This window comes from Perna viridis, chromosome 2 (assembly GCF_037379345.1).
Source record: "Perna viridis isolate PV_CMFRI_1.1 ecotype Kerala chromosome 2, ASM3737934v1, whole genome shotgun sequence".
In the NCBI taxonomy this organism is placed as follows: Eukaryota; Metazoa; Mollusca; class Bivalvia; order Mytilida; family Mytilidae; genus Perna; species Perna viridis.
Genome location: NC_142446.1, coordinates 18,900,828 through 18,972,916, shown reverse-complemented (window position 1 = coordinate 18,972,916; position 72,089 = coordinate 18,900,828). Strand labels below are relative to the sequence as shown.

The window sequence follows — 72,089 nt, the reverse complement described above, 5'->3', positions numbered from 1 at the left end:
CAGCCGCATAATATTAAGAACTCAGGACGTTCAACATCCAAAATAAATCGTATACAAGAATTATCAATACCAAAAATATCAAATGGGAAAGACAAATCAATCACTGAAACGTTTTACAATATGGAATACAAGGAATGAAGCCTCAGTGTTTTAGAGATTTTGACTTTTGTGACAGGAAATTTGTGAAAATAATCTACATGATATGATTCAAATTAGAAAGAAATCAAGAAATATTTCAAATATTACTGCTCGTTTTATATCAGGTGACACGAAGGGAAGTCTTCCGAACGGTAATAAGCACGTATTTAAGGGATAATATTTTAAATAATGAGATTCTGATTTTTGTTTGACAATAAGTTATATACAGCGGAACTGTCAGGGATTGATAAATGTTGTTTTTCTCCTTCTTTTTTTTTAATGGCAATATGACTGAATGGACAAAGAACGAAAAGCAAACAGAATGTGTAGGGAACCACTTTTGTATCTGAACATATAAAACAACTCGGCGCATAGACAAGTCGTTCAAAGTCTACTAGAACTTTGGTTGTCATGAATATCGTCATTCTAATTGAAAACTTTGTCCTCTTACAAGTCAAACCTCCCTTACGTTAGCAATATTTATTTATTATCTCATTCAAATTATTTTGTAATTATTCATATTGCCTTTCTGTATTTTATTTTCAGTTTACAAATTTATTGTTCGACGACGAAGATTTATTCGATATATAACGACATGTTACAACGAGTTCGGCGACATTAGACACTGTCTTGTTCAGCTTCATAAACAAGGAGTGATTGGATCCGCATCGATTTATAAACATACGCGTATACAGTCTAGAATATCGGTCAGACATTCTCGTAAGCATACTCCATGTACATGATTTATTAAAAATACGTTGTGAAGACTCTGACCGGAAAGCAATTAACTACAACAACATAGCCTGCTCATATTTCTTTTCTTGAAGAATATCTTATAGATACTAGACATTGTTATAATGTGAATAACAATATTTTCCACTGATACAGTAAGTAATTTTGATAAACTCATTGCAAAAAGAACTTTTGTCTTTGACTTGAAATGCTTATTTCAGACCGTATATGTTCATTTTAATTCGTCTTTTTTTATCAGAAAGAACATCAATAGTGGTTGGTAGAATATTCCGGAAATTCCGTAAACTTCATGTTAGACTAGTAGGACGTGGTATTCTTTACAATGGTTATTGTAAGTAACTTTTATACAATGTAACAAGCAATTGGATCATTTTTTTTCAAAAACAGCAATGCGTTATGCTGATGTGAAACACATATCCATTAAAATAATAAGAAATATTTTGAATATATATTTCTGAATTTCTTTCAGAAATATTTTGAATGTAAGAAATCGTAAAATGCAGTAACATTTCAGTTGTATATCTAATATAATATTGTTAATATTTTCAATTTCTAATATCGATTTACCGTATACTTGAACATTTGTGAGATTTGTTTTTCATAATCTGAACATTTGTTTTACTTATCTTAGTCTTCATGCTTCGATGTAAATACACAAAGTTCTTCCGAATTCTGCGCCGTTGTGAGAGAAGAAGTGTAGGAGTATATACATGTCTGTCACAGGCAATGACGAGAAAATTAATTGGAAGAAAACATCGCTTCAGACGTTATGGTCGTGGATATGGACTTGGTGTCACTTTTGTGAAACGTGGGGTGGTGTTTGAACATCATTGTAAGCTTACTCAAAACAACTTACGATTGTAACAAACAATTAGAGAACATTTAGTCAGCTTTAGTCTGAATTCACCAGAGATGTGTAATCATTTTCAAATCTTGATCGGTAACAATACCAAGCGTATACATTTAGCCAATTTCGGTATGCTTTACACGTATTTCGATTAGTTGTCTCTGATCAGCCGCATAATATTAAGAACTCAGGACGTTCAACATCCAAAATAAATCGTATACAAGAATTATCAATACCAAAAATATCAAATGGGAAAGACAAATCAATCACTGAAACGTTTTACAATATGGAATACAAGGAATGAAGCCTCAGTGTTTTAGAGATTTTGACTTTTGTGACAGGAAATTTGTGAAAATAATCTACATGATATGATTCAAATTAGAAAGAAATCAAGAAATATTTCAAATATTACTGCTCGTTTTATATCAGGTGACACGAAGGGAAGTCTTCCGAACGGTAATAAGCACGTATTTAAGAGATAATATTTTAAATAATGAGATTCTGATTTTTGTTTGACAATAAGTTATATACAGCGGAACTGTCAGGGACTGATAAATGTTGTTTTTCTCCTTCTTTTTTTTTACTGGCAATATGACTGAATGGACAAAGAACGAAAAGCAAACAGAATGTGTAGGGAACCACTTTTGTATCTGAACATATAAAACAACTCGGCGCATAGACAAGTCGTTCAAAGTCTACTAGAACTTTGGTTGTCATGAATATCGTCATTCTAATTGAAAACTTTGTCCTCTTACAAGTCAAACCTCCCTTACGTTAGCAATATTTATTTATTATCTTATTCAAATTATTTTGTAATTATTCATATTGCCTTTCTGTATTTTATTTTCAGTTTACAAATTTATTGTTCGACGACGAAGATTTATTCGATATATAACGACATGTTACAACGAGTTCGGCGACATTAGACACTGTCTTGTTCAGCTTCATAAACAAGGAGTGATTGGATCCGCATCGATTTATAAACATACGCGTATACAGTCTAGAATATCGGTCAGACATTCTCGTAAGCATACTCCATGTACATGATTTATTAAAAATACGTTGTGAAGACTCTGACCGGAAAGCAATTAACTACAACAACATAGCCTGCTCATATTTCTTTTCTTGAAGAATATCTTATAGATACTAGACATTGTTATAATGTGAATAACAATATTTTCCACTGATACAGTAAGTAATTTTGATAAACTCATTGCAAAAAGAACTTTTGTCTTTGACTTGAAATGCTTATTTCAGACCGTATATGTTCATTTTAATTCGTCTTTTTTTATCAGAAAGAACATCAATAGTGGTTGGTAGAATATTCCGGAAATTCCGTAAACTTCATGTTAGACTAGTAGGACGTGGTATTCTTTACAATGGTTATTGTAAGTAACTTTTATACAATGTAACAAGCAATTGGATCATTTTTTTCAAAAACAGCAATGCGTTATGCTGATGTGAAACACATATCCATTAAAATAATAAGAAATATTTTGAATATATATTTCTGAATTTCTTTCAGAAATATTTTGAATGTAAGAAATCGTAAAATGCAGTAACATTTCAGTTGTATATCTAATATAATATTGTTAATATTTTAAATTTCTAATATCGATTTACCGTATACTTGAACATTTGTGAGATTTGTTTTTCATAATCTGAACATTTGTTTTACTTATCTTAGTCTTTATGCTTCGATGTAAATACACAAAGTTCTTCCGAATTCTGCGCCGTTGTGAGAGAAGAAGTGTAGGAGTATATACATGTCTGTCACAGGCAATGACGAGAAAATTAATTGGAAGAAAACATCGCTTCAGACGTTATGGTCGTGGATATGGACTTGGTGTCACTTTTGTGAAACGTGGGGTGGTGTTTGAACATCATTGTAAGCTTACTCAAAACAACTTACGATTGTAACAAACAATTAGAGAACATTTAGTCAGCTTTAGTCTGAATTCACCAGAGATGTGTAATCATTTTCAAATCTTGATCGGTAACAATACCAAGCGTATACATTTAGCCAATTTCGGTATGCTTTACACGTATTTCGATTAGTTGTCTCTGATCAGCCGCATAATATTAAGAACTCAGGACGTTCAACATCCAAAATAAATCGTATACAAGAATTATCAATACCAAAAATATCAAATGGGAAAGACAAATCAATCACTGAAACGTTTTACAATATGGAATACAAGGAATGAAGCCTCAGTGTTTTAGAGATTTTGACTTTTGTGACAGGAAATTTGTGAAAATAATCTACATGATATGATTCAAATTAGAAAGAAATCAAGAAATATTTCAAATATTACTGCTCGTTTTATATCAGGTGACACGAAGGGAAGTCTTCCGAACGGTAATAAGCACGTATTTAAGAGATAATATTTTAAATAATGAGATTCTGATTTTTGTTTGACAATAAGTTATATACAGCGGAACTGTCAGGGACTGATAAATGTTGTTTTTCTCCTTCTTTTTTTTTACTGGCAATATGACTGAATGGACAAAGAACGAAAAGCAAACAGAATGTGTAGGGAACCACTTTTGTATCTGAACATATAAAACAACTCGGCGCATAGACAAGTCGTTCAAAGTCTACTAGAACTTTGGTTGTCATGAATATCGTCATTCTAATTGAAAACTTTGTCCTCTTACAAGTCAAACCTCCCTTACGTTAGCAATATTTATTTATTATCTCATTCAAATTATTTTGTAATCATTCATATTGCCTTTCTGTATTTTATTTTCAGTTTACAAATTTATTGTTCGACGACGAAGATTTATTCGATATATAACGACATGTTACAACGAGTTCGGCGACATTAGACACTGTCTTGTTCAGCTTCATAAACAAGGAGTGATTGGATCCGCATCGATTTATAAACATACGCGTATACAGTCTAGAATATCGGTCAGACATTCTCGTAAGCATACTCCATGTACATGATTTATTAAAAATACGTTGTGAAGACTCTGACCGGAAAGCAATTAACTACAACAACATAGCCTGCTCATATTTCTTTTCTTGAAGAATATCTTATAGATACTAGACATTGTTATAATGTGAATAACAATATTTTCCACTGATACAGTAAGTAATTTTGATAAACTCATTGCAAAAAGAACTTTTGTCTTTGACTTGAAATGCTTATTTCAGACCGTATATGTTCATTTTAATTCGTCTTTTTTTATCAGAAAGAACATCAATAGTGGTTGGTAGAATATTCCGGAAATTCCGTAAACTTCATGTTAGACTAGTAGGACGTGGTATTCTTTACAATGGTTATTGTAAGTAACTTTTATACAATGTAACAAGCAATTGGATCATTTTTTTCAAAAACAGCAATGCGTTATGCTGATGTGAAACACATATCCATTAAAATAATAAGAAATATTTTGAATATATATTTCTGAATTTCTTTCAGAAATATTTTGAATGTAAGAAATCGTAAAATGCAGTAACATTTCAGTTGTATATCTAATATAATATTGTTAATATTTTAAATTTCTAATATCGATTTACCGTATACTTGAACATTTGTGAGATTTGTTTTTCATAATCTGAACATTTGTTTTACTTATCTTAGTCTTTATGCTTCGATGTAAATACACAAAGTTCTTCCGAATTCTGCGCCGTTGTGAGAGAAGAAGTGTAGGAGTATATACATGTCTGTCACAGGCAATGACGAGAAAATTAATTGGAAGAAAACATCGCTTCAGACGTTATGGTCGTGGATATGGACTTGGTGTCACTTTTGTGAAACGTGGGGTGGTGTTTGAACATCATTGTAAGCTTACTCAAAACAACTTACGATTGTAACAAACAATTAGAGAACATTTAGTCAGCTTTAGTCTGAATTCACCAGAGATGTGTAATCATTTTCAAATCTTGATCGGTAACAATACCAAGCGTATACATTTAGCCAATTTCGGTATGCTTTACACGTATTTCGATTAGTTGTCTCTGATCAGCCGCATAATATTAAGAACTCAGGACGTTCAACATCCAAAATAAATCGTATACAAGAATTATCAATACCAAAAATATCAAATGGGAAAGACAAATCAATCACTGAAACGTTTTACAATATGGAATACAAGGAATGAAGCCTCAGTGTTTTAGAGATTTTGACTTTTGTGACAGGAAATTTGTGAAAATAATCTACATGATATGATTCAAATTAGAAAGAAATCAAGAAATATTTCAAATATTACTGCTCGTTTTATATCAGGTGACACGAAGGGAAGTCTTCCGAACGGTAATAAGCACGTATTTAAGAGATAATATTTTAAATAATGAGATTCTGATTTTTGTTTGACAATAAGTTATATACAGCGGAACTGTCAGGGATTGATAAATGTTGTTTTTCTCCTTCTTTTTTTTTACTGGCAATATGACTGAATGGACAAAGAACGAAAAGCAAACAGAATGTGTAGGGAACCACTTTTGTATCTGAACATATAAAACAACTCGGCGCATAGACAAGTCGTTCAAAGTCTACTAGAACTTTGGTTGTCATGAATATCGTCATTCTAATTGAAAACTTTGTCCTCTTACAAGTCAAACCTCCCTTACGTTAGCAATATTTATTTATTATCTCATTCAAATTATTTTGTAATTATTCATATTGCCTTTCTGTATTTTATTTTCAGTTTACAAATTTATTGTTCGACGACGAAGATTTATTCGATATATAACGACATGTTACAACGAGTTCGGCGACATTAGACACTGTCTTGTTCAGCTTCATAAACAAGGAGTGATTGGATCCGCATCGATTTATAAACATACGCGTATACAGTCTAGAATATCGGTCAGACATTCTCGTAAGCATACTCCATGTACATGATTTATTAAAAATACGTTGTGAAGACTCTGACCGGAAAGCAATTAACTACAACAACATAGCCTGCTCATATTTCTTTTCTTGAAGAATATCTTATAGATACTAGACATTGTTATAATGTGAATAACAATATTTTCCACTGATACAGTAAGTAATTTTGATAAACTCATTGCAAAAAGAACTTTTGTCTTTGACTTGAAATGCTTATTTCAGACCGTATATGTTCATTTTAATTCGTCTTTTTTTATCAGAAAGAACATCAATAGTGGTTGGTAGAATATTCCGGAAATTCCGTAAACTTCATGTTAGACTAGTAGGACGTGGTATTCTTTACAATGGTTATTGTAAGTAACTTTTATACAATGTAACAAGCAATTGGATCATTTTTTTCAAAAACAGCAATGCGTTATGCTGATGTGAAACACATATCCATTAAAATAATAAGAAATATTTTGAATATATATTTCTGAATTTCTTTCAGAAATATTTTGAATGTAAGAAATCGTAAAATGCAGTAACATTTCAGTTGTATATCTAATATAATATTGTTAATATTTTAAATTTCTAATATCGATTTACCGTATACTTGAACATTTGTGAGATTTGTTTTTCATAATCTGAACATTTGTTTTACTTATCTTAGTCTTTATGCTTCGATGTAAATACACAAAGTTCTTCCGAATTCTGCGCCGTTGTGAGAGAAGAAGTGTAGGAGTATATACATGTCTGTCACAGGCAATGACGAGAAAATTAATTGGAAGAAAACATCGCTTCAGACGTTATGGTCGTGGATATGGACTTGGTGTCACTTTTGTGAAACGTGGGGTGGTGTTTGAACATCATTGTAAGCTTACTCAAAACAACTTACGATTGTAACAAACAATTAGAGAACATTTAGTCAGCTTTAGTCTGAATTCACCAGAGATGTGTAATCATTTTCAAATCTTGATCGGTAACAATACCAAGCGTATACATTTAGCCAATTTCGGTATGCTTTACACGTATTTCGATTAGTTGTCTCTGATCAGCCGCATAATATTAAGAACTCAGGACGTTCAACATCCAAAATAAATCGTATACAAGAATTATCAATACCAAAAATATCAAATGGGAAAGACAAATCAATCACTGAAACGTTTTACAATATGGAATACAAGGAATGAAGCCTCAGTGTTTTAGAGATTTTGACTTTTGTGACAGGAAATTTGTGAAAATAATCTACATGATATGATTCAAATTAGAAAGAAATCAAGAAATATTTCAAATATTACTGCTCGTTTTATATCAGGTGACACGAAGGGAAGTCTTCCGAACGGTAATAAACACGTATTTAAGAGATAATATTTGAAATACTGAGATTCTGATTTTTGTTTGACAATAAGTTATATACAGCGGAACTGTCAGGGATTGATAAATGTTGTTTTTCTCCTTCTTTTTTTTACTGGCAATATGACTGAATGGACAAAGAACGAAAAGCAAACAGAATGTGTAGGGAACCACTTTTGTATCTGAACATATAAAACAACTCGGCGCATAGACAAGTCGTTCAAAGTCTACTAGAACTTTGGTTGTCATGAATATCGTCATTCTAATTGAAAACTTTGTCCTCTTACAAGTCAAACCTCCCTTACGTTAGCAATATTTATTTATTATCTCATTCAAATTATTTTGTAATTATTCATATTGCCTTTCTGTATTTTATTTTCAGTTTACAAATTTATTGTTCGACGACGAAGATTTATTCGATATATAACGACATGTTACAACGAGTTCGGCGACATTAGACACTGTCTTGTTCAGCTTCATAAACAAGGAGTGATTGGATCCGCATCGATTTATAAACATACGCGTATACAGTCTAGAATATCGGTCAGACATTCTCGTAAGCATACTCCATGTACATGATTTATTAAAAATACGTTGTGAAGACTCTGACCGGAAAGCAATTAACTACAACAACATAGCCTGCTCATATTTCTTTTCTTGAAGAATATCTTATAGATACTAGACATTGTTATAATGTGAATAACAATATTTTCCACTGATACAGTAAGTAATTTTGATAAACTCATTGCAAAAAGAACTTTTGTCTTTGACTTGAAATGCTTATTTCAGACCGTATATGTTCATTTTAATTCGTCTTTTTTTATCAGAAAGAACATCAATAGTGGTTGGTAGAATATTCCGGAAATTCCGTAAACTTCATGTTAGACTAGTAGGACGTGGTATTCTTTACAATGGTTATTGTAAGTAACTTTTATACAATGTAACAAGCAATTGGATCATTTTTTTTCAAAAACAGCAATGCGTTATGCTGATGTGAAACACATATCCATTAAAATAATAAGAAATATTTTGAATATATATTTCTGAATTTCTTTCAGAAATATTTTGAATGTAAGAAATCGTAAAATGCAGTAACATTTCAGTTGTATATCTAATATAATATTGTTAATATTTTCAATTTCTAATATCGATTTACCGTATACTTGAACATTTGTGAGATTTGTTTTTCATAATCTGAACATTTGTTTTACTTATCTTAGTCTTCATGCTTCGATGTAAATACACAAAGTTCTTCCGAATTCTGCGCCGTTGTGAGAGAAGAAGTGTAGGAGTATATACATGTCTGTCACAGGCAATGACGAGAAAATTAATTGGAAGAAAACATCGCTTCAGACGTTATGGTCGTGGATATGGACTTGGTGTCACTTTTGTGAAACGTGGGGTGGTGTTTGAACATCATTGTAAGCTTACTCAAAACAACTTACGATTGTAACAAACAATTAGAGAACATTTAGTCAGCTTTAGTCTGAATTCACCAGAGATGTGTAATCATTTTCAAATCTTGATCGGTAACAATACCAAGCGTATACATTTAGCCAATTTCGGTATGCTTTACACGTATTTCGATTAGTTGTCTCTGATCAGCCGCATAATATTAAGAACTCAGGACGTTCAACATCCAAAATAAATCGTATACAAGAATTATCAATACCAAAAATATCAAATGGGAAAGACAAATCAATCACTGAAACGTTTTACAATATGGAATACAAGGAATGAAGCCTCAGTGTTTTAGAGATTTTGACTTTTGTGACAGGAAATTTGTGAAAATAATCTACATGATATGATTCAAATTAGAAAGAAATCAAGAAATATTTCAAATATTACTGCTCGTTTTATATCAGGTGACACGAAGGGAAGTCTTCCGAACGGTAATAAGCACGTATTTAAGAGATAATATTTTAAATAATGAGATTCTGATTTTTGTTTGACAATAAGTTATATACAGCGGAACTGTCAGGGACTGATAAATGTTGTTTTTCTCCTTCTTTTTTTTTACTGGCAATATGACTGAATGGACAAAGAACGAAAAGCAAACAGAATGTGTAGGGAACCACTTTTGTATCTGAACATATAAAACAACTCGGCGCATAGACAAGTCGTTCAAAGTCTACTAGAACTTTGGTTGTCATGAATATCGTCATTCTAATTGAAAACTTTGTCCTCTTACAAGTCAAACCTCCCTTACGTTAGCAATATTTATTTATTATCTCATTCAAATTATTTTGTAATTATTCATATTGCCTTTCTGTATTTTATTTTCAGTTTACAAATTTATTGTTCGACGACGAAGATTTATTCGATATATAACGACATGTTACAACGAGTTCGGCGACATTAGACACTGTCTTGTTCAGCTTCATAAACAAGGAGTGATTGGATCCGCATCGATTTATAAACATACGCGTATACAGTCTAGAATATCGGTCAGACATTCTCGTAAGCATACTCCATGTACATGATTTATTAAAAATACGTTGTGAAGACTCTGACCGGAAAGCAATTAACTACAACAACATAGCCTGCTCATATTTCTTTTCTTGAAGAATATCTTATAGATACTAGACATTGTTATAATGTGAATAACAATATTTTCCACTGATACAGTAAGTAATTTTGATAAACTCATTGCAAAAAGAACTTTTGTCTTTGACTTGAAATGCTTATTTCAGACCGTATATGTTCATTTTAATTCGTCTTTTTTTTATCAGAAAGAACATCAATAGTGGTTGGTAGAATATTCCGGAAATTCCGTAAACTTCATGTTAGACTAGTAGGACGTGGTATTCTTTACAATGGTTATTGTAAGTAACTTTTATACAATGTAACAAGCAATTGGATCATTTTTTTCAAAAACAGCAATGCGTTATGCTGATGTGAAACACATATCCATTAAAATAATAAGAAATATTTTGAATATATATTTCTGAATTTCTTTCAGAAATATTTTGAATGTAAGAAATCGTAAAATGCAGTAACATTTCAGTTGTATATCTAATATAATATTGTTAATATTTTCAATTTCTAATATCGATTTACCGTATACTTGAACATTTGTGAGATTTGTTTTTCATAATCTGAACATTTGTTTTACTTATCTTAGTCTTTATGCTTCGATGTAAATACACAAAGTTCTTCCGAATTCTGCGCCGTTGTGAGAGAAGAAGTGTAGGAGTATATACATGTCTGTCACAGGCAATGACGAGAAAATTAATTGGAAGAAAACATCGCTTCAGACGTTATGGTCGTGGATATGGACTTGGTGTCACTTTTGTGAAACGTGGGGTGGTGTTTGAACATCATTGTAAGCTTACTCAAAACAACTTACGATTGTAACAAACAATTAGAGAACATTTAGTCAGCTTTAGTCTGAATTCACCAGAGATGTGTAATCATTTTCAAATCTTGATCGGTAACAATACCAAGCGTATACATTTAGCCAATTTCGGTATGCTTTACACGTATTTCGATTAGTTGTCTCTGATCAGCCGCATAATATTAAGAACTCAGGACGTTCAACATCCAAAATAAATCGTATACAAGAATTATCAATACCAAAAATATCAAATGGGAAAGACAAATCAATCACTGAAACGTTTTACAATATGGAATACAAGGAATGAAGCCTCAGTGTTTTAGAGATTTTGACTTTTGTGACAGGAAATTTGTGAAAATAATCTACATGATATGATTCAAATTAGAAAGAAATCAAGAAATATTTCAAATATTACTGCTCGTTTTATATCAGGTGACACGAAGGGAAGTCTTCCGAACGGTAATAAACACGTATTTAAGAGATAATATTTGAAATACTGAGATTCTGATTTTTGTTTGACAATAAGTTATATACAGCGGAACTGTCAGGGACTGATAAATGTTGTTTTTCTCCTTCTTTTTTTTTACTGGCAATATGACTGAATGGACAAAGAACGAAAAGCAAACAGAATGTGTAGGGAACCACTTTTGTATCTGAACATATAAAACAACTCGGCGCATAGACAAGTCGTTCAAAGTCTACTAGAACTTTGGTTGTCATGAATATCGTCATTCTAATTGAAAACTTTGTCCTCTTACAAGTCAAACCTCCCTTACGTTAGCAATATTTATTTATTATCTCATTCAAATTATTTTGTAATTATTCATATTGCCTTTCTGTATTTTATTTTCAGTTTACAAATTTATTGTTCGACGACGAAGATTTATTCGATATATAACGACATGTTACAACGAGTTCGGCGACATTAGACACTGTCTTGTTCAGCTTCATAAACAAGGAGTGATTGGATCCGCATCGATTTATAAACATACGCGTATACAGTCTAGAATATCGGTCAGACATTCTCGTAAGCATACTCCATGTACATGATTTATTAAAAATACGTTGTGAAGACTCTGACCGGAAAGCAATTAACTACAACAACATAGCCTGCTCATATTTCTTTTCTTGAAGAATATCTTATAGATACTAGACATTGTTATAATGTGAATAACAATATTTTCCACTGATACAGTAAGTAATTTTGATAAACTCATTGCAAAAAGAACTTTTGTCTTTGACTTGAAATGCTTATTTCAGACCGTATATGTTCATTTTAATTCGTCTTTTTTTATCAGAAAGAACATCAATAGTGGTTGGTAGAATATTCCGGAAATTCCGTAAACTTCATGTTAGACTAGTAGGACGTGGTATTCTTTACAATGGTTATTGTAAGTAACTTTTATACAATGTAACAAGCAATTGGATCATTTTTTTCAAAAACAGCAATGCGTTATGCTGATGTGAAACACATATCCATTAAAATAATAAGAAATATTTTGAATATATATTTCTGAATTTCTTTCAGAAATATTTTGAATGTAAGAAATCGTAAAATGCAGTAACATTTCAGTTGTATATCTAATATAATATTGTTAATATTTTAAATTTCTAATATCGATTTACCGTATACTTGAACATTTGTGAGATTTGTTTTTCATAATCTGAACATTTGTTTTACTTATCTTAGTCTTTATGCTTCGATGTAAATACACAAAGTTCTTCCGAATTCTGCGCCGTTGTGAGAGAAGAAGTGTAGGAGTATATACATGTCTGTCACAGGCAATGACGAGAAAATTAATTGGAAGAAAACATCGCTTCAGACGTTATGGTCGTGGATATGGACTTGGTGTCACTTTTGTGAAACGTGGGGTGGTGTTTGAACATCATTGTAAGCTTACTCAAAACAACTTACGATTGTAACAAACAATTAGAGAACATTTAGTCAGCTTTAGTCTGAATTCACCAGAGATGTGTAATCATTTTCAAATCTTGATCGGTAACAATACCAAGCGTATACATTTAGCCAATTTCGGTATGCTTTACACGTATTTCGATTAGTTGTCTCTGATCAGCCGCATAATATTAAGAACTCAGGACGTTCAACATCCAAAATAAATCGTATACAAGAATTATCAATACCAAAAATATCAAATGGGAAAGACAAATCAATCACTGAAACGTTTTACAATATGGAATACAAGGAATGAAGCCTCAATGTTTTAGAGATTTTGACTTTTGTGACAGGAAATTTGTGAAAATAATCTACATGATATGATTCAAATTAGAAAGAAATCAAGAAATATTTCAAATATTACTGCTCGTTTTATATCAGGTGACACGAAGGGAAGTCTTCCGAACGGTAATAAACACGTATTTAAGAGATAATATTTGAAATACTGAGATTCTGATTTTTGTTTGACAATAAGTTATATACAGCGGAACTGTCAGGGATTGATAAATGTTGTTTTTCTCCTTCTTTTTTTTACTGGCAATATGACTGAATGGACAAAGAACGAAAAGCAAACAGAATGTGTAGGGAACCACTTTTGTATCTGAACATATAAAACAACTCGGCGCATAGACAAGTCGTTCAAAGTCTACTAGAACTTTGGTTGTCATGAATATCGTCAATGTAATTGAAAACTTTGTCCTCTTACAAGTCAAACCTCCCTTACGTTAGCAATATTTATTTATTATCTCATTCAAATTATTTTGTAATTATTCATATTGCCTTTCTGTATTTTATTTTCAGTTTACAAATTTATTGTTCGACGACGAAGATTTATTCGATATATAACGACATGTTACAACGAGTTCGGCGACATTAGACACTGTCTTGTTCAGCTTCATAAACAAGGAGTGATTGGATCCGCATCGATTTATAAACATACGCGTATACAGTCTAGAATATCGGTCAGACATTCTCGTAAGCATACTCCATGTACATGATTTATTAAAAATACGTTGTGAAGACTCTGACCGGAAAGCAATTAACTACAACAACATAGCCTGCTCATATTTCTTTTCTTGAAGAATATCTTATAGATACTAGACATTGTTATAATGTGAATAACAATATTTTCCACTGATACAGTAAGTAATTTTGATAAACTCATTGCAAAAAGAACTTTTGTCTTTGACTTGAAATGCTTATTTCAGACCGTATATGTTCATTTTAATTCGTCTTTTTTTATCAGAAAGAACATCAATAGTGGTTGGTAGAATATTCCGGAAATTCCGTAAACTTCATGTTAGACTAGTAGGACGTGGTATTCTTTACAATGGTTATTGTAAGTAACTTTTATACAATGTAACAAGCAATTGGATCATTTTTTTCAAAAACAGCAATGCGTTATGCTGATGTGAAACACATATCCATTAAAATAATAAGAAATATTTTGAATATATATTTCTGAATTTCTTTCAGAAATATTTTGAATGTAAGAAATCGTAAAATGCAGTAACATTTCAGTTGTATATCTAATATAATATTGTTAATATTTTAAATTTCTAATATCGATTTACCGTATACTTGAACATTTGTGAGATTTGTTTTTCATAATCTGAACATTTGTTTTACTTATCTTAGTCTTTATGCTTCGATGTAAATACACAAAGTTCTTCCGAATTCTGCGCCGTTGTGAGAGAAGAAGTGTAGGAGTATATACATGTCTGTCACAGGCAATGACGAGAAAATTAATTGGAAGAAAACATCGCTTCAGACGTTATGGTCGTGGATATGGACTTGGTGTCACTTTTGTGAAACGTGGGGTGGTGTTTGAACATCATTGTAAGCTTACTCAAAACAACTTACGATTGTAACAAACAATTAGAGAACATTTAGTCAGCTTTAGTCTGAATTCACCAGAGATGTGTAATCATTTTCAAATCTTGATCGGTAACAATACCAAGCGTATACATTTAGCCAATTTCGGTATGCTTTACACGTATTTCGATTAGTTGTCTCTGATCAGCCGCATAATATTAAGAACTCAGGACGTTCAACATCCAAAATAAATCGTATACAAGAATTATCAATACCAAAAATATCAAATGGGAAAGACAAATCAATCACTGAAACGTTTTACAATATGGAATACAAGGAATGAAGCCTCAATGTTTTAGAGATTTTGACTTTTGTGACAGGAAATTTGTGAAAATAATCTACATGATATGATTCAAATTAGAAAGAAATCAAGAAATATTTCAAATATTACTGCTCGTTTTATATCAGGTGACACGAAGGGAAGTCTTCCGAACGGTAATAAACACGTATTTAAGAGATAATATTTGAAATACTGAGATTCTGATTTTTGTTTGACAATAAGTTATATACAGCGGAACTGTCAGGGATTGATAAATGTTGTTTTTCTCCTTCTTTTTTTACTGGCAATATGACTGAATGGACAAAGAACGAAAAGCAAACAGAATGTGTAGGGAACCACTTTTGTATCTGAACATATAAAACAACTCGGCGCATAGACAAGTCGTTCAAAGTCTACTAGAACTTTGGTTGTCATGAATATCGTCAATGTAATTGAAAACTTTGTCCTCTTACAAGTCAAACCTCCCTTACGTTAGCAATATTTATTTATTATCTCATTCAAATTATTTTGTAATTATTCATATTGCCTTTCTGTATTTTATTTTCAGTTTACAAATTTATTGTTCGACGACGAAGATTTATTCGATATATAACGACATGTTACAACGAGTTCGGCGACATTAGACACTGTCTTGTTCAGCTTCATAAACAAGGAGTGATTGGATCCGCATCGATTTATAAACATACGCGTATACAGTCTAGAATATCGGTCAGACATTCTCGTAAGCATACTCCATGTACATGATTTATTAAAAATACGTTGTGAAGACTCTGACCGGAAAGCAATTAACTACAACAACATAGCCTGCTCATATTTCTTTTCTTGAAGAATATCTTATAGATACTAGACATTGTTATAATGTGAATAACAATATTTTCCACTGATACAGTAAGTAATTTTGATAAACTCATTGCAAAAAGAACTTTTGTCTTTGACTTGAAATGCTTATTTCAGACCGTATATGTTCATTTTAATTCGTCTTTTTTTATCAGAAAGAACATCAATAGTGGTTGGTAGAATATTCCGGAAATTCCGTAAACTTCATGTTAGACTAGTAGGACGTGGTATTCTTTACAATGGTTATTGTAAGTAACTTTTATACAATGTAACAAGCAATTGGATCATTTTTTTCAAAAACAGCAATGCGTTATGCTGATGTGAAACACATATCCATTAAAATAATAAGAAATATTTTGAATATATATTTCTGAATTTCTTTCAGAAATATTTTGAATGTAAGAAATCGTAAAATGCAGTAACATTTCAGTTGTATATCTAATATAATATTGTTAATATTTTAAATTTCTAATATCGATTTACCGTATACTTGAACATTTGTGAGATTTGTTTTTCATAATCTGAACATTTGTTTTACTTATCTTAGTCTTTATGCTTCGATGTAAATACACAAAGTTCTTCCGAATTCTGCGCCGTTGTGAGAGAAGAAGTGTAGGAGTATATACATGTCTGTCACAGGCAATGACGAGAAAATTAATTGGAAGAAAACATCGCTTCAGACGTTATGGTCGTGGATATGGACTTGGTGTCACTTTTGTGAAACGTGGGGTGGTGTTTGAACATCATTGTAAGCTTACTCAAAACAACTTACGATTGTAACAAACAATTAGAGAACATTTAGTCAGCTTTAGTCTGAATTCACCAGAGATGTGTAATCATTTTCAAATCTTGATCGGTAACAAAACCAAGCGTATACATTTAGCCAATTTCGGTATGCTTTACACGTATTTCGATTAGTTGTCTCTGATCAGCCGCATAATATTAAGAACTCAGGACGTTCAACATCCAAAATAAATCGTATACAAGAATTATCAATACCAAAAATATCAAATGGGAAAGACAAATCAATCACTGAAACGTTTTACAATATGGAATACAAGGAATGAAGCCTCAGTGTTTTAGAGATTTTGACTTTTGTGACAGGAAATTTGTGAAAATAATCTACATGATATGATTCAAATTAGAAAGAAATCAAGAAATATTTCAAATATTACTGCTCGTTTTATATCAGGTGACACGAAGGGAAGTCTTCCGAACGGTAATAAACACGTATTTAAGAGATAATATTTGAAATACTGAGATTCTGATTTTTGTTTGACAATAAGTTATATACAGCGGAACTGTCAGGGACTGATAAATGTTGTTTTTCTCCTTCTTTTTTTTTACTGGCAATATGACTGAATGGACAAAGAACGAAAAGCAAACAGAATGTGTAGGGAACCACTTTTGTATCTGAACATATAAAACAACTCGGCGCATAGACAAGTCGTTCAAAGTCTACTAGAACTTTGGTTGTCATGAATATCGTCATTCTAATTGAAAACTTTGTCCTCTTACAAGTCAAACCTCCCTTACGTTAGCAATATTTATTTATTATCTCATTCAAATTATTTTGTAATTATTCATATTGCCTTTCTGTATTTTATTTTCAGTTTACAAATTTATTGTTCGACGACGAAGATTTATTCGATATATAACGACATGTTACAACGAGTTCGGCGACATTAGACACTGTCTTGTTCAGCTTCATAAACAAGGAGTGATTGGATCCGCATCGATTTATAAACATACGCGTATACAGTCTAGAATATCGGTCAGACATTCTCGTAAGCATACTCCATGTACATGATTTATTAAAAATACGTTGTGAAGACTCTGACCGGAAAGCAATTAACTACAACAACATAGCCTGCTCATATTTCTTTTCTTGAAGAATATCTTATAGATACTAGACATTGTTATAATGTGAATAACAATATTTTCCACTGATACAGTAAGTAATTTTGATAAACTCATTGCAAAAAGAACTTTTGTCTTTGACTTGAAATGCTTATTTCAGACCGTATATGTTCATTTTAATTCGTCTTTTTTTTATCAGAAAGAACATCAATAGTGGTTGGTAGAATATTCCGGAAATTCCGTAAACTTCATGTTAGACTAGTAGGACGTGGTATTCTTTACAATGGTTATTGTAAGTAACTTTTATACAATGTAACAAGCAATTGGATCATTTTTTTCAAAAACAGCAATGCGTTATGCTGATGTGAAACACATATCCATTAAAATAATAAGAAATATTTTGAATATATATTTCTGAATTTCTTTCAGAAATATTTTGAATGTAAGAAATCGTAAAATGCAGTAACATTTCAGTTGTATATCTAATATAATATTGTTAATATTTTAAATTTCTAATATCGATTTACCGTATACTTGAACATTTGTGAGATTTGTTTTTCATAATCTGAACATTTGTTTTACTTATCTTAGTCTTTATGCTTCGATGTAAATACACAAAGTTCTTCCGAATTCTGCGCCGTTGTGAGAGAAGAAGTGTAGGAGTATATACATGTCTGTCACAGGCAATGACGAGAAAATTAATTGGAAGAAAACATCGCTTCAGACGTTATGGTCGTGGATATGGACTTGGTGTCACTTTTGTGAAACGTGGGGTGGTGTTTGAACATCATTGTAAGCTTACTCAAAACAACTTACGATTGTAACAAACAATTAGAGAACATTTAGTCAGCTTTAGTCTGAATTCACCAGAGATGTGTAATCATTTTCAAATCTTGATCGGTAACAATACCAAGCGTATACATTTAGCCAATTTCGGTATGCTTTACACGTATTTCGATTAGTTGTCTCTGATCAGCCGCATAATATTAAGAACTCAGGACGTTCAACATCCAAAATAAATCGTATACAAGAATTATCAATACCAAAAATATCAAATGGGAAAGACAAATCAATCACTGAAACGTTTTACAATATGGAATACAAGGAATGAAGCCTCAGTGTTTTAGAGATTTTGACTTTTGTGACAGGAAATTTGTGAAAATAATCTACATGATATGATTCAAATTAGAAAGAAATCAAGAAATATTTCAAATATTACTGCTCGTTTTATATCAGGTGACACGAAGGGAAGTCTTCCGAACGGTAATAAACACGTATTTAAGAGATAATATTTGAAATACTGAGATTCTGATTTTTGTTTGACAATAAGTTATATACAGCGGAACTGTCAGGGACTGATAAATGTTGTTTTTCTCCTTCTTTTTTTTTACTGGCAATATGACTGAATGGACAAAGAACGAAAAGCAAACAGAATGTGTAGGGAACCACTTTTGTATCTGAACATATAAAACAACTCGGCGCATAGACAAGTCGTTCAAAGTCTACTAGAACTTTGGTTGTCATGAATATCGTCATTCTAATTGAAAACTTTGTCCTCTTACAAGTCAAACCTCCCTTACGTTAGCAATATTTATTTATTATCTCATTCAAATTATTTTGTAATTATTCATATTGCCTTTCTGTATTTTATTTTCAGTTTACAAATTTATTGTTCGACGACGAAGATTTATTCGATATATAACGACATGTTACAACGAGTTCGGCGACATTAGACACTGTCTTGTTCAGCTTCATAAACAAGGAGTGATTGGATCCGCATCGATTTATAAACATACGCGTATACAGTCTAGAATATCGGTCAGACATTCTCGTAAGCATACTCCATGTACATGATTTATTAAAAATACGTTGTGAAGACTCTGACCGGAAAGCAATTAACTACAACAACATAGCCTGCTCATATTTCTTTTCTTGAAGAATATCTTATAGATACTAGACATTGTTATAATGTGAATAACAATATTTTCCACTGATACAGTAAGTAATTTTGATAAACTCATTGCAAAAAGAACTTTTGTCTTTGACTTGAAATGCTTATTTCAGACCGTATATGTTCATTTTAATTCGTCTTTTTTTATCAGAAAGAACATCAATAGTGGTTGGTAGAATATTCCGGAAATTCCGTAAACTTCATGTTAGACTAGTAGGACGTGGTATTCTTTACAATGGTTATTGTAAGTAACTTTTATACAATGTAACAAGCAATTGGATCATTTTTTTCAAAAACAGCAATGCGTTATGCTGATGTGAAACACATATCCATTAAAATAATAAGAAATATTTTGAATATATATTTCTGAATTTCTTTCAGAAATATTTTGAATGTAAGAAATCGTAAAATGCAGTAACATTTCAGTTGTATATCTAATATAATATTGTTAATATTTTAAATTTCTAATATCGATTTACCGTATACTTGAACATTTGTGAGATTTGTTTTTCATAATCTGAACATTTGTTTTACTTATCTTAGTCTTTATGCTTCGATGTAAATACACAAAGTTCTTCCGAATTCTGCGCCGTTGTGAGAGAAGAAGTGTAGGAGTATATACATGTCTGTCACAGGCAATGACGAGAAAATTAATTGGAAGAAAACATCGCTTCAGACGTTATGGTCGTGGATATGGACTTGGTGTCACTTTTGTGAAACGTGGGGTGGTGTTTGAACATCATTGTAAGCTTACTCAAAACAACTTACGATTGTAACAAACAATTAGAGAACATTTAGTCAGCTTTAGTCTGAATTCACCAGAGATGTGTAATCATTTTCAAATCTTGATCGGTAACAATACCAAGCGTATACATTTAGCCAATTTCGGTATGCTTTACACGTATTTCGATTAGTTGTCTCTGATCAGCCGCATAATATTAAGAACTCAGGACGTTCAACATCCAAAATAAATCGTATACAAGAATTATCAATACCAAAAATATCAAATGGGAAAGACAAATCAATCACTGAAACGTTTTACAATATGGAATACAAGGAATGAAGCCTCAATGTTTTAGAGATTTTGACTTTTGTGACAGGAAATTTGTGAAAATAATCTACATGATATGATTCAAATTAGAAAGAAATCAAGAAATATTTCAAATATTACTGCTCGTTTTATATCAGGTGACACGAAGGGAAGTCTTCCGAACGGTAATAAACACGTATTTAAGAGATAATATTTGAAATACTGAGATTCTGATTTTTGTTTGACAATAAGTTATATACAGCGGAACTGTCAGGGATTGATAAATGTTGTTTTTCTCCTTCTTTTTTTTACTGGCAATATGACTGAATGGACAAAGAACGAAAAGCAAACAGAATGTGTAGGGAACCACTTTTGTATCTGAACATATAAAACAACTCGGCGCATAGACAAGTCGTTCAAAGTCTACTAGAACTTTGGTTGTCATGAATATCGTCAATGTAATTGAAAACTTTGTCCTCTTACAAGTCAAACCTCCCTTACGTTAGCAATATTTATTTATTATCTCATTCAAATTATTTTGTAATTATTCATATTGCCTTTCTGTATTTTATTTTCAGTTTACAAATTTATTGTTCGACGACGAAGATTTATTCGATATATAACGACATGTTACAACGAGTTCGGCGACATTAGACACTGTCTTGTTCAGCTTCATAAACAAGGAGTGATTGGATCCGCATCGATTTATAAACATACGCGTATACAGTCTAGAATATCGGTCAGACATTCTCGTAAGCATACTCCATGTACATGATTTATTAAAAATACGTTGTGAAGACTCTGACCGGAAAGCAATTAACTACAACAACATAGCCTGCTCATATTTCTTTTCTTGAAGAATATCTTATAGATACTAGACATTGTTATAATGTGAATAACAATATTTTCCACTGATACAGTAAGTAATTTTGATAAACTCATTGCAAAAAGAACTTTTGTCTTTGACTTGAAATGCTTATTTCAGACCGTATATGTTCATTTTAATTCGTCTTTTTTTATCAGAAAGAACATCAATAGTGGTTGGTAGAATATTCCGGAAATTCCGTAAACTTCATGTTAGACTAGTAGGACGTGGTATTCTTTACAATGGTTATTGTAAGTAACTTTTATACAATGTAACAAGCAATTGGATCATTTTTTTCAAAAACAGCAATGCGTTATGCTGATGTGAAACACATATCCATTAAAATAATAAGAAATATTTTGAATATATATTTCTGAATTTCTTTCAGAAATATTTTGAATGTAAGAAATCGTAAAATGCAGTAACATTTCAGTTGTATATCTAATATAATATTGTTAATATTTTAAATTTCTAATATCGATTTACCGTATACTTGAACATTTGTGAGATTTGTTTTTCATAATCTGAACATTTGTTTTACTTATCTTAGTCTTTATGCTTCGATGTAAATACACAAAGTTCTTCCGAATTCTGCGCCGTTGTGAGAGAAGAAGTGTAGGAGTATATACATGTCTGTCACAGGCAATGACGAGAAAATTAATTGGAAGAAAACATCGCTTCAGACGTTATGGTCGTGGATATGGACTTGGTGTCACTTTTGTGAAACGTGGGGTGGTGTTTGAACATCATTGTAAGCTTACTCAAAACAACTTACGATTGTAACAAACAATTAGAGAACATTTAGTCAGCTTTAGTCTGAATTCACCAGAGATGTGTAATCATTTTCAAATCTTGATCGGTAACAATACCAAGCGTATACATTTAGCCAATTTCGGTATGCTTTACACGTATTTCGATTAGTTGTCTCTGATCAGCCGCATAATATTAAGAACTCAGGACGTTCAACATCCAAAATAAATCGTATACAAGAATTATCAATACCAAAAATATCAAATGGGAAAGACAAATCAATCACTGAAACGTTTTACAATATGGAATACAAGGAATGAAGCCTCAGTGTTTTAGAGATTTTGACTTTTGTGACAGGAAATTTGTGAAAATAATCTACATGATATGATTCAAATTAGAAAGAAATCAAGAAATATTTCAAATATTACTGCTCGTTTTATATCAGGTGACACGAAGGGAAGTCTTCCGAACGGTAATAAACACGTATTTAAGAGATAATATTTGAAATACTGAGATTCTGATTTTTGTTTGACAATAAGTTATATACAGCGGAACTGTCAGGGATTGATAAATGTTGTTTTTCTCCTTCTTTTTTTTACTGGCAATATGACTGAATGGACAAAGAACGAAAAGCAAACAGAATGTGTAGGGAACCACTTTTGTATCTGAACATATAAAACAACTCGGCGCATAGACAAGTCGTTCAAAGTCTACTAGAACTTTGGTTGTCATGAATATCGTCATTCTAATTGAAAACTTTGTCCTCTTACAAGTCAAACCTCCCTTACGTTAGCAATATTTATTTATTATCTCATTCAAATTATTTTGTAATTATTCATATTGCCTTTCTGTATTTTATTTTCAGTTTACAAATTTATTGTTCGACGACGAAGATTTATTCGATATATAACGACATGTTACAACGAGTTCGGCGACATTAGACACTGTCTTGTTCAGCTTCATAAACAAGGAGTGATTGGATCCGCATCGATTTATAAACATACGCGTATACAGTCTAGAATATCGGTCAGACATTCTCGTAAGCATACTCCATGTACATGATTTATTAAAAATACGTTGTGAAGACTCTGACCGGAAAGCAATTAACTACAACAACATAGCCTGCTCATATTTCTTTTCTTGAAGAATATCTTATAGATACTAGACATTGTTATAATGTGAATAACAATATTTTCCACTGATACAGTAAGTAATTTTGATAAACTCCATGCAAAAAGAACTTTTGTCTTTGACTTGAAATGCTTATTTCAGACCGTATATGTTCATTTTAATTCGTCTTTTTTTATCAGAAAGAACATCAATAGTGGTTGGTAGAATATTCCGGAAATTCCGTAAACTTCATGTTAGACTAGTAGGACGTGGTATTCTTTACAATGGTTATTGTAAGTAACTTTTATACAATGTAACAAGCAATTGGATCATTTTTTTTCAAAAACAGCAATGCGTTATGCTGATGTGAAACACATATCCATTAAAATAATAAGAAATATTTTGAATATATATTTCTGAATTTCTTTCAGAAATATTTTGAATGTAAGAAATCGTAAAATGCAGTAACATTTCAGTTGTATATCTAATATAATATTGTTAATATTTTCAATTTCTAATATCGATTTACCGTATACTTGAACATTTGTGAGATTTGTTTTTCATAATCTGAACATTTGTTTTACTTATCTTAGTCTTCATGCTTCGATGTAAATACACAAAGTTCTTCCGAATTCTGCGCCGTTGTGAGAGAAGAAGTGTAGGAGTATATACATGTCTGTCACAGGCAATGACGAGAAAATTAATTGGAAGAAAACATCGCTTCAGACGTTATGGTCGTGGATATGGACTTGGTGTCACTTTTGTGAAACGTGGGGTGGTGTTTGAACATCATTGTAAGCTTACTCAAAACAACTTACGATTGTAACAAACAATTAGAGAACATTTAGTCAGCTTTAGTCTGAATTCACCAGAGATGTGTAATCATTTTCAAATCTTGATCGGTAACAATACCAAGCGTATAAATTTAGCCAATTTCGGTATGCTTTACACGTATTTCGATTAGTTGTCTCTGATCAGCCGCATAATATTAAGAACTCAGGACGTTCAACATCCAAAATAAATCGTATACAAGAATTATCAATACCAAAAATATCAAATGGGAAAGACAAGTCAATCACTGAAACGTTTTACAATATGGAATACAAGGAATGAAGCCTCAGTGTTTTAGAGATTTTGACTTTTGTGACAGGAAATTTGTGAAAATAATCTACATGATATGATTCAAATTAGAAAGAAATCAAGAAATATTTCAAATATTACTGCTCGTTTTATATCAGGTGACACGAAGGGAAGTCTTCCGAACGGTAATAAGCACGTATTTAAGAGATAATATTTTAAATAATGAGATTCTGATTTTTGTTTGACAATAAGTTATATACAGCGGAACTGTCAGGGACTGATAAATGTTGTTTTTCTCCTTCTTTTTTTTTACTGGCAATATGACTGAATGGACAAAGAACGAAAAGCAAACAGAATGTGTAGGGAACCACTTTTGTATCTGAACATATAAAACAACTCGGCGCATAGACAAGTCGTTCAAAGTCTACTAGAACTTTGGTTGTCATGAATATCGTCATTCTAATTGAAAACTTTGTCCTCTTACAAGTCAAACCTCCCTTACGTTAGCAATATTTATTTATTATCTCATTCAAATTATTTTGTAATTATTCATATTGCCTTTCTGTATTTTATTTTCAGTTTACAAATTTATTGTTCGACGACGAAGATTTATTCGATATATAACGACATGTTACAACGAGTTCGGCGACATTAGACACTGTCTTGTTCAGCTTCATAAACAAGGAGTGATTGGATCCGCATCGATTTATAAACATACGCGTATACAGTCTAGAATATCGGTCAGACATTCTCGTAAGCATACTCCATGTACATGATTTATTAAAAATACGTTGTGAAGACTCTGACCGGAAAGCAATTAACTACAACAACATAGCCTGCTCATATTTCTTTTCTTGAAGAATATCTTATAGATACTAGACATTGTTATAATGTGAATAACAATATTTTCCACTGATACAGTAAGTAATTTTGATAAACTCATTGCAAAAAGAACTTTTGTCTTTGACTTGAAATGCTTATTTCAGACCGTATATGTTCATTTTAATTCGTCTTTTTTTATCAGAAAGAACATCAATAGTGGTTGGTAGAATATTCCGGAAATTCCGTAAACTTCATGTTAGACTAGTAGGACGTGGTATTCTTTACAATGGTTATTGTAAGTAACTTTTATACAATGTAACAAGCAATTGGATCATTTTTTTCAAAAACAGCAATGCGTTATGCTGATGTGAAACACATATCCATTAAAATAATAAGAAATATTTTGAATATATATTTCTGAATTTCTTTCAGAAATATTTTGAATGTAAGAAATCGTAAAATGCAGTAACATTTCAGTTGTATATCTAATATAATATTGTTAATATTTTCAATTTCTAATATCGATTTACCGTATACTTGAACATTTGTGAGATTTGTTTTTCATAATCTGAACATTTGTTTTACTTATCTTAGTCTTTATGCTTCGATGTAAATACACAAAGTTCTTCCGAATTCTGCGCCGTTGTGAGAGAAGAAGTGTAGGAGTATATACATGTCTGTCACAGGCAATGACGAGAAAATTAATTGGAAGAAAACATCGCTTCAGACGTTATGGTCGTGGATATGGACTTGGTGTCACTTTTGTGAAACGTGGGGTGGTGTTTGAACATCATTGTAAGCTTACTCAAAACAACTTACGATTGTAACAAACAATTAGAGAACATTTAGTCAGCTTTAGTCTGAATTCACCAGAGATGTGTAATCATTTTCAAATCTTGATCGGTAACAATACCAAGCGTATACATTTAGCCAATTTCGGTATGCTTTACACGTATTTCGATTAGTTGTCTCTGATCAGCCGCATAATATTAAGAACTCAGGACGTTCAACATCCAAAATAAATCGTATACAAGAATTATCAATACCAAAAATATCAAATGGGAAAGACAAATCAATCACTGAAACGTTTTACAATATGGAATACAAGGAATGAAGCCTCAGTGTTTTAGAGATTTTGACTTTTGTGACAGGAAATTTGTGAAAATAATCTACATGATATGATTCAAATTAGAAAGAAATCAAGAAATATTTCAAATATTACTGCTCGTTTTATATCAGGTGACACGAAGGGAAGTCTTCCGAACGGTAATAAACACGTATTTAAGAGATAATATTTGAAATACTGAGATTCTGATTTTTGTTTGACAATAAGTTATATACAGCGGAACTGTCAGGGATTGATAAATGTTGTTTTTCTCCTTCTTTTTTTTACTGGCAATATGACTGAATGGACAAAGAACGAAAAGCAAACAGAATGTGTAGGGAACCACTTTTGTATCTGAACATATAAAACAACTCGGCGCATAGACAAGTCGTTCAAAGTCTACTAGAACTTTGGTTGTCATGAATATCGTCAATGTAATTGAAAACTTTGTCCTCTTACAAGTCAAACCTCCCTTACGTTAGCAATATTTATTTATTATCTCATTCAAATTATTTTGTAATTATTCATATTGCCTTTCTGTATTTTATTTTCAGTTTACAAATTTATTGTTCGACGACGAAGATTTATTCGATATATAACGACATGTTACAACGAGTTCGGCGACATTAGACACTGTCTTGTTCAGCTTCATAAACAAGGAGTGATTGGATCCGCATCGATTTATAAACATACGCGTATACAGTCTAGAATATCGGTCAGACATTCTCGTAAGCATACTCCATGTACATGATTTATTAAAAATACGTTGTGAAGACTCTGACCGGAAAGCAATTAACTACAACAACATAGCCTGCTCATATTTCTTTTCTTGAAGAATATCTTATAGATACTAGACATTGTTATAATGTGAATAACAATATTTTCCACTGATACAGTAAGTAATTTTGATAAACTCATTGCAAAAAGAACTTTTGTCTTTGACTTGAAATGCTTATTTCAGACCGTATATGTTCATTTTAATTCGTCTTTTTTTATCAGAAAGAACATCAATAGTGGTTGGTAGAATATTCCGGAAATTCCGTAAACTTCATGTTAGACTAGTAGGACGTGGTATTCTTTACAATGGTTATTGTAAGTAACTTTTATACAATGTAACAAGCAATTGGATCATTTTTTTCAAAAACAGCAATGCGTTATGCTGATGTGAAACACATATCCATTAAAATAATAAGAAATATTTTGAATATATATTTCTGAATTTCTTTCAGAAATATTTTGAATGTAAGAAATCGTAAAATGCAGTAACATTTCAGTTGTATATCTAATATAATATTGTTAATATTTTCAATTTCTAATATCGATTTACCGTATACTTGAACATTTGTGAGATTTGTTTTTCATAATCTGAACATTTGTTTTACTTATCTTAGTCTTTATGCTTCGATGTAAATACACAAAGTTCTTCCGAATTCTGCGCCGTTGTGAGAGAAGAAGTGTAGGAGTATATACATGTCTGTCACAGGCAATGACGAGAAAATTAATTGGAAGAAAACATCGCTTCAGACGTTATGGTCGTGGATATGGACTTGGTGTCACTTTTGTGAAACGTGGGGTGGTGTTTGAACATCATTGTAAGCTTACTCAAAACAACTTACGATTGTAACAAACAATTAGAGAACATTTAGTCAGCTTTAGTCTGAATTCACCAGAGATGTGTAATCATTTTCAAATCTTGATCGGTAACAATACCAAGCGTATACATTTAGCCAATTTCGGTATGCTTTACACGTATTTCGATTAGTTGTCTCTGATCAGCCGCATAATATTAAGAACTCAGGACGTTCAACATCCAAAATAAATCGTATACAAGAATTATCAATACCAAAAATATCAAATGGGAAAGACAAATCAATCACTGAAACGTTTTACAATATGGAATACAAGGAATGAAGCCTCAGTGTTTTAGAGATTTTGACTTTTGTGACAGGAAATTTGTGAAAATAATCTACATGATATGATTCAAATTAGAAAGAAATCAAGAAATATTTCAAATATTACTGCTCGTTTTATATCAGGTGACACGAAGGGAAGTCTTCCGAACGGTAATAAACACGTATTTAAGAGATAATATTTGAAATACTGAGATTCTGATTTTTGTTTGACAATAAGTTATATACAGCGGAACTGTCAGGGATTGATAAATGTTGTTTTTCTCCTTCTTTTTTTTACTGGCAATATGACTGAATGGACAAAGAACGAAAAGCAAACAGAATGTGTAGGGAACCACTTTTGTATCTGAACATATAAAACAACTCGGCGCATAGACAAGTCGTTCAAAGTCTACTAGAACTTTGGTTGTCATGAATATCGTCAATGTAATTGAAAACTTTGTCCTCTTACAAGTCAAACCTCCCTTACGTTAGCAATATTTATTTATTATCTCATTCAAATTATTTTGTAATTATTCATATTGCCTTTCTGTATTTTATTTTCAGTTTACAAATTTATTGTTCGACGACGAAGATTTATTCGATATATAACGACATGTTACAACGAGTTCGGCGACATTAGACACTGTCTTGTTCAGCTTCATAAACAAGGAGTGATTGGATCCGCATCGATTTATAAACATACGCGTATACAGTCTAGAATATCGGTCAGACATTCTCGTAAGCATACTCCATGTACATGATTTATTAAAAATACGTTGTGAAGACTCTGACCGGAAAGCAATTAACTACAACAACATAGCCTGCTCATATTTCTTTTCTTGAAGAATATCTTATAGATACTAGACATTGTTATAATGTGAATAACAATATTTTCCACTGATACAGTAAGTAATTTTGATAAACTCATTGCAAAAAGAACTTTTGTCTTTGACTTGAAATGCTTATTTCAGACCGTATATGTTCATTTTAATTCGTCTTTTTTTATCAGAAAGAACATCAATAGTGGTTGGTAGAATATTCCGGAAATTCCGTAAACTTCATGTTAGACTAGTAGGACGTGGTATTCTTTACAATGGTTATTGTAAGTAACTTTTATACAATGTAACAAGCAATTGGATCATTTTTTTCAAAAACAGCAATGCGTTATGCTGATGTGAAACACATATCCATTAAAATAATAAGAAATATTTTGAATATATATTTCTGAATTTCTTTCAGAAATATTTTGAATGTAAGAAATCGTAAAATGCAGTAACATTTCAGTTGTATATCTAATATAATATTGTTAATATTTTCAATTTCTAATATCGATTTACCGTATACTTGAACATTTGTGAGATTTGTTTTTCATAATCTGAACATTTGTTTTACTTATCTTAGTCTTTATGCTTCGATGTAAATACACAAAGTTCTTCCGAATTCTGCGCCGTTGTGAGAGAAGAAGTGTAGGAGTATATACATGTCTGTCACAGGCAATGACGAGAAAATTAATTGGAAGAAAACATCGCTTCAGACGTTATGGTCGTGGATATGGACTTGGTGTCACTTTTGTGAAACGTGGGGTGGTGTTTGAACATCATTGTAAGCTTACTCAAAACAACTTACGATTGTAACAAACAATTAGAGAACATTTAGTCAGCTTTAGTCTGAATTCACCAGAGATGTGTAATCATTTTCAAATCTTGATCGGTAACAATACCAAGCGTATACATTTAGCCAATTTCGGTATGCTTTACACGTATTTCGATTAGTTGTCTCTGATCAGCCGCATAATATTAAGAACTCAGGACGTTCAACATCCAAAATAAATCGTATACAAGAATTATCAATACCAAAAATATCAAATGGGAAAGACAAATCAATCACTGAAACGTTTTACAATATGGAATACAAGGAATGAAGCCTCAGTGTTTTAGAGATTTTGACTTTTGTGACAGGAAATTTGTGAAAATAATCTACATGATATGATTCAAATTAGAAAGAAATCAAGAAATATTTCAAATATTACTGCTCGTTTTATATCAGGTGACACGAAGGGAAGTCTTCCGAACGGTAATAAACACGTATTTAAGAGATAATATTTGAAATACTGAGATTCTGATTTTTGTTTGACAATAAGTTATATACAGCGGAACTGTCAGGGATTGATAAATGTTGTTTTTCTCCTTCTTTTTTTTACTGGCAATATGACTGAATGGACAAAGAACGAAAAGCAAACAGAATGTGTAGGGAACCACTTTTGTATCTGAACATATAAAACAACTCGGCGCATAGACAAGTCGTTCAAAGTCTACTAGAACTTTGGTTGTCATGAATATCGTCAATGTAATTGAAAACTTTGTCCTCTTACAAGTCAAACCTCCCTTACGTTAGCAATATTTATTTATTATCTCATTCAAATTATTTTGTAATTATTCATATTGCCTTTCTGTATTTTATTTTCAGTTTACAAATTTATTGTTCGACGACGAAGATTTATTCGATATATAACGACATGTTACAACGAGTTCGGCGACATTAGACACTGTCTTGTTCAGCTTCATAAACAAGGAGTGATTGGATCCGCATCGATTTATAAACATACGCGTATACAGTCTAGAATATCGGTCAGACATTCTCGTAAGCATACTCCATGTACATGATTTATTAAAAATACGTTGTGAAGACTCTGACCGGAAAGCAATTAACTACAACAACATAGCCTGCTCATATTTCTTTTCTTGAAGAATATCTTATAGATACTAGACATTGTTATAATGTGAATAACAATATTTTCCACTGATACAGTAAGTAATTTTGATAAACTCATTGCAAAAAGAACTTTTGTCTTTGACTTGAAATGCTTATTTCAGACCGTATATGTTCATTTTAATTCGTCTTTTTTTATCAGAAAGAACATCAATAGTGGTTGGTAGAATATTCCGGAAATTCCGTAAACTTCATGTTAGACTAGTAGGACGTGGTATTCTTTACAATGGTTATTGTAAGTAACTTTTATACAATGTAACAAGCAATTGGATCATTTTTTTCAAAAACAGCAATGCGTTATGCTGATGTGAAACACATATCCATTAAAATAATAAGAAATATTTTGAATATATATTTCTGAATTTCTTTCAGAAATATTTTGAATGTAAGAAATCGTAAAATGCAGTAACATTTCCGTTGTATATCTAATATAATATTGTTAATATTTTCAATTTCTAATATCGATTTACCGTATACTTGAACATTTGTGAGATTTGTTTTTCATAATCTGAACATTTGTTTTACTTATCTTAGTCTTTATGCTTCGATGTAAATACACAAAGTTCTTCCGAATTCTGCGCCGTTGTGAGAGAAGAAGTGTAGGAGTATATACATGTCTGTCACAGGCAATGACGAGAAAATTAATTGGAAGAAAACATCGCTTCAGACGTTATGGTCGTGGATATGGACTTGGTGTCACTTTTGTGAAACGTGGGGTGGTGTTTGAACATCATTGTAAGCTTACTCAAAACAACTTACGATTGTAACAAACAATTAGAGAACATTTAGTCAGCTTTAGTCTGAATTCACCAGAGATGTGTAATCATTTTCAAATCTTGATCGGTAACAATACCAAGCGTATACATTTAGCCAATTTCGGTATGCTTTACACGTATTTCGATTAGTTGTCTCTGATCAGCCGCATAATATTAAGAACTCAGGACGTTCAACATCCAAAATAAATCGTATACAAGAATTATCAATACCAAAAATATCAAATGGGAAAGACAAATCAATCACTGAAACGTTTTACAATATGGAATACAAGGAATGAAGCCTCAGTGTTTTAGAGATTTTGACTTTTGTGACAGGAAATTTGTGAAAATAATCTACATGATATGATTCAAATTAGAAAGAAATCAAGAAATATTTCAAATATTACTGCTCGTTTTATATCAGGTGACACGAAGGGAAGTCTTCCGAACGGTAATAAACACGTATTTAAGAGATAATATTTGAAATACTGAGATTCTGATTTTTGTTTGACAATAAGTTATATACAGCGGAACTGTCAGGGATTGATAAATGTTGTTTTTCTCCTTCTTTTTTTTAATGGCAATATGACTGAATGGACAAAGAACGAAAAGCAAACAGAATGTGTAGGGAACCACTTTTGTATCTGAACATATAAAACAACTCGGCGCATAGACAAGTCGTTCAAAGTCTACTAGAACTTTGGTTGTCATGAATATCGTCAATGTAATTGAAAACTTTGTCCTCTTACAAGTCAAACCTCCCTTACGTTAGCAATATTTATTTATTATCTCATTCAAATTATTTTGTAATTATTCATATTGCCTTTCTGTATTTTATTTTCAGTTTACAAATTTATTGTTCGACGACGAAGATTTATTCGATATATAACGACATGTTACAACGAGTTCGGCGACATTAGACACTGTCTTGTTCAGCTTCATAAACAAGGAGTGATTGGATCCGCATCGATTTATAAACATACGCGTATACAGTCTAGAATATCGGTCAGACATTCTCGTAAGCATACTCCATGTACATGATTTATTAAAAATACGTTGTGAAGACTCTGACCGGAAAGCAATTAACTACAACAACATAGCCTGCTCATATTTCTTTTCTTGAAGAATATCTTATAGATACTAGACATTGTTATAATGTGAATAACAATATTTTCCACTGATACAGTAAGTAATTTTGATAAACTCATTGCAAAAAGAACTTTTGTCTTTGACTTGAAATGCTTATTTCAGACCGTATATGTTCATTTTAATTCGTCTTTTTTTATCAGAAAGAACATCAATAGTGGTTGGTAGAATATTCCGGAAATTCCGTAAACTTCATGTTAGACTAGTAGGACGTGGTATTCTTTACAATGGTTATTGTAAGTAACTTTTATACAATGTAACAAGCAATTGGATCATTTTTTTCAAAAACAGCAATGCGTTATGCTGATGTGAAACACATATCCATTAAAATAATAAGAAATATTTTGAATATATATTTCTGAATTTCTTTCAGAAATATTTTGAATGTAAGAAATCGTAAAATGCAGTAACATTTCCGTTGTATATCTAATATAATATTGTTAATATTTTCAATTTCTAATATCGATTTACCGTATACTTGAACATTTGTGAGATTTGTTTTTCATAATCTGAACATTTGTTTTACTTATCTTAGTCTTTATGCTTCGATGTAAATACACAAAGTTCTTCCGAATTCTGCGCCGTTGTGAGAGAAGAAGTGTAGGAGTATATACATGTCTGTCACAGGCAATGACGAGAAAATTAATTGGAAGAAAACATCGCTTCAGACGTTATGGTCGTGGATATGGACTTGGTGTCACTTTTGTGAAACGTGGGGTGGTGTTTGAACATCATTGTAAGCTTACTCAAAACAACTTACGATTGTAACAAACAATTAGAGAACATTTAGTCAGCTTTAGTCTGAATTCACCAGAGATGTGTAATCATTTTCAAATCTTGATCGGTAACAATACCAAGCGTATACATTTAGCCAATTTCGGTATGCTTTACACGTATTTCGATTAGTTGTCTCTGATCAGCCGCATAATATTAAGAACTCAGGACGTTCAACATCCAAAATAAATCGTATACAAGAATTATCAATACCAAAAATATCAAATGGGAAAGACAAATCAATCACTGAAACGTTTTACAATATGGAATACAAGGAATGAAGCCTCAGTGTTTTAGAGATTTTGACTTTTGTGACAGGAAATTTGTGAAAATAATCTACATGATATGATTCAAATTAGAAAGAAATCAAGAAATATTTCAAATATTACTGCTCGTTTTATATCAGGTGACACGAAGGGAAGTCTTCCGAACGGTAATAAGCACGTATTTAAGAGATAATATTTTAAATAATGAGATTCTGATTTTAGTCTGACAATAAGTTATATACAGCGGAACTGTCAGGGATTGATAAATGTTGTTTTTTCTCCTTCTTTTTTTTACTGGCAATATGACTGAATGGACAAAGAACGAAAAGCAAACAGAATGTGTAGGGAACCACTTTTGTATCTGAACATATAAAACAACTCGGCGCATAGACAAGTCGTTCAAAGTCTACTAGAACTTTGGTTGTCATGAATATCGTCATTCTAATTGAAAACTTTGTCCTCTTACAAGTCAAACCTCCCTTACGTTAGCAATATTTATTTATTATCTCATTCAAATTATTTTGTGATTATTCATATTGCCTTTCTGTATTTTATTTTCAGTTTACAAATTTATTGTTCGACGACGAAGATTTATTCGATATATAACGACATGTTACAACGAGTTCGGCGACATTAGACACTGTCTTGTTCAGCTTCATAAACAAGGAGTGATTGGATCCGCAACGATTTATAAACATACGCGTATACAGTCTAGAATATCGGTCAGACATTCTCGTAAGCATACTCCATGTACATGATTTATTAAAAATATGTTGTGAAGACTCTGACCGGAAAGCAATTAACTACAACAACATAGCCTGCTCATATTTCTTTTCTTGAAGAATATCTTATAGATACTAGACATTGTTATAATGTGAATAACAATATTTTCCACTGATACAGTAAGTAATTTTGATAAACTCATTGCAAAAAGAACTTTTGTCTTTGACTTGAAATGCTTATTTCAGACCGTATATGTTCATTTTAATTCGTCTTTTTTTATCAGAAAGAACATCAATAGTGGTTGGTAGAATATTCCGGAAATTCCGTAAACTTCATGTTAGACTAGTAGGACGTGGTATTCTTTACAATGGTTATTGTAAGTAACTTTTATACAATGTAACAAGCAATTGGATCATTTTTTTCAAAAACAGCAATGCGTTATGCTGATGTGAAACACATATCCATTAAAATAATAAGAAATATTTTGAATATATATTTCTGAAATTCTTTCAGAAATATTTTGAATGTAAGAAATCGTAAAATGCAGTAACATTTCAGTTGTATATCTAATATAATATTGTTAATATTTTCAATTTCTAATATCGATTTACCGTATACTTGAACATTTGTGAGATTTGTTTTTCATAATCTGAACATTTGTTTTACTTATCTTAGTCTTTATGCTTCGATGTAAATACACAAAGTTCTTCCGAATTCTGCGCCGTTGTGAGAGAAGAGGTGTAGGAGTATATACATGTCTGTCACAGGCAATGACGAGAAAATTAATTGGAAGAAAACATCGCTTCAGACGTTATGGTCGTGGATATGGACTTGGTGTCACTTTTGTGAAACGTGGGGTGGTATTTGAACATCAATGTAGGTTAATTCGAAATAGTTGACGATTATAACAATAAAAGATTATAAACATTTTAACCGATGTAATATTAATGATAAACGCGAACAACGTAGTTCTTGCTGCTTTCTAAAATCATTCCAAATTTTTCAAGATATACTTTATTATATTGATACAACTGATGAATTTTGTAAGATCTTTCATGTACTATATTGTTTTATACAATATACATATATTTCTGTATTTCTGTCCCTTTACTTAGAAGCATAAGACGCACATTTATATACTGTCCATAATATTTATTCCATTTTTTGATTATATAACTTTGTAAACATAACTGGCAGAACAACTGATGATCGGTGGCCAATGATCCAAGAAATGTATATGTCAAATATGAATTCAATGAACTGATCACAAAAAGGTCAGGTACTAAATATTAATTAAGAAGCGTCTATAGCATTCTTGTCTAATCATTCACTCTCACGACATTTCCTAACAAGGGCACTTATATAAGTGACTCCTATAATATAATTTGAAACAATTTGTTCTTAATTCAGGTGTTGTCCAGGGCCTTTTTGTTTATACAATGTATTATAAAAACTCAGATACAGAGTGACACATGCTAAGAAACTAACTCTACTGACTTCTGTTAAAAAAAAACACAATACCAATCATATTCATATTGTAAATTGTGGTATGTTGTGTACGTCTGTGAAGACAGAAGCTATTTTCAATGGCAATAGAACTTTTGCTTTCGGGAGTTCAGATGTAAGTTTTATACAAGAAGTACTCAATACCAAAAATGTCAAAATTACAAGCCAAATCCTTTATCAAATAGTTAAACCATATGAACTTAAGAGTTTTTCCGTTTTTGAATTTTATGACGCAAAAAATTATGATATATACTCTACATGATATAATATTAAATAGTTCAGAAATAAATTAGAAAACAATATTTTTATTGTCTTTATAAACCAGGCGATAACAAAATATTTATTATCCTATTTATATTGTAGTTATTGATCTCTGTCTGGTCATTATTTCCAGTTTATAAATTTATCGTTCGACGACGAAGATTTATTCGATTTATAACGACATGTTACAATGAGTATGGCGACACTAGACACTGTCTTGTCCAGCTACATAAACAGAGAGTAATTGGTTCTGCAACGGTTTATAAACATTCGCCGATACAGTCTCAAACATCGATCAGACATCCTTGTAAGCATCAAACGTAATAGCATAGAAAGACGTTATATGTTTTATTTAATATTTGTTTTGTTTCTATTTTCTTATATATGATATTGATTTAAATGAGCAATAACAAATTGAGACCTAGTTATCTTAGCGTTCAGATTTTATTATGTGTTTATCTTACAGAAAACACCATATGTCTATTTTAGAATGATGTACCAATACTAATCGAAATGTGCTGGATGCGTAAGGAACCACTTTCATATCTGAACAACTCGGCGCATATTTATATTTTTTTTTTCAAACAGTCTGTATCGTATTCATTGACTTCAAACTAAGGGTTAGTTTTATTTACAACATTTTAGGGGTTAAACCGTTTCATAGACCTAATGTGCGACTGATTGGACGTGGTATCAAATATAAGAGATATTGTAAGTTGATAAAATCATTACACATTTTATAAACGTATGTTTGCGAAAGAAGTTATAGTTTAAAAAACTTGATTTCTCTAATCTTGCTTCAATTTTCATACCGCTTGACCGGTATGGAAAAAAATATTCTCATCTCTAGTAACTTTTTTGTTCTCAGAGTTCAATTGGCTTAGAAATCGATTGTCTTGGACTCCATCTTGAATCGCCTTGATTGCCATTGTAGTTATATTTCAGTTAAATGAGATAATTTTGGTGTTTTCTTACCTTAAATAAAAATTATGAAGGGACTCGGGAAGATTTGAAGTGAAAGAACCGTTGAAATCGTCTGGTTTCTTTTGTTTGGAATGTTTGCGTTTGTGTGACGTCAACATGATTCGTACGAATCTGAATCATAACGTCTCGCGCGACTTTCATTTATTTTGGGTATTTTTGACGTTTTAGGGCATAAGAGAAACAGAATCTACACTCAAACCTTGGTGATTGTGAATTTCTAACATCTCGTGAAATAAATTTTATAGTTTGAATAGCTCGGCAAGCCTCGCAATCAAAACTATAAAATTTATTTCACTCGATGTGCGAAATTCCATAATAAACTCGTTATCGTTGTAGATTCTATATATAATCTTAAAAATTAGGTATTTGTCTCTTCGTAATAAGTAGAAGTTTCTTCGTTTTATTGAGAAAAGTTGAATTCTGGATTAAATTCCTGAATCATAGATAATTCAAGAACACACGCTTTCATTACAGCACGAAACAGTTTTGTAAATATGACATCCTTACTCATATTTTATCATACTATTGGAAAAAAGTAGAAAACGCTTGCCCTACCCGTACTTTGGTCTATCTCACAGTTTTTCGTGCTGTCCCGGTTGCTCATTTACTTTTTTCATGTTCCATGTTTTCCCCGCCTTCTCTGAATCCTTGGAGTATATTTTTAATTATTTCTGCTTGAATCCCCGTTCCCTTCATTAATGTTATTATTTTTGTTGGCAGTTTTCAAACTACGATGCAGATATGTTACATTTAACACAAAACTTCGAACTTGTGAGGAAAATAAATACGGGACTTATGCGTGTTTGAAAAAATTACAAAAGAAAGGATTGATTGGATTGGAACATCGATTTTCAAGATTTGGACAGAACTACGGAATGAGTGTTATTTTGAAGAGAAAAGGCGTTGTTTATAAACACAAATGTAAGTAGTATCTCTTATCATAATTGTCTCAAATCAAGTAGGGTTAAATAAACAGTGCTTTAAAGTGATTTGTAGTAAAAGCACTCGTCACCAATAGAAGATAAAAGTGACCAGTCGGCTAGCGCGTCTTCTTGGATTAAAAATATTTATGTTCCTGTATTTTTAATGGGTTTCAATTGAACTAAGCTTACGCATTTTTAAAAAAAAACAATTGAAGGAAGCATAATGGTTTGATAGTCTCATTGGCATTCATAAATAGGCAGACACATTTTTATTGCTTTTACTTAATCAAATGTATTAGTGTTGGTCTTAACTAAATTAAAGGCGACGATTTTATGTAAACGTTTTAAATTATACAACATCAAATTGTTTTGTATTTTCATTCAGTTTACAAGTTCCTGATAAGACGTCGTCGCTTTATTCGTTTCATGACAACATGTATCAATAGATATGGTGTGACCATACAATGTCTCCAACAGCTACAGAAAAGACGAGTTATTGGCAATGCTACTACCTTAAAACGCAAGACTAATTTGCAATATCGCATTTTTTATCATAGAGATATCCGTAAGTCCGACTAAGTTATTTATAGTGTATAATGAAGACATGTATGGTTTATTTTTGTATGCATTTGCATTATCAGTTTTTCATCAAACATGTAATAACCCAAGCGAAGATTAACAATGAATTATGCAAATGTCTATTTCTGCAGAATTGAATTCGTGCAAATATATGTCAAATACCGGTTATGAAGACTAAGAAAAAATGTGCTGAATATTTATATTATCCCTAATTTCTTTTGACCAAACACCATGAAAATGGTGTAAAATACTTTTGAACGTATCACAGAGAAACGTGAAACATTACAAAATAAAAAAAGAGATTTATTTACTAACAAATACAATAGGAACAAACCGCTTGTTTAGATCACAAATTTATAAACCTATTTGAACTTACCATGTAAACTTCGGATATCTCCTTTAGCTACGTTTAGAGAAAGTAGCAAATCCTATATTTACTTAGAAAGCCGCATCGAAACATTATCAAAACTGTTATGTTTGTAAGCACACATGTTCATTATTTTAAAGTATTGTATCGTCTGATAACAATATACCAAGTCATACTAATTGCGTGATAGTTTTTCAGAAATGTTTTACTTGAAATTTTCATAGTGTAATGTAGGGTTGATAACGGATATGACAGTAACTTTAAAAAATCTTAAATTATACTAAGGGTACATTGAAAATACATACACATAGTAAAAAGTAATTTAAACGTATAGCAATTATAACATAGCAAAATATAGCTATCGAAATGTGACAGTGTGACTGGGAATAAACTTATTTTCAAACTTCATAGTCAAACTGCCATTTACATCTATGGCGACTTTTTATAAAAACCAAACTTCTTTTAGCATTTTTTTTTCAGAAATCAGTAATATTGTTTTAGTCGTATATTTAGAAAATTTCGTAGACTACATGTAAGATTAGTTGGACAATGTGACTGGGAATAAACTTATTTTCAAAGTTCATAGTCAAATTGCCATTTACATCTATAGCAACTTTTTATAAAACCAAAACTTTTTTAGCATTTTTTTTTCAGAAATCAGTAATATTGTTGTTAGTCGTATATTTAGAAAATTCCGTAGACTACATGTAAGATTAGTTGGACATGGCATTAAGTATAACAGATACTGTAAGTTCCTTAATCTTCAAAAATTATTTTATTGACAAACAAATAATACAATAATACACAAATTATCTTCATATCTCATTCATTCTATACAATGATACATGCTGAGAACATTATCACAGGGTTTTCTTAAATATCGGCAAAAAAATACCGAAGCTTAACATAATGCTGCTGATGAGAGGTTACTCATTGAAACGCTTGTACAGCATATCGAAATTTACAATATATAAAGCTGGTATTTTTTGTATTTATTGAGACGATTAAATATGTAAAAATCTTCATACAAAATGTAGCAAAACCGAATGGAATACACACAAAAAGTAACACAAAAAGCTATGGCACTGGTAAAATAAACTCCTATAAAAAAGCGAGAGAAACATCAGGTGATCCGGAAATGTAAACATGTCCTTCTCCGCCAGCGTCACCGGTCATATTTCAAGTGAAGGTAATCTGGTAAGTATAGTTACAATAATGCAGCTCACTGACACGAGTTTCAAAAGGGTTCCATGATAAACAATTCTCATTTGGGGTGATCTCATTTAATTCGACAAAATATCATGATGTTAGTAATGCTGAAAAACAGTCAAATCAAATTATAATCAACCAAAATCACCATAAATCATGAAAACGCAGGAACAGCCTTTGATCTAGAACTTGATTAAACATAGCAATTAATCATTCTGAATATAAGATCGTGTGAAAATTTCATAGAAGATTTCTAAGGAAATGAAATGCTTCTTTGTGTAATTTCAAAGTAATTATATGATGGTAGTGTGATGATTGCCATTGGAAAAATATACCGTAAGTGATAATTATATAGAATGAAGCACTTAATTTTAACCAGATTCGATGCTTGAGCATTATATTATACACATTAAATGTAAGCTAGGTTTTTAATGTTATGCTATTTTCTTTCGTATGCGTCTTTTACTTTAACTTTCTATTGTAGTTTTCAACCTTCGATGTACATACGTTAAACTTTACCGAAAGTTACGCCGTTGTTTGAGTCGAGGTCGTGGTATCTTAAGGTGTCTATCTCGGTTTAGGAATAGAGGATTGCTAGGAAGACAACGAAGGTTTAAACGATTTGGACAAACATACGGCATGGGTGTGGTGTTTGTGAAAAGAGGAGTTGTGTATAAACATCAATGTGAGTAGAGAAAAGTTAACAAATGTATTGTTTGCTTACTCTTATCAATAAGTGAACAATAAGGAAAGATTACATAGGTGCTACGCAAGATAATAATGTTAGAGTTTTACTATCTTATTTTAAATGTAATTTTCAGTTGGTGAATATAACAGCCTGAAAGTAGTTATATCTACATTATATATTATTTGTAAAATGATAAAAAAAAGTACAAGAGTAATCAATGGAACCAAGGTTATAGGATAATCAAAAGAATGTGATCCAGGGACAAAGACCAGACATGGAAAACAGACATACACAACAAAGAACATAAAGTAACTAAAATCATACATACAAAAAAACAAAAGCATATGAGCAACTCGGACTCCACTAAAAACTGGTGGGAGCATGGACCAGATGCACCCGTAGGGTAAGCGTCTTCTGCTTTTTTGAAACACCCACCGATTTGCTCATGAAAAGTCAAATCTGAGGTAGTCGAAAGAGGAAAGGAAAAATCAGTTTTCATGGCGCAGATGGATACACCGTAACGATCCACGAGTTCATGATGACGACCATAAAACTTTTGCAGTAAAGACTTCAATCTTGTAGCAACATAACCCTGCTCAATAAGCCTATTTGTTAGAATTCTAGCTCGATACAAAAAGGCTGCGTTGTCTCGGCAAGCTTTGGTATAACGTATGAGTTGTGATATGAACACTCCATACGCAGGTGCTGAAAGGATGTTGCCACAGATGAAAGGAAAGTTGACAATTTTGAATGAAAAGTCATCACGTTTGTCGTAAAGTTTGGTTAATAGTTTTCCTTTACCATCGATTTCTAAGTGTAGGTCAATATATGAGGCTGACTTCACAGTGTCTGTTGTATCCTTTATCTCAAGTTCTTTGGGATAGATGCGATGTATCAAATCCCCAAAATTAGGATTGTTAAAAGATAATACATCATCTTTATAGCGGAAACTGAGATTAAAGGATCTAGCTAAACGATATTCTTTCTTTCGGGTCAGATCAGCTATAAAGTGATTGTGAAATGTAGGTAATTCAAAATGAAAGGCCTTGAGTTAAGATTTTGAAAATTTTGTCGGTTTTTTTACACACATTTTATATTTGTATACAAATTTTACACAGTTTAAATAGCATTTGTTATTGCTTTAATATTTTATTGGAATTTTGTAAATTTATATTTAACATTTTGCAGTCTACAAGTTCTTAATACGTCGACGACGTTTCATTCGGTATATGACAATGTGTATTCATAAATACAGAGAGACATCATCGTGTCTTGACCAGCTAAGGAAACAAGGAGTCATTGATGATCCTCGAATATACACACACCAAAGAAAACGATATCGCAACATTTATCGAAAGCGTATTGGTAAGTACCTGATTTTCTAACCAACAAGTTGTTGAATAGTACAAAATTAAGGAAAAATTATGTTGTAATGTAAAAATGTTTTTACACATGATTAATAATTTAAACTATATCATTTCCGACAGCTGTATAATGGTAAAAAGGATAGTTTGTTTTGATAAAATGTTGCTAACAGTTCTGCATTGATCATTAAAAACACATTTTATGACAAAAATATTCAAGATCTGCAATATCCATATTGTTTTGTTGGTCAATTAAAATAAAATGAAGAATATAAACTCATACTGTATACTGTACTAATTTTCACGGTGTACTTATTTTCGCTATTTTCGCGGTGGAAAGAAAACCGCGAAAAATAGTACACGCGAAAGTTTTTTTCAACACCATATAACGCTAATCATTTTTTAACCGCGAAAATTGATACCCGCGAATATGTTCACTTCACAAAATCCGTGGAAATTAGCAGACACTAAAATTAATAGGTATACAGTAACTAAAGGACTATCTAATATAGAATGTTTTCAGTTTGTAACGAAATGAGACATAATATCTTATTGCAGTTACGTCATAATATAAATGGTTCAGAGAAAAAAAATAATTATTGAAGACGAAGAAACCTTCTCCTTTTTCTTGTGACTAGTATTTGCGACTCCCTTATATTTAGTCATAATTACATTTTATATTCATTTTCAGACTAGTTAATTTATCGAGGTACTAATTTGAATCTTTGCTATCAAGAAATCTATTAATGAAGAAAAATGTTGAAAGCAAAAAAACATCAAAGCTATAAGTTGACAAGACAAGCATTTTGTAGTCATGCCTTAGTTATTTCTCCATTTATATGGCAATGTAAAACCAAATGAAACGTTATCTGGCAATCTAAGGTAATCATAAAAACCTTTTTGTCGATTAAAAACTAATATAATTATTATAAATGTCTTATAGTGCTTAAAATGGTGCTTTTATCTTTCGATATTTCTGCGAAATAGATGGTTGATCAAAATCATAGATAGATTTTTATGGCCGAAAGATTTTCATCTTATCTATTTATGTTACCTATTATCAACGTGTTATTTTTACTAATTGTCAAGTAGTAAGTTGTTGTCTAGTGACGCTTAAAAGTCAGACGGTTGTATTTCGATAGCTATTTATCTTCTACGCTTTTTTGCTTTTTGTACCGAATAAACAATCATCCAGGGATATATTTCGAAATCTCGTAATTCGAAATTTCCCTTGTTCTAGTAGTTCTAGTTCCGTTCATTATACACGTAATTACTGAACTGAATTACCCCCCCCCCTTGTGAAGTGGAGTATGCATTGAAAGGTGCGTCTTGTGGTGCTTTAGTCTGCATACTTTTACAAAGGGGATATCTGTCTGTTATCCGTTAATCCTTCAACACCACTATATCGAATGGTATTTAGGGCACCCATCTCTTATCTGCAACTGTACTTGTTAAACCCCATTTTTTTTATTTTGATACGAATAAATAAAAAGACTTTTTTATTCTAGGACACAGGGATGGGGAATGGTAGATACAAATATAGTCTGCATACAGTATAGTTATACCTCTGCTTAAAAGCGGGAGGTATATAGTTATTATGCTTAACTGAGGCTCTTTTGCTGTGTTGAAACATTAATTAATTACAATGATGTTATATTTTAGGAACATTGGTGTATGCCTTATTTAATTACAGTTTATATCAAAAACCATCAGACATGTGTGAAACATAGCATTGTTCGCCAGCATAAGGTTTAATTCAAGCAGATGACTTTCGCCTTTTAACTTGGTTCTCATGATTTCGGACCATATTTTTTAATATGTTTGCATCTTTTATATTGCTTTTATTTGTTTGTTTGGTGTTTTTTTGTTTGCCTGTTTGTTCGTTTGTTTGTTGGTTTGTTTTGTTTTGTTTTTTTTTTGTTTTGTTTTTGTTTTTTTGTTTGTTTATTTAAGTTGTTTGTCAAATTGATTTGCTACATATAATGCCGATTTTTCTATTTTCTAAAGAACAATATGAAATGGGGTGAATTATATAAATATTGCGTTTCACTGACTTAATCTTATCTTTCTTCGAGCGACAGATTGAATGAAAACTATCGCTGGAAACTCAGAACGCATGCATGCAGAATTTCTTACAAACGTAAATAAGCAAAATAGTAGTAACCTTATTTTTATCTTCGTTCGGTTTGTTCTTTTTGTTTTAAACTCAAGCAAAAGTCAGTCCCATGAAAAATATCAACAATAATTAAAACTTATCACTCTATAATTAACTCTGATAGAATGATAAATTTATGTCATTACATTGAAAAGTAAGTCAACTACTTCAGATTAAACTGACCATTTATCGGAACGTAAGAAAAACTCTGCTGATTCATCAGAATATATATTGATATTTATGTTACATGGCTGATATTTTATAACGAATACGTCGTGATAATTCAGTATCAGAAGTAAGGTGTTTTCTGATTAGATCAAAACATCGTTTAGTGTATCATAGACATACTTTTGCATTAAACAGTGACGTCACCATCCACCTCTTTTATTGTTGATGATTTGATACTGTTATTATTCCATAATGAATGATCCAAAGAATTTTTCGCGAATGTCGGAGCGAAGTTTAAAAGTGTTGGTGACTTCAAATACATGGGAAATAATAAAAAAATAAAAAACATCAATATATATGAAAATTATCATAATTATCATATACGAAATAAAATTTTCTTTGTAGGACACATTAAGTTTGGTCGAATTTTCAGACAATTCAATAAGCTGCATGTAAGACTTGTTGGGCGTGGCATAGTTTTTAAAAACAAATACTGTAAGTTGTACTGTAACTCATTATGTCATTTACGTTTTACCTGAATATTGGAATAGAATTGGTTAGATTTAATTAACAACAAAATCACTTACCGCACAAGTGAGTATATTTTTCCAGATCACTTTCTGTCGCCATTGTACAGAGAACATTTCACAGCCAGAAATAGATGTCGATTTTCTTGTAAGGACTAAACGTCAAACTACCGGAACAGGTGCTTGTCAAAATACTTCAGTCTTCGCTTCGACATATCTATGGTCGTCACCACGATCTACCTTAATGATCATTATGGAATATTTGTTTTCCGAATGATTAATAAACAGCACTTTTCGTGGATTTTTTTTACCTTCAGCAGTCAACATGATAAGTGTCTTGCAAGAAGTCAATAAATGACAACACTTCAGACCTGTTGCCGTTTACCCTTCCGCAGCACCTTCTTTTTTCTTGTTGCTAATCTTATTTTTTCTGAAACATGTTTTTGTGCATGGATTTCCCCTATTTGTATTGGCAAGTCGGTGTTTATGATTTCCCTTTAAATTTGCAACTATTATGATAGTTTAGTAAACACTATTGTAACTTTCATAGGTGAATTGATTCTGTTGTTCATACAGCAATTGCTTTATATATACTAGCAATGAGATAAGAAACTAATGTATATTTTAAAAATTAAGCTAAAATTGTATATGTGTCTTCAATTGCATACTACCTTGATAAACTTTATAAGCTGTTTCTTATATCTCGAGTAATCTGGGGAACCACAGTTCTGACGGAAATCAAAAGTATGTAATCCAGGGACCAAACATGGAAAAAGACATACAAAATAAAGAACATTAAGTAACTAAAATAGTACATACAAAGTAACAAAAGCAAATGAGCAACTCGGACTCCACTAAAAACCGATAGGGTAAGCGTCCTCTGCTTTTCAAGAAACACCCGCCGAGTTGCTCATAAAAAGTCAAGTCCGGGGTAGATGGAAGAGGAAAGGAAAACTATGACAAGACGAACAAATCAGTTTTCATGGTGCTGATGGAGACGCCATAACGATCTACGGGTTTGGGATGGCGACCATAAAACGTCTGAAGTAATGACTTCAATCATATAGCAACATAACCCTGTTCCAGAAGCTTAACTTTAAGAGTCCCAGCGCGATACAAAAAGTTTGGCATAACGTACAAGTTGTTTTCACAGATGAAAGGAAAGTTGACAATGCTGAATGAAAAGCAATCACGTTTGTCGTAAAATTCGGTCAATAGTTTTCCTTTACCATCGATCTCTAAGTGTAGGTCAAGATGTGAAGCTGACTTCATAGTGTCTGTAGTATCCTTTATCTCAAGTTCTTTGGAGTAGATGCTATGTATCAAGTTCCCGAAACTAGTATTGTTTAGATTGTTTAATGATAGTACGTCATCTATATAGCGGAAACTGAGACTAAAGGATCTAGCCAAACGATGTTCTTTCTTTCGGATCAGATCAGCAATAAAATCAGCCTCATGAGAGCGTAGGAACAGGTCAGCAAGTAAAGGAGCATAATTTGTTCCCATTGGAATGCCGACCGTTTGTTGATATAGAATTCATTTGCCAAGGTTGCGAAGCATAAATTGATAAAATTACATTGAATCGTTACATGATTTAAAACAATATATGAGCATCCTAAAAAGTTTTCAAAATGTTTTTTAATTGATATTACTTAAATGCAGGGTATAGACTTCGATGCAAATACATGAATTTTTTCCGCAAGCTGCAACAATGCGAGAGAAACGGATTGAGAACATATCTTTGTCTATCATTGTTGAAGAAAAGAGGGTTAATCAGGAAACGACATTTCTATCGACGTTTTGGTTATACCCATGGGTTAGGTGTTGTTTTTCAAAAATCAGGCATAATATATAAACACCATTGTAAGTAAAAATATAAAAGTGTGAAACTTGTCATCACAAATCTCCCCCTCTATGTTCATGCATCATTAGAATAAATACATTATTTCTATGTGCCACTTACATAAAAGCACGAATGACATCAGTCTATTGATTAATACCAACCTGAAAACTATTATTATGAAAAGTTTAAAATAAATCATCTAGTAAAACTTCTAGAAAACACGATGTACCGAAATATAAGTCAAGGGACAACATACAGCATCTGGTCACCGAAGGGATACGCCCTAAGTTGACAGAAATAAAATTCTCTGTAGGGAAATGTAAACGTCCTCAGTAAATGATACAACATTAAATTGTTTGGTTACATAAACTAATTTATTACGCATCAATAAAATATTTTGGGTCTCATAGTCAACATACGCGTTTGTCTCAGGTTTCGGTGTTTAATGGATTGCAATAGGAAAAATATTATCTCATTTCAGTTTACAAGTTTCTAATTCGTCGACGTCGATTCATTTGGTATATGACAACCTGTATGTATGAACATAACAACGTGAAACTCTGTCTTAAACAATTGCAGAAGCAGTACCTCATTGGCACTTCCATTAATAACATGGACAACAGGCACAATTTTTACAATAGAAAACGTAATGGTACCTTAAATTTTATTTATTGTGTATGAATGCTCTGAACGGGGAAGGTTGGTTAAGTATGCGTGTGGTAATTTAATTTCAATAATTGTAACTGATTCATACTCTCGAAGAAATAAATAAGACAATATTATTGCCATTTGATTTTCAATAAAACACTGTCATTGCTTGAACTTCCGCGTAGTTTTTCTACCAATTTCTCGACTATCGCGACAGCTAAATCGGATGTAAAAGTAAGATAAGGAGTACAAATTGGATCGTCACTTTAAATGATGTTGTCTCCATAAAAACTGATCCAAATTATTACAAAATAACCAATATATTACTATATAATTATGAAAGGTAAAAAAAATAAGCTCGCTAACAACAAAAATATACACATGTAATGTAATTGCTTCCATTTTTTATAAAATGTATATGGGCACTCAATACTCAAATATATCGAAAGCTCACCTACTGTAGACATCATCATAAAATTTTGCTAATATTTCAGTTTAAACATATTTATTCAGTCAAATGCATATCTGTTTGAATTTTTACACAGTACAATAATACACACTGCATAAGGAAACAAGCAAAGCTTATATTAATCCATCTCCTTATAAAGTATGACAATTATAATATTTTATAACATAGTTTAATGCTCTGTGTACGAATTTACTAAAACGATGAATTGCTAGAAGCCAATGGATAGTGTTGAGATAGTATGGAATACAGAGGATTAAATTTAACATTTAACATATGCTAATATTTTAACATATCCGTATTTAAAACGAAAAAAAACTGTGTTGAACTGTCAAATGATACGTTCTAAAACCTACCGGGGTTAAATGTAGGAGCATCAAGCGGTACCATTTTCGGTAATTTTGTCATTATCGTTCATGTAAAATGTTCATCATGCTTTACAAAACGTTAACACAATCGATAATTGTTAAGCGAACAATTACAATAAATACGCATAAAATCAATAAAAAAACGTTGAGTACACGACGCAATGACTCCTTACTTTAAGAGATTATATCCAGTGGTTCGTCTCAGGCGACGTACTAGACGTACTTATAGTAGAATAAGTGAACGTATGTTGTATCGGTTAATGTAAAACAAGCCCAGTGAAACGTATAACAGTGCAAACATTTTGCAATAAAAAAAATCTTTGTTTTAAAAATAAAATTCGTGAGTCTATGTTAAGAAATACTTAGATTGAACTTGCGCATAATAAATTTGGCCAAATCATTTTTGTTTTAAAAAATTATGTGAGAGTTAAACGTTTCTTTATACATGAATACGCATTGATTATGTGCTATATATTTGCAAAATATTTTTGCTTTCTTGTCTTGTGTTTGTGTGTGTTTGTGTTCGTTTTCTTGTTTTGTCTTACTTTGGGTTTTTTTTTTTTGGCTTTTGTTTTTGTTTTTGTTTGCTAATGTGTTGTTTTTGTTTGCTAATTCTTTATTTTGTTTTGTGGTTTTTTAGTGTTTTTTTTTTGTTTTTGTTTTTTTTTTAGTTTGTTTCTTTTTTGCCTTCATGGCTGGATTTGGAAAATATCTGATCTGATATCTGAACAAAGATCTTGAAACCAACATGATACACTTTCTGCAAAGAATATTTTTTAGGTTCACAATACTATTTTTTTCTTTAAAATAGTTGAGGAATTATAGTTGCACTTACCATTATTGTCAAACAATTTTTTATCTTTGAATACGAAGAGATAAGTTGTCGAATATAGCAAAAATGGACCAGATCTTTTAAAAAGTTAGGTTTATTTTATGAAGTTATTGATAATAGTTCTTAAAAAAAACAGACAATGCACCTATAGAATGTGTAAACAGGATTCAAAAGATCATCTAACATTTTCTTTAGTCAAAGGACGGTTCCAAAATTAAGTATAAAGTTAATCAGTTTCTAATAAAATATGGTAGACTAAAAGTGCAAAATTTTGAACATTAGCTCCAAGGATCATATAGATCAAGCAAATTTAACCGATGCGAATGCTAATTAGAAATATGTTTTAGGAGCCTTCTATAATATCTTGTGATCTTAAGGAAAGAATTTTTTACAGTAGACTATCGATTACTAGGGATTCTCGATCTCAAACTACCCCATTTTTATATCTGAGTCTTGTCATCATGGGTTTCACTAACTGTTTTCGCCGACAAACGCTTTATAATCCCAAAAATGATTTCTTTGTTTAAATCCTTTCGTCAAGATTGATCACAAAAACATTTTTTACAGGTCACGGTTTTCAAGGGCGTTAATAATACAGGAGATTTCCTGTCTCACACAGATATAAGTATATATACGATATGCATGTTACATTTATTGATGTGGTGTCACTCAGATTAGTATACCAAAACAATGAAGAGGTATCTAATTGAACGACTTTCGATAGCTAGGCAATCTATTGGAGTTTTCTTCGAATACAAGATGCCCACCATTAAATCGAATTCATAAGATGTAAGAAACTTGCTTTCAGAAACAAGTGTTTCAGCTACAGTAGAACTGATGTGGGAGAAAGTTTAAATACACAAATAAACTAGAATCTTTGGCAAGAAATACACCTTATTGAAAATGAATCGACTTCATGTTTGAAGTACATGATAATTCACAAAATTGTAGCCCATAATTCATTATTATGTTAATTTAATTATGTTGACAACAACAAATGTTCATACTGTAAAAAAAAAATAGAAACCAGTGAACGTTTTTTTTTCAATGTAAATATGTACAGAAATTGTGGAGTGACATTGTTGAATGATGGTTATTCATATTTCAAAAAAAGAAGAGTCTGAAGTCTTTATTGTATTCTATTTTGCATACTATTTATTTGACAAAAATTATCAATCAATTATACGTAACAAATTTTCTTAGATATTTTAAAGATAAACTTGAAATACTATAAAATGTCTATCTAAGGAATGACAAAAAGAAATGTTAAGAAACAGATTTATATGTATAATTGAAAATCTGGATGCATAAGAGAAAGAAATTTCTTAGGTCCCAAAACATTGTTTTATTTAGATATTTTCTGTATTACAAAATGTACTCCATACCACGTTTTGTATAAAATATTACTGTGCTGTGTAGTTAAAAACAAACATAAAGTAAAAGTAAAAAATTTAAAAAGTGTATCGAATAAAAAATGACCATTGTCAAATATACATACTCAAAGTAAATTGAACTATGTACAGGAGCCTTTCATTTATCGAAAAGTTGGAAGCATGTTACATTTGCATTGATATTTAAAATGCCCTTCAATATCCATTTTTAACAAACTGCTTTTCTTTGTTTATATGTTACGTGATCGTAATAAGTTTTTTTTTCTGTTTTTTACTATGCTCAGAATTCTATTACACTCTGTACATTTTTATATTTCATTAACAGTATGTTTCTAATTATAGTTACAAAAAGAAGTTACATCAAAGTTAGGCGAACGATAAAACGATTTCATAAACTACACGTACGACTGATTGGGAATGGTATAAAGTACGACAAACACTGTAAGTAAAGAGTAGATATATGTTGAACCGATCGAACGTAGCAGGTGTTGTTAATTTCAGTCGCATGCATTTATTACATTAAAATGCTTTTAGTGAAATGAGCACCTTTCTTTAAGTTGTGAACTGTTATAAAATTATTCGGATTGTTTCTTTTTGTCGATATCAATCTACCACCGCTTTTAAATTTCATTTTGTCAAATTTTTGTCATACTTTTTGACGAAATTTAAGGTTTTTAATTGAAAGATTCAATGTTACAATGTTACTAAAATCTTTCATATTGGAAATTTAAAATGCAGAATACAACAACGAAGGATAAATGTACTTTCAATCACTGTCGCAGAAAATGTAGATAATATTGTCAGATATGGACAATTAACAGACGCCAATATAACAATTCAATTGAGAATTAAAAGTTATTTTTTCGACAAAAAGTTTTTTGAAAACCGAAAATACAGTAGTAATAAGTCTGAACAAGGACGATAAGTCCGAAGATTCATTTTGTACCATGTTTATTCGATTTTGTCCTGCCCTTTACGGTTGGCAATTATAGAGCAAATTAAGAATCAAAGTCAGAAATTAACCGACATTTCATTCTCACAAAACTTATACAAAATTAAATACACTTTTAATCAATGTATTGCAGTCTCCAAGCTGCAGTGTAATTACAAAGGATTTTATCATAAGCTACAGCGGTGTGAAATGATCGGGAACAAAACTTCCTACTGTCTGAAACTTTTGCGAAAAAGACGATTGTTAGGAAAGAGTCATCGTTATAAAAAGTTTGGACGTGGATTTGGTATTGGTGTAAAAGTTCACAGAAAAGGACTTGTTTATGGACGCAGATGTAAGTTCAAAAAAGTACCAAGGCGATTTTTCACTGTTAACAGTTGAAAGTTAACAGTGTCAAAGTAAATAAGATGGGACAGGAATTAAAAAACTATATTTAAATAGTAAGAGAAAATAAAACAATTTAAAGAAACCATGTGACCCATTCTTGAAAATTGCTTAGCAAAGTAAAGAATCAACAGGACAGTATAAGTCTCTTAGTTTTCTTAACATAAATTGTTAATGTTAAATGTTATACTAGATAGTCTTAGTATTTTGTATCTGTTTCTCTAACGCCCCGTGGAGGTCCGGGTGTTAAAAGAATAGGCCTGCAGCAGCCCTAAGCTTGTCGTAAAAGGCGACTAAATAGTGCTCAGAACCCTAGCCGGGGGCTAGGGCGCTCAGCCCACAGAGCAACTGGGTTGTGTGCCCCAGGTGGTGGAATGGGGTACCCCTGGCGTGTTACATGCTGGGGTTGTCAGGTTGTAATACGGAAAACCTGACCGCAAACCATAGTGGTGCACCGTCTTTGGAAAGATGCCACCTTCCTCGCACGTTAAAGAACCCTACTGCGGTATTCTCCCGGAGTAGGAACCAAAGGGCTCCGCCACAGGAGGCTAAATTGCCCGACCCTACCCACCTCTCCCTATTTCCAGTGCCAATCAAAATTTGTCGACCCCATTGTCCTTGTGTCCCATCCCTTTTTCATTTCATCATCATTTCATGTTCATTTTATCATTAATTTCATGTTCATCGTCTGAATATAGCTGCTCGGACGTTAAACCCCAACAAACAAAAAACTGTTTCTCTAACAATTCATTTTTTATAAATAATTCTTTTTAAGAATCAGAAGAAATGATAAAAAAAAATTGAAGATCAAGATAAAAACGAAAGCGTCAACTGACAGAAATAAAATTAATATAATGAGAAACATAACCCAACCAAGCATCAAAGATCGAATAATTCGAAGATAAGTTAACCCTAGAAATATTTCTTGGTTTTTATTCTTCTAAAGAACCAACTGTCATTGACAAATGTGTGTGTAAGAAAAGTGGATGTTTTTGCATTACAGTTTACAAGTTCCTAACACGACGACATCGTGTGATACAATACATGACAACAAGTTATCAGGAATATGGGACTACAAAGAAGAGTATTTCCTGGCTTCACAAAGAAGGGATTATTGGTTCCGCACAGACTTATAGGAGGAATAAGTCAAGACGAGTCCAGATACTACAACAACGAACATTAAGTAAGAATTAGACATAACAGCAACATTTTTATGGACCACAGTCCTTAATGTAAATTGCAAAGAATTTTATTTTAATCAATAATGCATAGTCTATTATATTAGTCTTAACAATAACATATATATATATATTACTTTTTAAGTAGAGATGTGCATTATCTTAACGATACACTTTAATGTAAATTTTTTATTGAAACTATATTTGACCAATAGTTTACAATACTCGCCATTAGCATGCTCACAGAATGTTGAGTAATTCTGTCAATCTCTATAATATCTTGATAAAATCTGGCATACTTTTTTATAATAAACATTTCGGGGCACATTATTTCTTACTACCATTCAAGCGTACGTTTTATGTACGAGAAATCAGAGTTTACAAACATAAGCACAGAGCTACAATCATCTGAACGCGCCGTGCTACTTTTACTTTGCATTTGAGAGAAATGAAGTCAAAATCATTTTACGTATTTATCGATAATATTTTCATTTTTTAAAATTTTTTAAGTTATTAAAGACTGGTTCAAATTTGGCAAAAAAGGTGCTTCTAATGCAGCTCTTTCATTTCCGATAGGGAATAGGGAAATACTCAGAAATATCACGTACTTCTCGTAAATTTTAGATGACTGGCATAGTAATCAAATCAATTTAATTACTCTCCGTCCAGTGTATATCAAGATGGTGGAAATGATTTTTTTCCATTAAATGCTTTTATCAGTGAAAAACATTTATAATGTGTTGTTACGATGTGAAAAACAAAGGCTTAGAGAAATTGACCCGAAGCAGAACTAAACTTGGTTTGGCACAGAATGAAACTAGGAATCCATGGCAAGTCTTGCAAGTTGTAGAATGCTCCATCTCAAAAACTGTAACCTTGATGGTTTTATGAGATAACACTGGCTTGTCCTCGGTTGTTAGGCCGTAAGAGAATTACCTGACCGCAGATTAGGGTGAGCCGATGTATGTGGACTTCTCAACGCTCCATGGTCGTGTAACAATCCAATATATGTGGAGTTTTCTCAGATATACACAAATCTGCTACATATGACGCAATTTCTTGCAAGTGTCAATTTCTTCGATTTCCCACTGGCAGTTAAAATTTAGCTTTTTCTTTTTTTTTCCATCCATGTTTTGTTTTCTGTTTTAAATTGTTCTCGATCGGGTTATACATGAAACATTTTCGGCTTTACAAACAACATCCATATCGATCATATCATTTATTTGTATGAACCAGTTAATTTTATTTTAAATCAAATAAAATCTTTGAATAACAATACTCGCTTTCTAAAGGGCAAAACCGTTTTTTAAATTGCTGTTGGGGAGCCTTTTGTCCGTTATTCGCAGTCACACTCTTTAGGTTTTATGCTGAGATCATTATTCCAGGAATGATAAGCATTGATTTTAAAACGTTCAATAACAAATTTAATGTGCATGTTTAGGAGAGATTTTTAATTGGACCAACACAGTCATTAATATAGTAGTACAGATAAGTATTAAAATGGCACAGAACAAACTATACCTGCTTCAACAGAATGATTTGAGAAGATAAGTCGAATTCTTAGGCTTCCAAGCTGCCTCACCTTGCAAATATAAAATTATGTCGAGAAGGAAAACATGTGCCTTAACAATGCAATATCAAATAAAAAATACCCAACTGGAGAAGACAAGGACAGACAGAAATATCTAGAAGAAGTCTCAATGTGGACATTCACTTCGCCCTATAAATAACTTGCAAGCTAGTTGATTGGTTTCAAAATGCACCTAAAAAGTACAATTTAAATGGATGGCTTTGAATAAAGTAAAGCATTATTTATTAATCTCCAGAATCACACGTCAACCTTTTTTTTCAAAGGAATTTAATGTAGGTATAGAAGCAAGATTATTTCATTTCACTATATATTGATGATTTCATCCAATTATTAATTCTTAATTGAGAGAATGTCTTCCGTTCATTTAACTAGAAAGTAAAGATAATACTTACACAGCTTTTTCTGTGTCATTCGACGACAGAAGTCATCTAAGTACAAATATGTATAACAAAAATTGTGATTTTTATTCAAATTTAATATAATTCCGTTTTATATGCTGTAATATACCAGGTTTCAATGGATATGGTGTTTTTATTTCCCATTTGTTGAGGCATGCCAGAGATACTAGAAATTACTTTTACTTGATGCGCCATCGTTGCCTGAGAGACAGGCTGCCTACTACATTTCAATTGCAATAATCCATATATTACAGAGAAATAATCGTAGAAGGGAGATGTCATAATATCATCAATACTGTTCCTTATGTCAATTTTATACAGTATAGCTGTATACCGCAAATGAAGCAATAGATTTGGCGCATTGGTTTAATCTACCATTTTCATCGGAACAAATATTCTGAAACTACCAGACCAATTAGAACCAAACTTGATTTGAATGTTCCCTGAGGTTTTCTTAAACTGATGTGTGGATATTTGATCCGTCGAATAGCATGGCTGTTGTTACTAAAAAAGGAACTTAAGGGTTAGACAGAAGGTTTTCGCATATATCTCCAAAAACCGTTGGGTTTGGTCAAATTCTGACATGGGAGTTAAAATGATGAGACCTGTCCGTGGTCATATTTTTGTATTAGTCTGTTAAGCCATGTTTGAGTTATTGCCCTCGTTCGATGTTTTTCAACTATGTTTAGTGTTATTTCTTTTTTTTAATTCTTTTTAAAAACTACTGGACAAAATTTCATGAACATTTATGTGACTTGTCCTTAGTTATGAGGTCACAAATTTTTATCCAAGAACAAACATTGCCGCTTTTACAAACATAGAATGTTGCCTATCAATTCAGGTCAGCGACTAGTTTAAAGTTTCTGATAATGAAATTATTTGGTAAAAAATTGGCAACTTCATAACATGGAACATACATACATGTAATTATAAATATGATATGATCGATTGCTTGTTTAATGTCAAGTAGCGAATATACGGTTTTCGTGCAATACCAGGATGAACACAAATATCATTTGAAAGGGCATACATGTAGGAACATGGAGAGAATATTTGTCTGCCACTAGTATTTCTTTTATTGTCCAAAAATCTCGAGGCAAGGGTTATCTCTGTTAATCTATCTTAGCAACACAACGTCGAATCTCTGTGAGCTTAACATCACACCACTGGAAAGACTTCTTACTACCTTTTTTCTCTTTAATGAGAAGTTAAGTTAAGCTTCGGGCCAATTTTTCGTTAAATCCACACTAGTTCCGCCATTTGAATTATACTAGAGGAAAGTTCTTTTTCATTGCTTTCTGTCGCTTTTTTGCGTAAGAAATAGCTAAAAATGAAGCCAAGTTTGTCTTTAATTCGTGCAGAACAAGAAGTGTAACATTGTGCAACATCTACATAGTGTCCTAAAGGTACAATTTTCAACGAGTGCGGACCACAGATCAAACATCTAAAAAAGTAGAATCTAATTGATATTTATCATTCAAAGATGCGTGTGAATGAAATTACTGCATATTATATCATTAATAACACTTGTTGCATCAATGTTGAAAAAAGAGTTCTCTTATTCAGTTCAAAATATGGATTGACCCAGCTGAATTTCTTTCTAACATTAAATGGAATTTTAGGTTATATTGTGTTTTATTCTATTCCAGGCTATAAGTCTATTGAAATGAAACAGAAACCCATTATGGACAATGTTCCTAAAATCAGATCTACTATAAAATATGTCTTTTAAGTTGAAATAATCTGTTGTCAGGTTTTTACAGTAAATATTTGACATATTGTAAAAGCACTTTCAGAGTGTTATAAAACAATTCGCTTATTAAATTATCTATGTACCATCTACATTGATTTTTTTGGTATCGATCCATATAGCCTCTTTTTAGGATTGCTTTTAAAACCTAAAATTTATGGAAATCATCAAAAATTTCAAGACAGAACTTTACTAATTCTTTATCTTAAAGAAAAAGGTTTTTCATAAGCTGATACAGAAGTTTACATCTCTCAACCTCTAAAATGTATCCCCGATATGCTTTTATTTTCTCTTGTATTCATTCCCAAAAATTGATAAAAAGGGTGAATTGGGATACCCTTTCCGAAACCCTTTTCAGTATTATTAGGATATCTAATAATGTTATTATTTAAAACATATTTTTTTTAATTTTGTGTTTAGGCAGGAGGTACAGACACGACAGAGGACTTTACAGCTATTAAATTTCAAATGTACACGTCTTGGTGAGTAAATTATTATACCCAATTGTTAAACTCGATCAAATAATTACTTTAATGACAAAAACGATTTTGTTGGTCCTTTCACCTTTTAAAACATTCCTATACATTACTTCAATTTTTTTGAAAATTAAGTCTGTCTTTGTCTTGAAGTTAAAACTAAGTATGTGCATAAAATAGAAGATGCGTTCGAACACAAGATGTGAAAACCTTACTTTTTAATTATTGCCCGATTTAAACTCATATTCAATTGCAGATTAAGATAATTATTCAATGTAAAGTTTCGGAAACCTAGGATTGTTGTATGTTGTTATTACATTATTAATATTACAGATTTTGCTTTACTTTGTTTCAGAAAATAAATCTGTAAAGAATAAATATAGAACAATAACACATATGTGTTATCCTTCGTACACTTGGCTATATCTAAATGCAAAAAAAGAAATAAATACCGAAGCGTCAGCCATGGGATAATTTAAATCAGTCCAAATTCAAACAAATTGCTAAAAACGTGAACATGGGAAACAAAGACGATCTACATAGACAATTTAGCCAACCGAATGTAATAAACTTCACATAAGCTGAAGATATGGAAAATTAGAACAACTTTGATCGAAAAAAAAATTAACAACAATATAATTTATATTTATGTACATTCATGTACATATTTTGAAGAGTATTGTGTTCATAAAAATGGCACGATAAGCTATGGGTTCAATTAAATAGCTCAGTGTTCATATGCGTCTAATTATTAATTGATTGAATACATCAAATAAACGAGAAAACAATTAAAGGCTTAATATGTGAAATTATTTTTAGAAACCTTAACCTTTTCCGCTAGAATATCGGTTCCCTTGATTATTCTTAAACTGATAAACAAAGTATACAATGCAATTATTTAACAGGATCTCACCGACGACTACTGTTGAAACGATAAACCACTGTTCTGTTTTAAAAGATAAATAGTAAATCAAGACCAAAGAATAAAAGAAAATGAAAACATAAACAGTGAAGAAAAATAATCGGGAAGAGGTGAAATCAATGCATATGTTCTAGTGTCCTATCAACACAAAAAAAAATGAGATCACAAAGACATGAATAGACAGTATTAGATGAATTGTTAAACAAATCGTATAACATAATTCACAAACGCAAGTTGATGTAAGGGAAACATGTAACCCCACAATAAATAACTAAATATTGGATGCTGGAAAGTATCTTAGCAAATTTAGGATCTTATTTATAAGGTCCTTATTTTTTTAAGGAGTTATGGCCATTTGAATATAAATAAAAACAAAATCCATGTGCTTTTGGTCTATTTTGAGCACGACTTGTGATGACCTGTTTTAGATATTTAAAACCTCCCAAGTCAGGGTTTTTAGACGACGTTCGTTCCCTCAAACCATCGCCATCTAGTGAGTTACCTAAATTTAAAATCCGATCAAATCACTCGTAATAGAAACTTTTCGATATAACTTACAAAATGGCTACACATAGCGTCTATTTTTTTCCAGTAAAGACTCAGTAAACATAATCTACAGTTATCATTTTTGCTCTTATTAAATCATTTGTGACATCTTACAACTATCAGTTACTGTATTGGATCATCCATTATCTCGTGTTATTGTTTACTTTTCAACTGACGTTATATGTTAAATCGATTTTCATTGGTGCTTCTTAGAAGTAACCAATCGGAATAGGCTGGACGATACCCACAAATATGAATGTCAGTGGTTTTAGGGAGCGAAGGTGGACCCAAGACCCTGTCTTGGGAGGATTGAGAAACATGTTCCCCAAGTGAATGACTAAATATTGGATGCTGGAAAGTACCACTGCAACTTCAGGATCTTTCAAATTGTATGTTGCTTAAGTACTCATTGACCTTTTCAGAATTCTGATTTGTTCTTGATTTATGGATCTCACTGCTTATACCCATTAGGAAAGGGTGTTTCTATCCTCCCCTTATTTGATCCTTTTTTGCTATCCATAAATACAGTACGCTGACAAAGATGAAATCCTACCTAATCAAAAGTCCTTTGTGGCATCCTTGAATATTTCTTCAAGAGAAAAGCCTGAGTACTTACCTTATTTGTAATGGATTCTGAAACTACCACCTAAAAACACATAAAGACACAGCATGATCATCTATTCGTTCAACAGAAGAACTGTTAATACAATGTTAATACAATTCACCAAGATTTTGTCTGCGCTAAAGAAGAGACAAAATACTGTGAAACTGTTTACTCGTGTAGTGGTATTAATCAAAGGAGGATTCTGAAAATCACTAAGTATCTTTTAGATAATCTTAAATATCGCTCCTTCGCTGAATATAATTTTGTTAAACCTTTTCACTTTATCGTTATCATTATTACAAGTTTGACCGGATATGAAAGTAAACACTATTTTTTTTGTTTTTTTTCTGTTTTTGCTTTTGTTTTTGTTTTTTTTTCCAAAAGATTATAAAGTCTGCAATACACTTCACTCTGATTAATTTGCATGACATCTAAGTATAAGTTTGAATTTATTGTAGTTCACTTTTTCAATCATTACGAGTATCGAGCCAGGTCCACTGCGACCTTAAAGTTTGACCAATGTCCTTTAATTTAGTGTATGTAATTACATATGATGAACCAAGTTTAGTAAAAATCTAATGAAAAGTATTTTGCATTAGTATCCACAAACATTCTACAAACTGGCGGTTATCACAAAAACAGATATACATTTGAAAAATACCACGTAATAAAGGGATTCTATCGTCTTAATCGAATTTCTCGCAAACAAAAAATAAAATCCTCCAAAATGTAAGGGCTTCTTATTCTAGTAATATTATTATTCAGTTTAAATTCCATCTAAATCGGTGAAAGCATCTTTGAGTTTAAGTACGATAATGAAAATGTTGACAGACGAACGGACAACTTAACGTGATTCCTTATTGGCGCCACCGAGCGTAGTATCCCTTCGTCCGGCAACAAGTTGAACCCTGTTCGTTTGGGACCAATATGCACCAATATGGACACTATTGGTAGATTTTAGTGCCAAAGATGGCGTTAGATGTACATGCAGGCACATGTCAATTCTCAAGCTAAACTTATAATGAAATGAATGTACAAATAATACCTTAATGGTTTGTCAATCCATATCTTAAAAGAGTTTCCTAGCAAGATCTGAATATTGTACTAGTTCAAAATTTATATTTTCAATTTATAGCAATAATAATGTTGAAACTGATATGATAAACAACCGCGCCATGAGCGCATGTTACGTCTGTCAAAAAAAGATATTCGTGTCTTTTGGAATTACTTAATTTTTAGTGTATTTAATTCCATATATTTTCAATTGTTTATCGTTGATTTTTTTCTGCACTGCACTGATTTTATCGATTTTGACCGGTAGCAGTTGTTTGCTGCCGAACTGATAAAATCTGGGCAGCAGTCAATAGGAAACAAATGCCAATGTAAGTTGTAAACAACGGAAAACCAATAAAATGGTCCTGACTTGGTAACACCAGGTTATTATAACACACTTAACTTTCTGGTAATAAGTTTGTTTCTACCCTTCATTCAATGCATTAAACCTAATTTGTTGGTTGGTTTTAATTCACAATGTTTAGATACTTGACATTTTAAATTTTAATCATCTGTTATAAAGAAATCAACCATGAAAATTAATAGGATTTGATTTTTATTCATTAATGTTCAGATAGTTGAGGAGTAGGTATAAGAAAATGAAGGGATAGACTTATTCTTGAAATATGGCGGAAGTTCTTTAATAACGGAAAACTGATGTAGGATTGTATAAAACATAATAGCTTAGAAACATTGTTGGGAAAGGAGTGCAGAAGGAAAAGATAATACTCCTGAGGATCCGTCAGTAGGTCAAATAGTCTAATTAGTCAATGATGGTGTCCTAGTTTGCAAAACATTTGATATTTGGCCAGTCGAAACAGGCTTTCACTACAGTTTAATGTTTAAACTTATGTTATTACAGTATATAGAGGCAGTTATATCGCTGTACCTGTGTATAATGTTGTTTTAGGGGCTAGTTGAAGCCTGCCGAGAGATCTGAGGGTTTCCTCGTCGATCATTGAATAGCCATAAGTGGCATTGAACAGACATGTTTCATTCTGGTGGGGTTGTTGACTCTATGACATACTCACTTTAGCCATTCTTGTTATATTTGCACTACTGAAAAAGGTGAAACATAATATGATGCGAATGTAGTTCTAAAAAGGAACATCGTTCAGAAAAAAAAAACTCTTTTATTTTGTTTCCACCATAAAGATAACTATAGCCAATCAAAGACTCATCTATCCCAAAGCAGATGCCTAGTATCTTGACCTTTTTGTAGGGTTTGTTAAAAAGGAAATGTCATGACTAACTATACAATTAATACGATGATTTCTCGTTTCATATTGTCGATTTTCCTTTCATCTGTGGATTGTTTTCCTCCATCGTCTGTCTCGGATGTGGCATTTCATGAGCAAATTGGCGGGTGTTCATAGAAAAGCAGAGGCTTATCTTATCGCTGCACCTGGTCAAAGCTTTAAATGTTCAGGGAAGACCTGGTTGCCCTTGTACTTTGACTTCTATGTTTTTGTTTGTTTTTCGTTTGGTCATTTGTTCAGTATCATGTGTTTATTTTCTGTTTATAAAATGCATGATATATTATGTCTAGTTAAGTATAGGGATACAAAAGGTTGCTACAACAGCACATGTTATTTTAAAATACCGAGCTGACAGTGTATTCCTCAAAGCTCAAATATTGAGAGTTAACGAAATAAAAATGAAAAAAAAACGAAGCAAAAAATACTATGATTTGCTGTAAATTCACAAGTATTACAGAAATAGAATCATATACTTAAAATGACGAAAAAAACTTTTTACAATATAAAGTGAAACCAACATCATATTTGTTTGTGTGTTCTCCCCAGATTGTTTTAGTATACCTTGTGTTTTTTCACTCTTGGTTTCCATGTTTTAATGTTTGCAGTTGATGTCAATTTGATTCTCTGTTTAATTAGCTTGAAATAATTTTTTTATTTAATTTAAACAGAATCAGCTCGTAGTCGGTACCAGTGGAACAAAAGAAACATCTAGAAGAGTAAGATTTTGTTAAATGAAGGATAATATGACCGAATTGGTTAAAGTAAAATACACTTTAGCGATCATTGATACCTCGATTAATACTGAAATAAAAACCATAAAGACTCAGTAACGTTGTCGAATTTGAAAGTATAGATGGGGACATTTTACATTTACACGAGTCTCACAGGGACCATTCGAAATATTATAGTTTAAATAATCACTACAAAACAGAATTAAATATGTATTTTTAAGACAAACTTTGACTGCTAGATTACAGTCGAACACAGATAAACGAAATTGGTTGAAATAGCCATTAAAAGTGTTCCCATTGGTGTTATATCTAACTTTATTGTATATACAATATGAAAGAACGATAATCTCAAAATGTGTCTTATAAGATAATTAGATTCTTTTATATGACCACTAGAAAAAAAATTAAAGTGTATCGAACTGGATTTCAATAATTTATTTCCTGAAAAAAAAATTATTGAAGCTTTATAGGACTAAACTTTGAAGATTTATAAATATGAAATACTTCCACAATTTTATAGATAAGAAAAAAGATAAAAACGTGGAAAGCGAATAATCCTACTTCATCATATTCTATAAGTAAGAACTACAGTTTTAATTTTTTTTTAAATGACATATTTTTTTCTTAAAAAACAATGAAAAATATGCATTAACACAATCTTCTTAACCGCAATATTCCAAATACAGCTATATTATTCTTAGAAAAAAATAGAAAAAAAGATTGGATCACATAATGCACTGAAAACTCTAAATACGGAAAAGTGCATCTATAGGAGATACAGTTTCTGTTGTACTACTTTCCCGAGAAGAAATGTTGTTTAGGGTATTAAGCAGCCATAGCGTTGAGAATGCTAAGAAATAAGGGTTACAACAAAATTACTGAACACTTATCTGGTCCATAATCAAAGCATTTCCAAATAAATCTGACAAAATAGAAAAATACACCGCCGAAGTAGGTGGTACCGCAATAGTCCTGACTTGGTACAGGCAATTCAAACGAAATGATGGGTTAAGTATATTTTAACATATATGTTAAAGAGTAAAAAAAGGAAACAAGATTCATGGGGATATGAAAGAATGTAATCCAGGGACAAAGACCAGATATGGAAAACAGACATACACAACAAAAAACATAAAGTAACTAACATAATACATACAAAGTAACAATAGTAAATAAACAACTCACACTCTACTAAAAACTGATGCAGTATTACTTTTGTAAAAAACATAGATACTGCCTTTATTTTATAGTTAATAATGTTTGTGAAGTTTGCAAAAAACATCTAATCTAAGATCGGTTTTCGTTTCCAATCAGTTACTTTGGGCCTATTAAATTAGAACAAGAATTGCATTGATGAAAATATGTTTACTTAATGAAAGAGTAGATAATTCTGTCCATGATTGTAGAGTAGAGTCCAACGTAAGAATATACAGGGTGATTTGTGGGTTGAAAGGTCAAATATTATTATATGTTGCTGAAATTATTTCAATCGGGTAAAAATATTTGCTTTAAGTTGCGAGAATATAATCAATGGAGGTCATAACATGTCTCAAATATCTTTCACTAAAGGTTTTAATATAATACATAATTGTTTATACCAAATAAAAAAAATCAGAGAGAAACCTTACTGAAGTACTGTTAGTTAAATTTCAAAGAAAAGATACGTGAGAAAACAAATGATACTTCAAAGTTTCTTGTAGTCTATTTCTTAAAATTAGGCCACTTTCGTCAAGGAAAAACAAGTTTGTTTCATTTCTTATAATCTTGTTTGCGTTCAGTGCGATTGTTGTATTGTTGATACCTCAACAGCAGTAACAGCTGTGGCAGTAATATTTTCAGACAAAGTCGCATTTGCTTGATGTTTACAACATATGATACGGTCTCTATACTCACGAATTCTCAATACATTGATAATAGGATCAAATATGAGATTCAGTAACACTAAATGATTGCTGATCTTCAACCATGTCAAAGTATTTAAAGTTGGTCCACTGTATAATGAATAGAAAGCAACAATACATCTAGGTATATTTGAAACCATGGTTACCACGATGATTACTCCAAGAGTATTTATATTTCTTTTCATTAAACGTCTTGAGTTTTTCATTTGAGTCGAGGAAGGATCAAACATGTTATTATCGAAAATCTTTTTACTGTGGCTAAATAACCTGTAAATCACCAATGAGTATATCATAATAATAGAAATTAGCAAAGACCCAATTGGTATGTCTAATATCAAGACAAAACTGAGAATTGCAGTATCTGCGACATGACATGGAGTTACTCCATCTTTAAGCCGATATCCAAGATGTATGAAAGTATAACTATGGATAGTCACAAAACTTATTATGATAGCCTTCTTTGTTGTTATCGATAAGATAAGACGACTCTTTTGTTTAAATGTTGCATTCAATCGTTCCAGACATATAAGCAATGTCTGATACAGTGAAAATGTTATTGTTCCCGCAATGAGATGTTTAAGGACCATACATCCATAAAGTAAAAGTGTCTGTCCATGATTATTAACGTCAATTATTATATGAGTAAGAAACTCTGTTCCTGAAATAAAGTCACTAACACATAAGAAAACAACTAAAGACTTAAAATGTGATTTCTGTAGTTTTTTCGTCGTTCCTAATATAACAATAGAACATGCATTTAAAATAATACATGTCGAGCACAAAGCAACACCTACTATTTGAATGATATTAAAAGAACTCATTACGATAAAGCGCTAAGCAGCTATGAAGACTGTTCCTTAAATGATTATATAGTACATATATATACCATTTGCTACAATGATTTATGTCATTTAGCCGATCAATGATATGGACTCAAACAAGATTGATACGCCCCTTGATATAAGTTAAGAATTTTAGTTACTGTTTTTGTATTAGTTCATTGATTTTGCTGTAACTTTTTAAAATGAGAGAAACCTTTATAAGCATCTAATCAAAAGAAAACATTTTTTATCTAAATCGGAAAGGAAAGAAACCGTAGTAAGTTGGAGATAGTATCGCAACAGAAATAATAGTAATCAAGTAAAATGTAAAACTCGGTTGGAAATATATATAGTTATAAGCAAAATTTCTTCTTTTAAATATTCACCCTTTAAACAGTTAGAATAACCGATAAGAGGCAGAATAAAAAAGAATACCAGATCAATGTGAGATAAATGTGAGTATGAAAAATACACCCATGAGAAGTGCAAGATTTAATGGAAAGTTTATTTAACTATACAAGTACTACAATGTGTCTATAGCTAAAATTTAAACGGTTGTGATGTTGTTTTTTTTTAATCCTAATCAATTAATGCTTTATATTTTTCATATTCTGATAGATGTACAGTAGTTTGTGTTATATCTTTCGACATTCAAAAGATTAAATTCAAAGAGAATAAAACAAAACTTATTGGATATACATTACTTGTGTAAACCAACCTACGGATTGTTTATATTATCCACCGCAACATAAGGCATTGCTTTACGTTTTAATACATTTAAACAAATACCGTTATTCATAGTTCAAGTTGAAATACTGAAAAAGGTGTACAGTGTATGTAATCTACATAACTTACATTCAAACTGCCATTTGAAATAATAACAAATTAAAATTATAAACATCCACTTAAATTTGTACATTAGTGCCGTTTATTTAAATATATTCGGCAACACTGCCTAAACAGGGTGCTTAACTTTTTTTTCTATTTTTGACATTCCTTCTGTATTGATATGATCACTTTGAACAGGAAAAATTACGAGTTATTGTATGGTAAATACGAATCTCTGTCAGCTCAGCAATTTAATGCGTTTTAATGACCACTATGGAGACGACCACAAAACTTGTGTAGAAATTACTAAAAGCTGGTGGCAACATAAGGCCGTTCCAGAGGCTTAATTGTAAGAAGCATGCATATAGCACGATAAAAGTATCGGTACATAGGAGAGATATTCCAACGATAAAAAAGAAATTTGACAATACGAAAATAGATTTCAACGATCTCTATGAGTAGGTCAAAATATAAGGCTGACTTTATAGTGTCTGTATCATTCTTCGTCTAAACTTGTTTTTGCAGACGCGACGAATAATGTCCCCAAATTGAATTAATTTGGATGCCGGTCGTCTGTTGAAATATCCGTAAAAACAACATATTGTCGTGAAAAGTAACATGGTTTTGGTATTATCCAGAGCAATGTAGCATTGACACTCATTCACCTACCTATAACTTTCATACGTTTCGAAATTACAGACCTTACAGATTTAACATACTCTACCAGGAATCAAGGTCATCTTGTTCATTTTATCCGATTTTCTGGCATAGTCCTCCACAACACCCTTTACAGTCTTTAAAGTAATAATATCAATTTTTTGGGCGTGGTTCACGGTATTTGGTACGTTTAGGAGGGACTTTGCGGTGATATTAATTTCACGATGTCTATTTTTCGTAATGACGCGACCAGAGGAACCATAATTAAATAAAAAATCAAGGCAAGAACAATCGAGTAAATTATTGAAAAATTGATGAAGCGATTGGTAAAGTATAATAATATAAAATTATCGGTATATGGTTTTATTACTCTTTTATGGATGCTTGCTGCTCATGTTCATCGATTTTTGTCAAATTTTCGAACTTCTGTGGTTTGATCAATTTCAAAGCATATTTTTTTAACCATTATTTTTTTTCTCCTTGCATTGTTCAAGCATGAAATATCTTGATACTTAACTACTCTACTTTCTGATATTGTCAAAGGTATGTATGCTATGAAGGTTTATATAAAGATTAAATATCGATCGAATTCTTTCTGTCCAGGTTTAAAATGTTGTCGTTTGAACTTTATTCTATTTTTTAAAAAGCCGTGAAACTAATTCATGTATTCAAGACAATTTTAGATTTTGACTTTAATAGAATGGTAGTTTACTAAATAGAACATGGCATGAATTCTTTTTCTTCAATCCTCTATATACAAAGTGATACTTCAAATATCTTGCACGATGTATGAATGAAATTAGCTTGTCAGTCGTATTCTTCTAGCGCTGTCAAACTAATCCAGTTATATTGCAGTTTATATTGTAAAGAGCTTAGGTCGTCTACATTCTTTTTCACCCAAAAACTAATTACAAAAGGGTAAAAATGGCACAAAGCGCAGTTCATCCTTCACTCTGATTTTTAAAAGAGATATTTCATTACTTTATGTCATTTATATAAATGGAAGCAACCAAGCCCTAAAAACCTTGGAAAGATGTTATGTTCCAAAACAGAAAGAAAACAACAAAATGACAGCCATACGAACTTTGGATTATTATATTTGACAAACTAACTAGTCGTCACTTACCTTCACCATAATTTCATTACAGTTCCAATACAAGACTTAAAAGCTTAAATATGCAAAACGAAAAGGTAATAGAATTTTTACTGCTACACTACAAAATCCCTTTTTTTAATTTTTGTTATCAAGATGCCGCCATCAATTTAAACATTATACAGTATATCAGAATGTATGCATTAAGGACACGTCTATTCCGTGTTTGATTTAAAGTGTCTATGCATGTGACCATAATCTGACATGAAATAGTTTTTTTTATGAATAAAAAACCAAGTTTTTATCGTATTCATTTGTGAGAACATACCGTCAAAACCCTTTTTGGGCGAAACTTTATAGACAGATTTGGCGTCATCTGCAGATGGGCATGAATAAATTTTGTTGTTGTTGGATGAATCCAAACTATAATAATCCAATTTAAGCGTTTATACATTTAATATTAAAATCCATTTGAAGCAGTTTTATTTTATTTGTGAGCTTGCTGACAATATTTCTTGTTTCAATCACGTTTTATGTGAAGGGTAAAATGTCTCGAAGTAGAATTCATAAAAATTGTAAATGTTAACAATATGTCATTTTATTTTAATTTAAAGTAAAACAACCCGTACTTTTATTTTAACTCTGTATAAACGACCGCTCAATAGGAAGATGAGAATTTAAAGAAAACATACAAGAAGAGAAAGCATTAATGTCAAGCATTTGAGTTATTTTGTTTTGTTTTGTTTTTTTTTTTTTTTTTTCTGCAAAATAAAATCTCAAATCTCAAAAGTTATGTGTTTTTCTTTTAAATTCTGTTCTAAATTTAAGGGTTATTTTTTGGTTTTGTATTTAAAATATAATCTCAAATCTCAGAACTTTTGTGTTTTCTATTTCTGTTGTCGTTCTAAACCTCCATTGAATCGTCTTTCTAAACGTGCTGATTCTTACTTTTTTCTTAAATTCTTAAATGAGTGTACTGAATTAAGGATTAAACTGAAATTGTAGATCATCTTGGTAAAAGAGATGACAAAATTTGAGTTAGCTTAGGTAAGACTTAATAAGAGTATCTACGGATAAATCTTGCACGGGGGTAAGTCATCATTACTCACAAAGAGGCATTATTGACCTATAAGAACTTAACTCGGCTGAAAAAAAAATTGAATCTACACATTTCCTTTCATGACTACCTCTTGATAAGCTTAACATTTTATTCCATTATCACGATGCTTACTCTTGACATGAGCTTTTTGTACAAATTTGTAGTCATTTTTACGGTTTTTTTTACATTCTGGCGCAATGAAACGTCTACGTCTTTATATATGTTTCTTACATATTGTAAATAAAAAAAATTAATAGGGTCATATTAGCAAGGCAAATCGTTCAACAGGAAGTGGAGAAAAAATGTTCACTTTTTAAACATTTAAAAAAACAAAAATGATATCCTGTTTTTATGGGAAAAACCACTTTCAATGTGACTTTCACAGTGTCCAATTCACATAACCTTTCATTTTCAAAGCGTGATTCATCGTATACATAGCGTGATTGAAGTGCATTATGTGATTCCATTTCTTCAATACAGGGATATATTTTATTTCTAGCTGTTTAGGTGATCAAGCATGTAAATACAAAATGTCAATTAAAACAAAAAACATCTACTTTTGAATGTTTATTTCATGTTCTAATTAGCAAGTTCATTGAAAATCATTGCCTTAACGACTCAAGTAAACACAAAAAAACTAATGAAGTTTATTAGCCTTTGGCTTGTAATTAATGGCAGTCAGATCAATAAAAAAATTTTGACAAACTATTTGTTAAAAGCTTTATGATAATTATTAGAAACCGTTCTAGGATATGACCATACCTCTTCAGGAACTCATTCATTATCGTCGTACTGTTTAACATCGTATGTTAACAGTATTGATAAAAACAAATTATATTAATTATTTTAAAGGTAAATTTTCGCTTAATTTATCATAAATATGTTTCTTACATGTATGATATAAGTTCCGAGCTGCTCATTTACCTTTGTTATTTTGTATACAATATTCTGTTTTTCTTTCATGTTTTTTTATTGTATGTGTCTGTTTTCTGTATCTTGTCTTTTTCCCTGGATTACATTCTTTTGATTTACACTAGAATATTGGTTCCCTTCATTACTCTCTTACTTCAAATACATAACTTCCTTATTATTATTATGAAATCTGTAGAAAATAACGTACCCTAAGAAAAGAATAATAATTAAAGAGTTATGTAGGCACGATGCACAACTGTTTCTTAATTAAAAACAAATGTGGTGGCATTTTAAGTATCATTTGTATATGTTTTTTCCATCATTATTATTTATTTGTTGCTTTACTTTGCTTGGATATGTTTTTTCACTAAATCAATACATTTTCTTCCTTATCACAAAAAAAAACAGTAAAAACTACATGGAGCACGCAATATTTAAAAGTGAATAATCTAAACTGTTCATCATGCATATATGCTCATCACTTTAGTTTCTCATTTTACGTTATTCTCGAAAAATTGTGAAATTGTCTTTATACGCTTAACTGATATATAGCCTTATCTCAAATTGTTTTAATATTGCCTTCCGTCAACTTCGATATGAAAAAAAGTTGTCCACACTAGTGGGCTTACTAATCAACTCGAATCAACGAAAAGGAAGGATTTCAAATCTAAAGTGCAATAAATTTCGATTCTTGTTCAAATATTTCTATATCATAAGAGCAAATGTCTAGAAGGGTTGTTATGTTCTAATCTTTAATGCTACAGATATGTAGAAGCTTTATCGTGGCTTATCAAATTGTATCCCTCGGTGAAGTTTTAGTCATCTTCAAAATTAATATTTCATATTTTAAAAGGGCTTTCTATTATTGAAGTCGAACCATGAGAATTATTGTCATCTATTTACTCCCTGAAAACGATGCAACTGCTGGATCTGTAGATAACAAATAAAAGAGTCAAGGGCGAACTATCGGACCCACTTATGAAAAAAGAAATGGTGCAGAAAAATTATCTTGGGGAGATGACTTTTTTAGATGTCATTTTGAGCTCCTCTTATTGGAAACCAAAAAGCTGCAACGGGATAACATGGGTAAGACAGTCCGCCATTAGGATGGTTAAACATTAAGATGGAATAATTATCTTATCTCATTAGAGTTTATGTAAACTACGAAACGACCACTTATTTCATAATTTTACCATATTAATATTAAGTTCTTTTCGCAAAATAGGGTACTCTGTGTTAAACAATTAGGTAGAAGTACAGTTATTTTCAAAACCGTTTGCAAGCAGTGCATAGAAATTGTTGAGATTCAGAATTTCTTCTCTGGTTTTTATATTTCTAGCATTTAGAAAAGTAGTAACTTATTACTGTTGTTTTAATTATTTATGCGTGCCTCCTAAGAGAGTGCTGTACAAAAGAAGTGTAAGTAAAACACCGAGATTTAAGTATTGTCATAAAGATATAATCATTCTGCTTGCGTGTTGATAAAATAATTTACACGCAAGTTTGGAGAATTATGTGATATACATCGTTCTTTAACCAAATGATAATATTCCATTCAAG

General features: G+C 31.5%; 2 protein-coding genes across 6 annotated transcripts; both read left to right on the top strand.

Annotated features, from left to right (window-relative positions):
- The first annotated feature begins 26,228 nt into the window (after positions 1-26,228).
- On the top strand, positions 26,229-33,227 carry LOC148623934 (uncharacterized). Its single transcript, XM_088566595.1, has 11 exons — positions 26,229-26,460; positions 27,325-27,498; positions 27,770-27,862; positions 28,156-28,362; positions 29,227-29,367; positions 29,672-29,764; positions 30,064-30,264; positions 31,129-31,302; positions 31,574-31,666; positions 31,966-32,166; positions 33,031-33,227. The coding sequence occupies exons 1-11, from the start codon at positions 26,265-26,267 to the stop codon at positions 33,225-33,227; spliced, it is 1,770 nt and encodes a 589-aa protein (XP_088422721.1). The 5' UTR covers positions 26,229-26,264.
- A 2,519-nt stretch (positions 33,228-35,746) lies between these two features.
- Positions 35,747-58,109, top strand: LOC148623933 (uncharacterized). 5 transcript variants are annotated; one of them, XM_088566247.1, is made up of 15 exons: positions 35,747-35,971; positions 36,996-37,169; positions 37,508-37,573; positions 38,567-38,767; positions 39,155-39,334; positions 40,370-40,462; positions 41,409-41,609; positions 42,801-42,977; positions 45,705-45,794; positions 47,489-47,689; positions 48,151-48,315; positions 51,717-51,815; positions 52,460-52,660; positions 53,714-53,893; positions 58,048-58,109. In XM_088566247.1, the coding sequence occupies exons 1-15, from the start codon at positions 35,776-35,778 to the stop codon at positions 58,086-58,088; spliced, it is 2,265 nt and encodes a 754-aa protein (XP_088422373.1). In that variant the 5' UTR covers positions 35,747-35,775; the 3' UTR covers positions 58,089-58,109. The 5 variants fall into 5 exon arrangements, with proteins under 5 accessions (XP_088422373.1, XP_088422372.1, XP_088422374.1 ...); XM_088566246.1 differs by having other exon boundaries at positions 48,151-48,321; XM_088566248.1 differs by lacking the exon at positions 37,508-37,573 and having other exon boundaries at positions 48,151-48,321.
- Positions 58,110-72,089: the final 13,980 nt, after the last annotated feature.

Coding starts and splice junctions, on each gene's coding strand:
- LOC148623934 (XM_088566595.1), top strand. CDS start 26,265: ATGCTTCGATGTAAATACACAAAGTTCTTCCGAATTCTGCGCCGTTGT. Junction 27,499..27,769: donor AATATCGGTCAGACATTCTC/GTAAGCATACTC, acceptor TTTTTTTATCAG/AAAGAACATCAATAGTGGTT. Junction 30,265..31,128: donor GGTGGTGTTTGAACATCATT/GTAAGCTTACTC, acceptor TTTTATTTTCAG/TTTACAAATTTATTGTTCGA.
- LOC148623933 (XM_088566246.1), top strand. CDS start 35,776: ATGCTTCGATGTAAATACACAAAGTTCTTCCGAATTCTGCGCCGTTGT. Junction 37,170..37,507: donor AACATCGATCAGACATCCTT/GTAAGCATCAAA, acceptor ACAACATTTTAG/GGGTTAAACCGTTTCATAGA. Junction 45,795..47,488: donor AGTTTTTAAAAACAAATACT/GTAAGTTGTACT, acceptor ACTTAAATGCAG/GGTATAGACTTCGATGCAAA.